Source organism: Ctenocephalides felis, unplaced genomic scaffold (genome assembly GCF_003426905.1).
Source record: "Ctenocephalides felis isolate EL2017-DRISC unplaced genomic scaffold, ASM342690v1 CF-g0.4_SCAFFOLD_00845, whole genome shotgun sequence".
Classification (NCBI taxonomy): domain Eukaryota; kingdom Metazoa; phylum Arthropoda; class Insecta; order Siphonaptera; family Pulicidae; genus Ctenocephalides; species Ctenocephalides felis.
This window is the reverse complement of record NW_020536999.1, coordinates 87,419,488-87,491,576: the sequence shown is the minus strand read 5'-3', so window position 1 is coordinate 87,491,576 and position 72,089 is coordinate 87,419,488. Positions and strand designations below refer to the sequence as shown.

Here is a 72,089-nt window from a genome sequence, read left to right as displayed (position 1 = left end):
TTATAGGCCTATGGGAAGTGTTTTGATTAGAAAATTATAGTGTTTTCAGTCGTTATGTATAACACATAACAAATGTGCTTACCCTGTTTTAGTATTTTCCGCACTCAATAGAGAGGTCTACTGTGCATAAAGAGTGGTGACTCTTTTTAAAGAACTGATTTTGTTACAATAATACAAATGCTTAAAAATGTATTGTATACGCGTATAACTTGTTTTCAAATTACTTAGGTTTATATTTTCTATATTATCTTATATATAAAATTCTTCTGTACTGGTGTATGATTTGATACTTCTCCTAAACGGTTATTCGGATTTTGATAATTCTTTTTTAGAGTTAGCCAAATAAATGGCAAAAATTACAAAAAACACTTATCATTGTTTGACATTGAAAACATTTGAACTGTAATCTGCTAGAAATATCAATTCTTTTGAAATTTGAATTTAACTGAAATTATGAGCCTAGATAATATTAGAGTATAATATACACGAAAAATGTAATGTCTACATTATTATTGCCGAAAAGCAGTTGAGATGTGCCAGAAATTAAAATAATGTATTTTGAGTCAACAGTAAATTTTTGAAAGATGAAATTATATAATTTAGTTTAAAAAATAACGTAATAAGTCCAAAATTGCATATATTAAAAAATTTGGAACTTTTGAATTGTAGACGTGGGTACAGGACAACGTCTGTCGGGTCATCTAGTATATTTACATAAATCTTATCTGGAATTAAACCTATGGGTAAATTTACGTGCTACAGTTAGTGGCGCCCCTATGGAGTGTGGAAACGATATAAAATTTGAGGTAATAAAAAAGCAGCGGTGTTTGTGATCTATTTATGCTTCTTTTATCTATGGTTGGGATGATCTAGTGGTTAGGGCGATGGGCTTCTAATTTTATTATATTTAAAAATTAATTATACCGAGTTTAAACACTGTTTTAACCAACTGTTTAAACACTAGCATGATTGTAAAAAACAATTACTAGCATAAAATATATTGAAATTAGGAGAGGAGACCGATCCATAGACCTTAAGGCCCGTTCACACAGCACTTGCTTTGTTTGGTGAGTAAGATGGCATGCTGGTTATCAAGTTGGCAAAATGACATCGTATCAATCTCCATTTGTTTCTAGCAAGCGAGATTTTGATATTAGAACTTGCGCTATTTTTGTGGATGGATTATAGACCTATGAATAAAACTCGAATCGCACGACATTTGTTTTCTGGGCTGGCTCACAGCATGCTTAATTTTTATGTGAGTTGTTTAGATTTTTGAGTAAGATTTATTTCAGCTTGCTAGTTTATTAAATATTATAAACTACATGACCAAATACTGCCTCCCTATTGGTTCAAACCAACAAATTCATCTTCAAAAATAGCGCACTTCTAACTTTTCCATAACCAGATTCTAACTCGCCAGCAGACCAAAAAATCAACGAAACAAGCTTCGTGTGATTTGGACTTTGAACGCTATTTTTGTGGATGAATTCGTTCGCTCGAACCAATAGAATAGCAGTATTTTGGCATGTGGTTCATCACATTTAAAAGTCTAGCAAGCTAATACAAATCTGGCTCAGAGCAAGCAAGTATGATTTGAACGGCTTGAAAAACTGTCATAAAATCTAACGCGATAAAATCTAGCATGCTATCCAGGCCAGAAAACTAAAATAGCCAAGCTTGTAAGCACATGCTTGTAACAGTTGAATGAGTCTTAACATAAATATATAACAATAACATGTCCTTTGAATATTGAAAAAAGAGTTCTTCACGTGTCCATTTATAATGTCAAAAGTCGATAAAGATTAAATTATTATATATATATATATATATATATATATATATATATATAATATATATAATAACGTAATCATTTCTTCATATCATATTATGTACTCTGAACACTTCCAAATACAAGCACCAACAATACTATCGCTGAGCGGCGGCGGCGCCATAATAAACATTATAATACATAATTATAATAAAATACTAAATTAAAAAAAAATACTGCAACAACAAATTAACACATTATAAAAAACTTATACTTCATGTATTATACTGTCTATGGACCGATCACTTAACCACTAGATCATTACAACACAATGACAGAAAACACTATAATTTTTATTATTAACTCTATCCCCATCACAGACGAGTAAATTCAAAGTTTTTCTTGTAAGATTAGTCCTCACCACTCGGCACTGATTCAAAAATAATTTACTAGGAACTCGGTGCCGCATTCTGACAAAAACGTGCCTTCTGTAAACTTGATATTATGGTGTATGTTAGGCAATTAGTTTTAAATGAATTTGTGGACTATGAAGAACATACATTTACAATAATATCTAAATTTATTTTCGGCAGAATGTTAAAGTTTATAGCAATTTTCATAAGGGTTGAAACCAATGTCGTTATAATTAATTAGCACAGTGACAGTTTTTTTAACATTTTACAGAAAGTTGTAACAGATCGTTTTTATGTATCTCTGTCATCGACCTTACACTACATGGACTGCTAGTCCCCATATGTTTTTCATTTTATAAGGTATCAATAGGTAGAAGGAGACTGTGTCGTCACTTAGTGAACGAGCGTTGCCGACAATCGTGGAACACTCCAGATTGATTAAATGTCATATGTCATGTGTTTTATTTTAATAATGTAATAATAATTGCGATTGTGTAAACTGATAATTTTATAAGAGATGATATAAATAATATATAATAATATTTTTCATAATAGTTAATTTGATTCAAATATTATTTGTGATAATATTGTTTCAATAATATATTGGGAATTGTGGACTGATAATTTTGTAAGAAAATATATTATTAATATTTCCTCTGTGAAATAAATGTACATAAAATCGAATTCACCTGTTAAAATCGGTTTATATATTATAAGTAGGCTTGCAATGAATAGTATATTCGGCAAAATGCCGAATATCGAATATTCGGCATGCTTCAGAAACCCAATACCGAATATTCGCCTAAACTCGTTCGTAAAGTAATTACTATTTGCAGTTGTTATATTACTAACGTACTACATGTATATTGAATTTTTATGCCCAGGCTTGCAACGACTAGTTACTCTTTCTTATTTGGAAAATAAGGACCAAAAATATTGTTCGCATGTTTTGCGATAAAAAGCTTATGATATCTCTTTATTTAGAAATGCTTAGATTGAATATAATGAATGACTTTATTGAATTTAGACATAACACGGGCTTGTAATCGTTGAATGATTTTTGACAAATAACATAAACATATAACAATAACGTGTCCTTTGAATATTGAAAAAAGAGTTCTTAACGTGTTTATTTATAATCACAATAGTCAATTATTAAATATACAAAATACAATAACGATTGTATTTCATTTCTTCATATCATATTATGTAAATTATAGACTTCCAAATATGCAGATCCATCGCAAACTCTTTATTATATATATATAAAATATGAAACACACACAATATTTTCGCTGGGCGGCGGCGGCGGTTTCTTTGATTTTAACTATTCGGTATTCGGCCGAATAGTCGGTTACTATTCGGCCGATATCAAAAAAGGTGCCGAATATGCCGAATACCGAATAGTAACCGAATATTCGGTGCAAGCCTAATTATAAGGCATTGATAAGAAAATGTTATAAGGTCTATGCATAGACGTTTAATTTTAGGTTAAGCACATGACATATAACATTTAATCAATCGGGAGTCTTCCACGATTGTCGGCAACGCCCGTTCATTCAGTGACGTCACAGTCCCCTTCAATCTTTTGACACTTATTTTGCGCTCGACTAGCAGTCCATGTAGTGTAAGGTCTATGGTCTCTGTCTTTTTTGATAAAAGTTTCATTTTAAGCTTGGTCATTTTACTGTAGAACAAAAGATTAATAATAAAAAGAGTAAAAAAAATACTATGAAAATAACTAATAACAAATTTTGTAAAGAGAATATTACTGTCTTATCACTGAATAAATTCTCTAAGAATGAGCAACCTTTATAACTCACGGGTCTTATTGAATTTTTTAAATTAAATAGCAGGCTGTACTTAATAATAATTTTTAACATAAACATATAACAATAATATGTCCTATGAATATTGAAAAAAGAGTTCCTCACGTGTCCATTTATAATGTCAAAAATCGATAAAGTTTAAATTATTATATATATGCAATAACAAAATCATTTCTTCATATCATATTATGTAAACTGAACAAAAATACAAACACTAACAATACTGTCGCTGAGCGGCGGCGGCGCCGTTGATATATACAAATAAACATTAAATATAAAAATACTAAATGAAAAAAAAAAATATTTCATAAATTACTGCAACAACAAATTAATACATTATAAAAAATTGATTGATGGATGAAAGTTGATGAAATAAATAAAATTCTACTTGGCTGGCCGCAGAAAGATATTCAAAATGCCTTAAAAAGCCCGCGAGCCGCGTGTTGCTCATCCCTGATCTAGTCAGTACAAACTAAGTCATTGTGTAAAAAAAACTTCCGAGTACCTCAGAAAAGGCACACAAACTCCCAGTTACGTAGTCCTCTCAGAGGGACAGCCGAGTGGTAGGAGTGAATTATATAATAATCTATCTAAATGCATAATTATTTTATAATTTAGCAAATTTCTCAAGTTTTTGGCCAATTTGCAAACAAATTGAGTTTTTTCTCAAAATGTTTGCATGTTTTATTATTTACAAGTGTTAATAGAGTTCAGTTCGCTATTTTTTCATGCTGACGAGAATGTCCACAAAAATTATATAGATAAACGAATTTATTAATAAATATAGGTTGCCGATTCAATTTATCATTATTATATATTTTATATTTCATAGACATTCTCGTTTTTGTTTTAGTAAAATCCTAAATACTCACAGACAATATGTTTAAATTTTCAAAAACTTGTTTTGGTAAAAAATATTACAGATCTGTACAAAAATTTCCTCTCAAACTGATTCAATCTTTGCTTGTTGTTTTGCAACAGGTTCTTTTCTTCTAAATGTAACATAAGTATATAAAAGACTCCCAAGAACACTCACATTGATTCCTAGAAAGTTCACAAACGAAAAAACATAGTCACCACCTATTATCATACCCAAATAAGTGACACAAATGTTTTTCAAACAGCCAATAATTGTCGTAGTCAACGCACTGTTGTAATGAGTACATAAAATAGTGCTGTAGGTTAAAACAAAACCCATAACGCAGGATAATAAAAATTGTACTAAGAAAAACATATCGTCCCAATGTTCATATTGCAAAGACTTATCGATATCTCCAGTGCAATATGCTAAGGCTACGGACGGTCCAAGCATGAATAAAGCATTATAAAACATTAAGCCATACTTTCCTAAGTCTTTAGCATCTAACTTCTTCTTCATATACACTCCATTGGCAGCAGTGAATATATTATTCAGCATAACGTACGAATAACCGATGTAGCTGAATGATAAGTCACTACTGGCTGCTAACAGGGCTCCGAAGACCATAGCATACACACTGATCTGCACACCTTTATTAGGATATATCTTCAAGATCTTAAGCTCCAAAATCATTGTGAAAAGTATTGAGAATCTTCTTAAAGCCGTAAACATGGGCAAGCTCAGAAACTGTGTGCCTCCAAGACCGAAGGCCATGTTACCTAGATAAATAAAAGGTAATGGGAAGATCTTCCTGAACGTGGACTTTTCAAAATCAGGGAACTTGACTATTGACAAATTCTTGGCGCAGAACAATAAAATAATCGTAGCCATCATCTGTCCTAGTCCTAAAACTTGGAACGATGGAAAATGATGAGAGGTTAGAATCGTTTTATTGACTACAGTGATCATAAAAGATGCAAAACCGTAAAATAGAGCACTTGCAACTTTTGAATACACTGTGTGGCCTTCGGTAACAGTCTCTCCTGGTGTAGTCCCCGTCATTTTAATAGAAATAATTTAATTTCAACAAATCCAATACACGAAACCAATCACACACTAGCCTTTGTTATATCTTTCTAATTTAATTATAATAACTACGTCACCATTGCTTGTTTTTTGTATTTTCTAATAATTAATTAATTTAGTTACATAAATATTATAAAGTTGATCGAAGTTTAATGCGTGGCATTGCTCAATTTTATTTTTACAAATAAATTTGACGCAATGTAAAATGTCACAACTGTCACGTTGACATATTCAAATGAGGGCGCAGAGAGACACAAACTTTATATAAAGATGATCACACACGAATTTTTTCAAAAAGTAATTTCAGTCCATAGACTCTACTTTTTACGATCCATAGATATACTATATATATATGTTTTTTTGTATAGCGAAGGAAATGCATTTATGCCAATGCATTCCAAACTGGTCTTTTGTCTGGGTATGTCGGACTCAATACCGCCTGGATAAAAGATAAACTAGTGGTGTAAGCTTATTTACCTATAGGTATATGTGGGTGTACGCTGTACGGCATCGTGCGTTTAGCAAATTACTGAAACTTCCCGTACCGTACTAAAATATATTTACAGAAAAGTAAATAAACAAAACTTAATCAATCAGATTTAAAATAAAGGACATTGTCGAATATTTGTAAGAATTATATAAACTGAGTTGCAAAGTTAAAATTATTCATTCAAAGTATATAAGAGAGCTTTAGACCTTTAGCTAGAATTCAAATTAAAATCCGAACTATTCGATATACAAAAACAAATTTTTTTGAAAAAAAAATTGATTTTGAAATATAGAAAAAAAAATCAAAACTAATTGTTTTGTTAACACAAGCAGAAACTTGTATGAATCATTCAAATTGGATGTTCAGTTATCTCAAAAACTGCATTTATTTGCACATTTAACTCGGTATCTCCAAAACGACTGGACTGCCTTTGCCAAAAACTAATCACCACTTCTACCCGTCATTACGAATTGAATGTTTTTTAGATCATTCAAATCGGATGCTCCGTTCTCCCAAAAACTCGATTTCTGCATTCTTTGTTTCGTATCAGCACATCTCCCTATTAATAGAAATCGAAAGCTTTTTTAATCATTCAAATCGGTTGATCCGTGCGTCCGAAAACGTGGACAAAAAATTGTCTCCACACATTAACACACACACGCGTCCATTTTTTCTGAGGTATGCCAAAATGTTCAGAAACCCTCAAAACGTGAAAAAATTCAAAAATTTTCAATTTCGATTTTTGGACGATTACAACAACTTACTCCACGCAAAGTTAATAAACAGAAACTTATCTCTTTTTTGCCACAAAATCCGATTTGATAATTTTATATTTTGTCGGCGTTTTGAGACCAAAATTAGGGACCCGTATGTCTGTGTTAAACAAAATTTAACATTCATGCGACGTTTTTTTTTTAAAATGGACACACCCGATCTCAAAAATTTAAAAAACATTCCATGAAACACGCGTTGGTTTAGTTAGTTAGCTTTAGTTGTAGAAAGAAATACAAGGATTCAGGAAAGTTGCTAACAAAAGCATTTTTAAAGTGTGCTTTTACACTTTAAAAAGTGTGCACTGCAATATATTTTTATGTTTTTCATTTTTTTATAATAAAAATATCATCCAGCAAACTGTAAGCCTTGAAGTTTTTATTTTATATTGTTTTATATTATTATTTATTTATGTTTACCTGATGGTTACCTTGTAAGACAAAATTTCTTTGAAAACGAAAAGAAACTAGTTGTAAATTGCATATTTCCTCAAGACAATATACAAAATCTTCCTGATACATGTAAATAATCATGTGTACCTTACCCACATAGAGAAACAAGTATAAACCTATAAGAACTGAGATTTACCCATACATAAACAAATGTAAATTTACCTATTTATTGCTCCGTATCTCTAAAACGGCTGGACCTGCCTTTGCAGAAAACTAATCGCGATCCCCTATCAATGAGAATTGAATGCTTTTTACAGTTCAGTAAGCCTCCAAAAAAATAGATGTTATTTTTCAAATTAATGAATTAATAACTCTATATTCAATATCCTGTGCCACTAGGCCAGATCCTCTTTTTATTAAAGACCTAGAAAATATAAAAATTGATGAAACAGTGAAAGTCGAAATGTTATATTACGTACTCAAAGAAAAGATGTACCTAAGGTGGCGTCCATTAATCACGTGATCGATTTTTTAAGGAATTTTGGACCACCCCCTTGGTGATACGAAGTGATATTCACCCCCACGTGATATTTCGTGATTTTTGTTAACCACCCCCTCCCCCTAAAAACATCACGTGATTAGTGGACGCCCCCTAAAGCTCTTAACATCTTTATGTTTATTTATTTATTTATTTATTTATTTATTCATAAGCAAGCCGTAATCAATAATAATAGATATTATTTCAGGCTCTTGTCAAGGTCTTTACCTATCTATAGCTCTTAACATTAACAGTACTAGTTTATAGTTTAATATAAAAATAATAAATAGATGTCTGCATGAAGATAAATATAATTTATAGAATTGTATACATAAAAAGTAACAATAATGAAATGTATGTTTATTGTTGAACAAACCCACAAACTAGTTGGTATTGGTATTTTGCCTTGAGGCAAGTTGCTTGAACTTCTCGATATGTGTAAATAATCGACTTAATCAATGAAGTATAAATTAATTTATGAGTGAATAAAAGTATTTCGAGTGGATTTATAACACATCATTGAAAATAAACGATCACTCTGTCGTTGTACCAAGCAAATAGTCTAATATCAATTTTAACAAACGTCCAAAAAACAACTCATTTATATCATGGTCTTATCAAAAAAAGTTCCATAAAAATCGGCTGAAATTTTTTTTCAACAGTTAATTACAAGAAAACCGCTCGGTAGATTTTCATCTAAAACTAATCAGTATCATTCCCAACTAATGTCTTCCGAACAGTTTCTCATTTTTCAGAATCGATTCGGTAGCATGAGCTTAAATATGGACGAAAAGTTTAAAACTTTTTTTTCAAATTACAAAGAAACGGCTTGGCAGATCATCGCACAAAACTGACACACAATGGCCTCATTAAGATACATCAAATGGCTTTTAAATTTCTGAAATCGGTTCAGGCGTTTTTGAACAAACTTTGATGAAAAGTCTAATTTTGACAAATGCCAAAAAACGATACTAATTTTTGCAAACTTTGAAGAATTTTTAAAATTAAACGACTTGTCGTAAGACCGTAATATTTTAGTATGATCAAGAAGACTATGATATCTATCAAAAAAAAATATTCATGAAAATCGTCGAAATTTTTTTTAACACTTTATTACAAGAAAACTGCCCGGCCGATCTTTACCAAAAACTAATCAGGTCGATTCCTAACCAATATTTTTCGAACGGTTTTTGAATTTTCAAAATCGATTCAGAATTGCGGGCTGAAACGTGGACGAAATTTTTTTCACAATTTTGCTATTTACAGAGAAACGGCTAGGCCGATCGTCGCGCAAAATTGATAAACGCTAGTCTTCATCGCGATACATCGAATGGCTTTTAAATTCTTGAATTCGGTCCGGTCGTTTTTGAGAAAACATCGATTTACGGCAAAATATCTGTTCACATACACGCACACACACGTACACACACATACTTTTTCCAATTTTGGTTTCATTTGATTCAGAATGGCTTGAACAGTCGAGAAAACATAAAATTAGCGAATCGGATTTTTTCTTCTCCTTCGGGAAGTTAATAATATAGTCTTTAACTTGTTATAACTATTAACGGACCGATTCTGCCACATAACAGAAAAATGTTATGACAAGACAATGTTACACTCCAACTTCCATACATTATGCTAACTGAATCATACAGAATACTGTCAAAATGTCATGCGTTTGCTGTGCATTCAGGCGCTTCACACATAAACTGCAATGCCACTCGTATGTTATGAAGCTGGGTCAGAAAGACGCTGTTGTTTAGGTTAGGTTTGCAACCTAATGGGCCGATTCAGCACCATATCAGAAAAATGTTATGGCAAGGTCATGTTACGCTCCAACTTGCTCACAATATGCCTGTAAATGATACTAAATACTGTCAAAATGTCATGTATTTGCTGTGCATTCAGGCGTTTTACACATAAACTGCAACGTTACTCGTATGTTATAAAGCTGGGCCAGAAAGATCCTATAGTCTAAGATCGTTTTTTCGATATTTGTGCGTTTTCTAGGTTAGGTATCTATCTAATGGACCGGATTTTGCAGCATAACAGACCGATGTTATGGTAAGGTCATGTTCATGTATTAGTATATTGTCTAGGGTCATGTTACGCTCCAACTTGCATACATTATCCTACAATAATCATACTGAATATTGTCAAAATGTCATGTATTTGCTGTGCATTAAGGCGTTTTACACATAAACTGCAACGTCACTCGTATGTTATGAAGCTGGGCCAGAAAGACCCTGTAGTCTAAGATCGTTATTTTGACATTTGTGCGTTTTCTAGGTTAGATTTCTATCTAATGGACCGATTTTGCAGCATAACAGACCAATGTTATGGAAGGCCATGTTACGCTCCCACTTGCATACATTTTGCTACAATAATCATACTGAATATTGTCAAAATGTCATGCATTTGCTGTGAATTCAGGCGTTTCGCACATAAACTGCAACGTCACTCGTATGTTATGAAGCTGAGTCAGAAAGACCCTGTTATCTAAGATCGTTTTTTTCACATTTGTACGGTTTCTAAATTATGTTTTCTACCTGACAACCTGAGAAATGCGCCTGACTGCACAGCTACCGCATACTTTTGTCAATATTTAGTATGGAAAGTTTTTGATAACATAGCCTTGCCATAACATTGGTCTGTTGTGCGGCCATAAATTTTATTACAAGCTTGTTTTTTTTCAATAAATAAACAATTATAAAGTCTTAACATATATACAGGGATATACTTTTATTAGATATGTTACAGCAAATTCACTCATATCTATTGCTATAGCATTGAAATATTTTAACACAAATATTTTATTACATAAAAGTTCAGAAGCATTTGAAAAACATTTGTATGCTATACTTACAATTAGGTAGTATACATAGGAAAAAACAACATTCAACCTCTTCTTGTATCTATTTATTCAATTTTTCCATGTTGAAGCAGAACCCAAATCCGACAGTCAATTGTTTCTGAATTTCTTCTTTAGGGACAATAAAAGGATTCGCATCACTTAACAATGACCTTGTTAACCCACAAACATAAGCACCTACACTCAAACCAATTATTTCAATTTCAATTTCACTACCACGATGCAAAAGAGGATTAACACTTGCACAAAAATCATATTCGATTGTCATTGTCAAAGCCTCTTCATAATTACGCCTTCCATGAAAGTGTGCTGTTGCAAATAACTGACGGTCCTTTAAATCTGGTGTTTTCTTGTAAAAATCAACATGTAAACAGTCATCATACTTATTTTTACTTGTGCTTGATCTTTCTTTCCCTTTTAGAAATATGGCCATTAGCATTATTGGTTGTTCAGATACAATACGAAATGTTTCTACCACTGGATATGGAAATGGCAATTGAGTTTCAAAGAATTTGTGGGTCGACACAAAATCGAACATAACAATTGCATGAACACAAAGTTTGGGATTATTATTTTGAGCTTGGCGAGGTGTTCTGTTATTGCTCAACCCTGATGAAAGTGGTTGTAGAGATGTTGAATTGTGATTCAAGAAAATATCTGAAAGCTAAAGAGAAATTATATTTGAAATATATAATTTATACTAGATGATCCAACAGACCCACATCTACAATTTTTTAATACCCTATACAAATATTTACCGGTTAACTAAAAATGATAATTATTGGTTTTTAAATTACTCTTCACACTAAAATGCATATACACCAATATAAGTGATGTTAAATGTAGAACTGCTTTAAATAAAAAGATGAGTCTCAATTCTCACACTATACTAGAAATTGAAGTCTTTTAAACGATATAATAAATTCAGAAAAAAATAATATATAGTATCCGCGGTGAAAGTACAATATTACTTGGATTTTTTCACTCAAAATAATTTCTCCAATGATGTTGCCAATACACACAAATTGTGTAATCTGGTACCATATTTTAACTGGTTTTTAGTAATTATATTATCTAATTTACATTTTTCTTAGTAATAATTTAATATATACTATTACTTAATTTCATATTTTCAGTGAATTAATTTGCCAAATCCCGTTCATATGTGCACTATTCAATCTACGATCAACTAACTTAATATTTCATATCCAATGCCAAGCAAAATAATTTTTGGCACAATAAAACTTCTAAATAATTTTTTGAATAAGTAAATTTATTTTTTATATTGTGGAATAATTTAGTAAAGTAAGGCAAAATACGACATGCATAAGTTTAAGAAATTGATATGTCTAACTGAATTATATAATTTCATCTGCCAACATTTACTGTATCTTATTAACTTCCTGTAGGGTAAGTTATAGTAATCGCAAAAAAATCAAAAATGATTTTTTGTATATATCCTTACGTTTTAGATGGTTCTGAACGTTTTCGCATGCCTTAGAAGAAATTGATGTGTGTATGTGTGCGAAAGTGAGTGTGCGGATACAAATTTTCGTCGACGATTTCGCGAACACGACTCAACCGATTTGGGTAATTAAGAAAACATTCGATTCTTACTGATAAGGAAACGTGCTGATTAGTTTTTGACAAAGGCAGGTCTAGCCGTTTCGGAGATACGAGGCAAGAAGTGACAAAAATGATACTTCAGTTTTTGAGATAACGAAGCGTCTGATTTAAATAATTTAGAAAACATTTTACTTGTATTGACAAGATGAACTGATTAAATTTTTGGAAAGGCAGGTCTAGCGGTTTCGGAGATTTAGTAAAAAAAATGCCATTTTGAGGTCAAAAATGATCATTGGACATATGCACATCAAATTATCAGATATTTTATGGGGATTTTGATAATGTGTATCAATTTTTTTTTACATTTCTATGGGTTTCGTAACATCGTTTGTACGTTAGACGCAAAGCAGTGCGATTGCTTTGAAAAAAAGTTCAAAATTTCCAAAATATTTCAAACTAAAAAAATTTTTTTTCCAAAAGTTTTTTTCCAAAAAAGTTTTTTTTTCAATATTTATAATTTCTCAAAAATCTAATTTTTTCAAAGTTTAGAACATATTTAATCTTTTTTTTTAAACTTAATTTTTGGTACTGAAAGTTCCAGCAATTTGCCTTAAAGCACGATGCCATACACCACTAGTATTTTAATTTCTAGCACATCTCAACTGCTTTTCAGCAATAATAATGTCATATATCATTTTTCTCATTCATAATTATGATTACATTCTAGGCTCATAAGTGAAATGAAATTTCTGATAGATGACATTTCTCGCTTATCAAACTATTTTCAATGACATGTCATTTTTTGCAGTTTTTTTTTTCATTTACTTCTATAATACTACTATATTTTTATAATCACATACATCCTAAAAACTTTTTTTAACAAACTTCAAAAAGATTTATCAAAATCCCAATAATCGTTTAGGAGTTCAGTGTAAGATTTCTCAAAAATCTAATTTCAATTTTCTTATGAGCCTAGACAATATTAGAATATAATGTAATCATGATGAGTGAGAAAAATGATACATAACAATATTATTGCCGAAAAATAGCTGAGATGTGCCAGGAATTAAAATAATATTAGTGGTACATGGCATCGTGCCTTAAAGCAAATTGCTGGAACTTCCTATACCAAAAACTATATCATTAATAAAAGCTTTTGATTTTTTACACTTACCTCATCAACAGTTAATATTTTGCTCTCTGCAAACATAAAAGCAAACTCAGTAGGATCAAAAGCCAAGAATCTAATATTTTTTATTACATCTGCTTCGTCCAAAATACTTCTAATCATTATCCAAAAGTCTTTAGGTTTATTTTCATTGTCAGCTTCAGTTTCTCTATTTAATTCAGATAGGGCTTTAAAATACATGTTTTCGGTTTCGTCTTCCAGCTGTAATGAATCTGAATGTTCAACTTTTAAAATATGAAATGTCTTATTTTCCATCATTTGCAAACTTAATGGTACGTCATGTTTTTTTGTGAGCACAGGCTTATCTTCATTATTATCTACGAAATACTTATGCTCTGCCCAACTCAGAACAGATAAATACAAATCAATTTCTGATATATTTAAATCATCTTGTTCCACAATAGTTTTCAGGGCTTCGGGACTTAATGACAAAAAGACATCATCTTTGCAAAAACTTGCTGTGTTTCGGGAAATCATCTGCAAAATTGTTTATTACAATAATAATAAAGCATAAGTTTTATTAATTTGTTATTATTATTTCCTCACCTCTAAGCATGGTTTTATCATAATTTCAATATTCTCTTTGAATGCAAAATTAAAATAATCAGCAAGACATTTCTTACAGCATAATTCAGTTAAATGTTTTTGTTTAAATACAGCTTCGACAGAATACTCAACCAACTCATGTACTTCGTATTTTATTGCGAGTTGTATGATGATGATGACGTCTTTTGATTTTAATTTAGAGAAGTCTACTTCATGGGTATAAATGAATCTGCAACAAATGATTAAAGACAGAAATGAAATGTGACCTGCAAACCATAATGTTACAAACCTACTTGATTAAAATTTGGAAGTTTTTGATGTCCGGCTCTTCTATTGTTAATTCTGAACCAGGATTAGTAATTAATAAATCTTGAAAGACCAATGACGACAAAGCTAGTAAAGCCTTGTGGCTTTTTATATGAGTTGTTTTATTCTGTAAATGATTGAAGCATTATTACATAAATTTATAAGTGATAGAATCATGGTGTAATACCTCTCCTTTGACATGTATTGTCACATCTGTATGTTTCTTGGATAAGAATAGATCCTTGAATCGGTTGAGGTCTGTTGCATCGGAATCAGACATAATTATAAAAGTAAATGAGCTTTTACTTAAAGTTTTTGTTCTCGTTCTTGATTCACCTAAAAACCAATTTTGATGTTGTAACATTATAATTGGCATTGTTTTGCTACAATTTGAATTTGCTAAGCATATTCAAATGCTCTGTCAAATAGAACAAGGTACAGGAAAGATGGTGTGGATTTATATAAGTATTGAAAACACAAATGCACTAAACACTATTCGCGATGGATTGACATTAGTAAATATAAAGGTAGAAATTGCTATTTACATCTCATTAATGCCGAAATTTTATTACCAGTAAGCGACTTAATTTGATTTTCGAAGTTACAAATGAGAGTGTGACATACAACTGCCAATTGCTGCGAACAAAGCAAAGTATGCAATTTTGATCATATTTAGATGACCAACTATGCAAACTGTCAACAAGCGACCAACTTCATTGTGCAACATTTATAACCATAGATAAAAAAAACGTAAGGTTCACACGCGATTGAAGTAAAACTTATTTGCTACTGTACAAAGCAAATAATAAACTAGTGGGGTGGGTGGCATCGTGCCTTAAGGCAAATTGCTGGAACTTCCCGTACCGTAACGAAATGTTCGAGGAATATTGAATGTTTTCAAATAGATTATTATAAATATTGTAACATTGTCTAATATTTATAAGAATTATATAAACTGCATTGCAGAGTTGAAATTTTTTGTTTAAAGTATATTAGAACTATAGTCAGAATTAAAAATAAAATCTGAATTATTTTCGATATACAAAAAATTAAAAAAAAAAAAAAAAAAAAAAAGGTACAAAATTTTTTTTTGCCAAAATCAATTATTTTGTTAAGACAAGCAGAAAGTTTTTTGAATCAATTGAATCGCACGCTTAGTTCTCTCAAAAACTGCCATTTTTTGTACATTTAGCTCTGTATCTCCGAAATGACTGGGCCTGCCTTTGCAAAAAACTAATAACCCCTTTTCCCAATCATTACTAATTGAATGTTTTTTAGATCATTCAAATCGGATGCTCCGTTCTCTCAAAAACTCGATTTCTATTTTCTGCACTCTTTGCTCCTTATCTCCGTAACTGCTGGACCTGCCTTTGCCAAAAACTAATCAGCTCTTCTCCTTATTAATAGGAATCGAATGTTTTTTAAACCATTCAAATCGGTTGATCCGTACGCCCGAAAACGTGGGCGAAAATTTGTATCCATACATGCATACACACACACACACACACACACATCCATTTTTTCTGAAGTATGCCAAAATGTTCAGAAACCTTCAAAACGTCGAGAAATGTAAAAATTTTCAATTCCGATTTTCGGCCCATTACAATAACTTACCCTACGGGAAGTTAATATAAATTATATATTTATAATAGCATTAAAATATGTATAATAATAAAAACAATAATGTAATTAAAGTCATACTTCTAATATGATGATCGGTTTGTCATTGTAATTACCATTTGGAAATGAACCTTCATTGGAGAAATGAAGTAATTGCTGATTAATAAATTCTATACTAATTAAATATTCGTTCACACAGTGAATTATGTTAAACAACGCCTAAACAAATATTGTTTTCGCAACTTCACTTATCATGTAATTGTATTTGAAGAACTTCATGTAATTAAAATTAACATACCTTCTTTGCCTACTTGTATTTTTTTTTTACTTTTTCGCTGGCTTGCCTAAAAAATATTTTCCATTTTAATAACTTCAAAGATTTATAGAAACTACGAATAATATAATATAATCTCATTCTTTGAATAGTTGTAATATATGTCTTGCCTAAAAAATATTTTCCATTTTAATAACTTCAAAGATTTATAGAAACTACGAATAATATAGAAATAATTTCTAATCAATAAACTTACTTTTAGTACACGGCACAAATGTTTAATTTGTTTTATTATTTTTAAGGAACAGTGTAAAATATTCTTTTAATTCAGGCATTTTTCATTAAATCAAGATTTGTACTACGATGTAACTTTAAAATGTTTATTTATCTATGCCGATTTCCTTTTTGATATCGGTACGCATACAACGTTGATGCCGGTACGCATACAACGGCAGATCTCTATTCACATACACGACGACTAATCACAATCGACCCGCATTGAAATGATTTCATCGAAAGCGAATGACGTACAGTTCTGGCGTAGCGTTAGTTCCGTTGCATTTATATGGATTTACGCCCTAGTCGCGCCTAAAAAAGTTTTACTTCAAAATAATAAACGAGTATGGAACGAGTGCTTACGTTATTTATCATTATTTTATCACAAGTTATTTATAATTATTTTATCAAGAGTTATTTAGCATTATTTTATCAGGAGTATGTATGCACTCGTTATTTATAATTTCGTTACTTATAAACATAGATAAACAATTAAATGTTAAATATAAACAATACAACACTCAGATTTCTAACACACACTTTATTTAAAAATTACAGACGTTTCGAGACTGTGGTATGCCTCATCTTCAGTGTAATTTGAAAACAGTTAGTAAAAAATATTATATTAACTAAAATTATATAAGAAATTATATACTAACACATTATTTAATATTATATTTTTTGAAAAACAAAAAACCCCAACTATCTCTTACAAAGCTTGACACAGTACTAGGGTTTGTCGGTTTTCAAAAACCGGTATTTTGACGAAAATTATGGAATTCGAAAACCGGTTTTTCAGTAGAAAAAGTCGGTTTTCACTATAATGACAAAAATAGACAAATGTAAAAGATAGATGCAAGTGTTTTAATTCTTAAAATCATCGGTTCGATAACATTTGGAATTATACAGTCTGCTATGGCTCCCAGAAAGGTTTTCTGTTATCTTTCATATAATGTATTATTATAGTATTTTTATAATAGTGTATATATTAATTTAAATCAGAGTGTCTTCTTCTTGAAGAAGTAAGTTCTTCTACTCAAACTTAAAAAAAGAGTTATTAGCCCCAGAAGCCACAAATAAAAGAACAAAAAACTAATCATATCAGGCTTTGAAAACAATTAAGCCTAGTTCAGTCGCAAGTAAGAGAGTATTTTCTTTTTTTCGGGAAATTTTGTGAGTAAACAAAGGACACGCCTAAGTAACAAATCGATAGACGTTCTCAGTTTTTTAAAATCATATTTTATTAAACAAAAAAATAATTAGAATTTTTAAAATTAATTAATTAAAATTGCTTGGAATAGAAAATACTCGGGGTTTAGCTGATTTGTTTTTAAAACTAAAATTGATATTAACAAGTATGTATCAACATGTATCTATTTTTTTTTAATTTTTTCTAATTTAATAAATGTTTTTTATTTAAATATGTATTATGTCTGGTCATTCACAAACTTTCCTTTCACTATCATAAAAATATTTTCATTCTTATATGTGAAAATGATGCCTGAATAACTATTAATTATTTTCAAAGTTATTTAATCCAGATGAACTATAATTTTTTGTTCTACTAATTAAAATTGAAATAATATCGTTTTTATCCATAAAATTTACCAATAAATAAATTTAGTCAAATACTGCATTAAATCGCACTAAATTTGCGGATAATATAAATATTTGTTATTACAGAATATTCGAGCAAAAATTTATTTTCTATATAAAATTCAAAAACCGGCTAAAACCCTACAGAGAACTAAACATGTTAATATATACAGAAATATTTGAAAACAAATCTCAAGTGTCGAAGATGAAGAGACAGGATGGATAATATTATAATGTTAACAAATGGAGTGCGCTGTTTTCACTGTGATAATTTTTCATTTTTATCTAGTACTATATTGATCATTACATTTTAATTATATTTTAATCACGGTTAATAAATATTAAGATTTTATTATTAGCAATTGTAACTACAATTAAATTAAAATTTAATTTATTAACTTAATAATATTTATTCCTAACTTCATATCTAATAATTAACCAAAGTTAAAAAAATATTAATCAAATAAATAAGATGTTCTATAAGAAGATTGATCATTATTTTTAATTGCATTTTAATCACGGTTAATGAATATTAAGATTTTATTATTATTATTAGCAATTCTAACTAAAATTAAATTAAAATTTAATTTAATAACTTAATAATATTTATTCCTAACTTCATATCTAATAATTAACCAAACTTAAATATTAATCGAATAAATAAGATGTTCTATAAGAAGATTGATCATTATATTTATTATATTTTAATCACGGTTAATGAATATTAAGATTTTATTATTATTATTAGCAATTGTAACTAAAATTAAATTAAAATTTAATTTAACAACTTAATGATATTTATTTCTAACTTCATATCTAATAATTAGCCAAAGTTAAAAAAATATTTATCGAATAAATAAGATGTTCTATAAAAAGATTGATCACTATTTTTTAATTGTATTTTAATCACGGTTAATAAATATTAAGATTTTATTATTAGCAATTGTAACTAAAATTAAATTAAAATTTAATTTAATAACTTAATAATATTTATTCCTAACTTCATATCTAATAATTAACCAAAGTTAAAAAAATATTAATAGAATAAATAATATGTTCTATAAGAAGATTGATCATTATTTTTAATTGTATTTTAATCACGGTTAATAAATATTAAGCTTGTATTATTAGCAATTGTAACTAAAATTAAATTAAAATTTAATTTAATAACTTAATAATATTTATTCCTAACTTCATATCTAATAATTAACCAAAGTTAAAAAAATGTTAATCGAATGATTAAGATATTCTATAAGATACAACTTAACAGTCATATTGAAAACGTTACTGCTTCAACATTTCCTTCCTTTGGATATGTTGGTTCTCAGCTTCAGTTTTGGAGCACCTCTATGTTCTCAGTGTATGGTTCGTTCGGTCTGCTTAAACTGTAATCACCTGCTGCTAGATGTAAAAGCTGCTAACTGTCACTATTCGGTATTTTGAAAGCCATGGTCTGCAGTGCTCTTGACTTGAGGCTCATCTGAGTGCTGTAAAATACCAATATATACTCTTATATATATACTATATATATAATATATAAAATACTAAATACTCATATATATGCATAATTCTTCTGTACAGGTGTATGATTTGATACCTAAACAGTTATTTGGATTTAGATAATTCTTTTTAGAGTTTGTCAAAGAAATTTTTTTAAATTTAATGAAGGATAAAACTATAGTAATATTGTAGAAATAAATGGCAAAAATTACAAAAAACCACTTATCATTGTTTGACATTGAAAACATTTGAACTGTCATCTGCTCGAAATGTTAGTTTACATGAAATTTGAATTTAGCTGAATTTATTAGCCTAGATAATATTAGAATATAATATACAAGAAAAATGTAATGTCTACATTATTATTGCCGTAAAGCAGCTGAGATGTGTCAAAAATTAAAATAATATAAGATATAGTCAATAGTATATATTTGGCAAATGAAATTATATAATTCAGTTTAATAAATGCATTTTGGCTTACTTTAAAAATTATTTAACAATACAAAAAAAATTATACTACTCATTAAAAGAAATGATTCATTTGTTTATCATTGGATGTGGAATATTTAGCACGTTGATCTAGATTGAATAGTGCCCATATGAACTATATTTTACAAATTAATTCACCTAAGATTTGAACATAAACAATAATGTTTATTAAATTATTAGTAAGAAAAATGTACTTTAGAAATTAAAATTGCTAAAAAACAACTAATATATCGTTCTGGATTATGAAAATTATAGACAAAATTATTAAAGCAATTATGTTGTGTGGTAAAATCAAGTGTGATTTTATTATTTTACAGCAGATACTAAATTATTATTTTCTGAACTTCTTATATTGCTTATGCTAAGACCATAAATGAATCACAAAGGCAGGACATCAAATAGGATATTAAAAAGTATAAAATAGGATATTAAAATGTTTTGAACTTTTGAATTGTAGACGTCTAGTATATATATATATATATATATATATATATATATATATAATAAAATTGTTTCTTGAGCATCCATCTAGTAATTAAAAAACAGTTTTAATGAAAAATTTTAATTTTTAATGAAAAACAGTTTTAATTACTGGATGGATGCCCAAGAAACAATTTTATTATATTATTTCACCATCTGAAGAAAAACTATATATATATATATATATATATATATATATATATATATATATATCGTTCCAAAATATTTTTTCATCAATTCTTTGTATTTACAGTGCCACTGAATATATACACTATTATATGTTTATATAATTATTTGTACATTATTTTAAAACTATATCTAAATTTAATTTTAATGCCATTAGATTAAATTGTTTATAGTGAATGTAATTTGTATCATTACATTTTTGTGTGTAAAAATTAATATATTTAACAATTTTAATTTTTAACTCTGTCTCACCTTTTTGCGTGAATTTCTGATTGCACCTTTCACATTTTTAGAACGAACTCTGTGCTGAGTACGCTTGTGTCCTTTCAGATTACCTGATTGTGTGAAAGCTTTATTACAGATATCGCACTTGTAAGGGCGTTCTCCTGTATGAATGAGCCTGTGCGATTGTAGAGTACCTAATTGTGTGAAAGCCTTATTGCATGTCTCACATTTATAGGGCTTTTCTCCTGTATGAGTTCGCATATGTACTCTTAAATTAGTTTCTGTACGGAATCCTGTGTTACATGTTTCACATTTGAAAGGCTGTTCGCCTGTATGAATAAACATATGCAGATTCAAATCATACTGTCGTAAAAATGTCTTATTGCATATTAAGCATTCGAAATTACGCTCTCCTGTATGAATCACCATGTGCTTCTTTAAATTATATGACGCGTGGAATGCTTTCTTACATATTTTACATTTATAAGGACGCACTCCAGAATGAATGAGCTTGTGCGTTTTTAGATTCCCGAATTGTGTGAATGCCTTACCGCATGTCTCACATTTGTAGGGCCGTTCTCCTGTATGAGTACGCATATGTATTCTTAAAATCCCTGAGGTACGGAATGCTGTGTTACATATTCCACATTTGTAAGGTTGTTCTCCTGTATGAATAAGCATATGCTCATTAAAATCATGCTGTCGTGCAATTGTCTTATTGCATATCAAGCATTTGTAATTACGCTCTGTTGTATGAGTTATCATATGCTGCCTCAATACACCGGGTACTTTGAATGCTTTGTTACATATTTCGCATTTGTAAGGACGTTCTTCAGAATGAATAAGCATGTGTAACCTCATATTAGACAATAGTGCAAATGCCTTATCACAAATTTTGCACTTATAAGGACGTTCTCCGGTGTGAACACGCATGTGGTTTGTCAAATCACCCACAGCAAGGAATGGCTTTTTGCAAATTTCACATATGTGACGATGCTCTTGAGTATGAATAACCATATGCCGCTTTAAACTACTGGATTGACTGTAGTTTTTGTTACATATTTTGCATTTGTAAGGTGGTTCTCCAGTATGAATAAGCATGTGTGACTTATAAGTGGTAATTTTTATAAATTTCTTATCGCATATTTCACATTTCAATGGATGTTCTCCTATATGAATACGCATATGCACTTTCAAAGTACTCGTTTTTGCAAATGTCATGTCACATATTGAGCATGTATGAAAACTATTTACAGTAAGAGTATTTTTATTTTTATTTACCTTATCAGATACATGTAAGCTTGAAGGTTGTTCCGTGATCTGTTCACAAACATGCTGATCTAATAGATGAAGTGTATCGAATACTTTATCACATATTGTACATAAAAAAGGTATTCCGTCGTCAAATTCATAAGCAGGTGTCTCAATTAACACCGTTTGGTCTTCTTCTTCTATAGTTACCTCAGTCTTCATGAATCTTTCGAGACACGTTTCTCCGTCCTCCGAAAACGACTCAGACTTAACAATATCTTCAACAGCATCAAATTCATCCTCAATTTCACATTTAACGGCTTCTATTGAAAATTCTATAGGTTCCAATTTAATTGCCTGATCTTCAATAGACCTGATTGTTTCTCCTGACATTTTAAATGTTTTTACTGTGTATATACAATAAGTATTTACAAAAACAGTCGTGCACTATTTAACAATCTATTTTTACAATAATTAATTTAACTATATTTACATTTATTGTTAAAAATGAAGAGGTTAGCTTGGCGCTTGGCCTGGCTTGGCAGCTTTTGATTAAGTTGGTAATTGAAGCATAGAGCATGTTTTCGAAAAGATCAGACATCGTTTTCAATTCACAACTATTCTCTATGTGCTAACTGTTGTAACACAAAACGATAAAATTTCAAATAAAAAAAAACAAATATTGTTATTATTTATTCTAGATTGATTATTAATTAAGGAATGATTGTTAGATATTATTCAAAACATATAGTCTAAATTATTAATTTGATGTTCTACATGAAGTGTAAATATATAAAATTTTCTTAAACAATCAATCTATTCAATTATCCTCAATATGACGATCGTAAGTAGTATATCAAATATAACTAGCTGTAAGTGGAATTCTGTCTTGAGGCAATTATGGCATCGTGCCTTAAGGCAAATTGCTGGAACTTCCCGTACCGTAACGAAATGTTCGTGGAATACTGAATGTTTTCAAATAGATTATTATAAATATTGTAACATTGTCTAATATTTATAAGAATTATATAAACTGAATTGCAGAGTTGAAATTATTTGCAAAGTATATTAGTACTATAGTCAGAATTAAAAATAAAATCTTAAATATTTTTGATATACAAAAAACTAAATAAATAAAAAAAAAAAAAATGGAACAAAATTTTTTTTCCAAAATCAATTATTTTGTTAAGACAAGCAGAAAGTTCTTTGAATCATTTAAATCGGACGCTTAGTTCTCTCAAAAATTGCCATTTTTTACATATTTAGCTCCGTATCTTCAAAATGGCTGAGCCTGCCTTTGCCAAAAACTAATAAACACTTCTCCCAATCATTACTAATTGAATGTTTTTTAGATCATTCAAATCGGATACTCCGTTCTCTCAAAAATTCGATTTCTATTTTCTGCACTCTTTGCTCCGTATCTCCGAAACGGCTGGACCTGCCTTTGCCAAAAACTAATCAGCTCTTTTCCCTACCAATAGGAATCGAATGTTTTTTGAACCATTCAAATCGGTTGATCCGTACGCCCGAAAACGTGGACGAAAATTTGTATCCATACATACATACACACTCACACACACACACACACACACACACACAAACATCCATTTTTTCTGAGGTATGCCAAAACGTTCAGAAACCTTCAAAACGTCGAGAAATGTAAAAATTTTCAATTCCTATTTTCGGCCCATTACAATAACTTACCCTACGGGAAGTTAAAAAAGAGTGCGCGTAACGTTCACACTGGATTGAAGTAAAACTTTTTTGGAGATGGCATTTAAGTTAAAAATAAATACGTGATATATCAATTTTGAATAATGTTTATTAGTAATATGGTAATACCCGCAATGCACATTTTTTTAATGTCAACCATCATACATACTTATATAGTAAAAATTATAAATGATATATTTATAATACCATTAAAAATATTTATAATGTTTGAAAATAATAACGTAATTAAAATCACACTTCAGCCATGTTTATTTAACTTTAAATAAATGTTTAACTTAAATCCTAATATTGGTACAATAAGTACAAGCTACCATCATCAATAATGAGTAATCAAGTATAAAATATGACAGAGATCAAATTACTCCTAAACTATTATTACAGCATATGTTATTAACTTCCCGTAGGGCAAGTTATAGTAATCGCAAAAAAATCGAAAATGAAAATTTTTATATATCTTTACGTTTCAAACGTTTCTGAACATTTTGGCATACCTTAGAATAAATGGATGTATATTATGTTATATATTATATTATATGTATATTATATAATTATACTTGTTTATCTATGGATGTATGTGTGTGTGTGCGGATACAAATTTTCGTCGACAATTTCGGGAACACAGATGAAGCGATTTGAATAATTCAAAAAACATTCAATTCGTCTTAATAAGAAGACGTGCTGATTAGTTTTTGGCGATGGCAGGTCTAGCCGTTTTGAAGATATGGGGCAAAAAGTGCTAAAACTGGTAACTCAGTTTTTAAGAGAACGGAGCGTCCGATTTGAATAATTCAAAAAACATTTTACTTGTATTAACAAAATGAATATCTGATGAAATTTTCATGAAGGCAGGTCTAGCGATTTCGGAGATCTTGTAAAAAAAGAAAAAAATAATGCCATTTGGCGGTCAAAAATGATCATTAGACATGTGCACATAAAATTTTCAGATATTTTATAGAGATTTTAACAAGAAGTATAATTTTTGTTTACATTCCTATGGGTTCCGTCCCAATGTTTATCAGTTAGACGGCGAGGCGACGCTTACGGGCTTGAAATTTCGTCCCTATGCAGTTAAAGCAGTACGATTGTTTTGAAAAAAAAGTTCAGAATTTCCAAAATATGTCAAAATAAAGAAAAGTAATTTTTTGTCAAATTTATAGTTTCTCAAAAATCTAATTTTTTCGAAGTAAAATTTTTTCAAAAATGTTAATTGTTTTTAAAAAATAATAATTTTTGGTACGGGAAGTTCCAGCAATTTGCCTTAAGGCACGATGCCATGCGCCCCACTAGTTAGTCTTTTGACTATTTTCCATTCATATAAGCAATATGTATTATTTTGTTATTATTATTGTAGATATGGTTTTTAGTGATTATTTTTTTCATGATTAGAAATTTATTTAGAAGTAAATTTACTTTTTTATTGGTTAGTATTAAATATAAGTTTATGTATTTATACGGATAGTTATGCATGATTATATATAAATTGTATAGAAATATGTATGTATAAACTAATATATAAATGAAATGAATAAATCTTTAAAAACTAAAAACAAAACTTCAGACATGATCGGTTTGTCATTGTAATTAGTATTTAGGACTTGAACCTTTATTAGAGAAATGAAGTAATTGCTGATTAATCAATTCTATAACATTTGTTCCAGTGAACTTATAACAAACTTGAGTTATTTCATTAACACTATCAATAAATAAACTGCATAGATGTCAATTATGGAGTATATCTGTATATAAATGATGCACATCTACACAAACTATTGTTGTGCTTGATTTCTTGTTTAGAGTAATAAATCTGACTATCAAATTATTCTTCATTATTTATAAAAATATGCAACTTTGTAATACTTGCCATCATGATCGAAAAACATGTAGACTTCCGCTGAACTTGCAAAAGTGTCTAAGATATAATTCTGAAAAAGATATTATCTATTTATTCTATCGGCATGACAGAATAAAGTTGTGTTGCTTTAATATTCTTTAATCTCTATAAAAATGCAGAGAATTATTATGTTAAACAACGCCTAAATAAACATTGTTTTCACAATTTCACCTATCATGTAATTGTTTTTAATAACTACAAAGATTTATAGAAACTACGAATAAAGAAATAATTTCTAATAAATAAACTTACGTTTAGTACACGGCACAAATGTTTAATTTTTTTGACAATGTGAAAATGTCTTATTGCAAATATTGCATTGATAGGGGCGCTCAACATTCTGAAGGAGCATGTGTCTTTGTAGATTAAATAATTGTGTAAATGTCTTTTGGCATATATTGCATTCATGAGAGCGTGAAAACGTGTATGGGATTTTGCTCTTTTAAATGATCTGGTTCTGCAAATGATCTATTGCACATGTCACAAGAAGTCAAACAAGAGTTAGTCGAGACATCAACATTTGAATGTGTAAGTTGATGTCTCGACTAACTCCTGTTTGCCTTCTTCTTCAATTGTAACTTTGGAATTCATATATCTTTCTAAACACGTATCATCATCTTCAGAACACGATTCAGATTTAACAATAACATCGGGATCATCAAAATCATCCTCCATTTTGAGTTTAAAGTCTTCTGGTGAATATTCTGGTAGTTCAATTTTAACTGCCTGATCATTCATAGACATAATTGTTTTCTTCGACATTTTTATATATTTTCACAAAAAATTAGAAAATAGATGAGTACTAAATAATAGTCTACTTTTGTCAATATTTTTTTTCAATGCGATAAATGGTTTCAACTAAATTTAGATTTATTAGTTGACATTTGAAGCATAGAGTTCATTTGTAGCAATAGAGAGAGTGGAGACATAGAGAACCACATGGCCGGTAATCTCCGAACATAGATAAATAAACATAAATGTTTCTTAAGCCGGCCACAGACGTAACTGTATACTTGCGCAACTGAATGAATGCGCAACCAGGCGTATTTTCACAGCGCCCACAGACGGTTCAAGTTTATGTTCAAGTACTTGCGCAAGCATATCACAAATGTCAAATAATAAATGTCAAAACATAACCTAAAAATATATCTTTTTGAAGTAAAACTTCTTTAGGCGCGATATGGGTGTAAAAATTTCTCTAGGCGCGACACGGGTGTAAATCCGTACAAATGCAACGAAAACGCCAACGTGAAGTTGAACACTACGACGCAGGTAGGCGCTGATGTCGCGAGTCGCGATCCACTCTCGTCATGTCATGCGTAAGTCGAACGCTAAACCCTATATGAACTTGCATTAATTGAATCACGTTTTTTTTACAAAAGAAGAGGTTACTGTATTATGTCCTCATGGAATAAGACTTTTCTTAGAGAATAAATGTGTCATGGAATATAATAAATTTATACTGAATCTCGTTGAAGACAAAATAATATTTACTGCCACGGATATTTATGTAGGTTGCCATGCGACAGATCAACAATCATACATTCGTCAGCAGTTTCACAAAAATCGGTTATTGATACCGGGGGTTTGCCGTATGAAATAATTTTAGTTCTGAATAAATTTTACATAATAACAACTAATATCGATGTGAGTGATGGCTTAGCTAATGGTTGTGTAGGAAAATTAGTGTACATAGAACGTGGCGATAATGATGAACTTCTACGTTTATGGTTTGAATTTCCTGGTAAGATAGGTAACAAAATTAGGAAGAAAGCTGCACATCATATTCAAACTCTTAATATCAGTAGGACAGCTGTGCCGATTCTCAGGAGATCTTATTATTATTGATGTTATGTGATTATTAATAGATGATTTTTAAAATTCAAATATGATGTTTTTTTATTTTTATCTTAATTGCCTACTCATACAATATTAAAAGTTTTACTTCAATCGCGTGTGATCCTTACGCGCACTCTTTTTTTATTAATTTATGTATTTACAGCATCAGAAGAGAATTCAAAGTGTTCAGAGGGCTAATTTAATAACTTTTAATTGTCGATAACTTCATAAACTTGTATTATGAATTCGCTACAAAGTAAAATAAAAACGGGACATGTGCACGGCCAACGAATGAACTTGCCGACTTGAATGGTTGCGCAATTAAAATAATGAAAAAGTGCTCATGCCTACTCGCTTGCACCAGTCTGTCAAGTTGCGCAAAAAACACGCCACAGACCATAGATAAACAAGTATAAATAGATAGCTATGTCGGGCGATTTGACGTTTCATCGATTGAAGTGCGGAGCTAAGATTATTGATGGCAGCACATGTTCATTTTGTAAATTAACCCCTGGTATTACTTCTACATTTGTACATATAATCATTACAGCCAAAAAATCTAAAAAAATTTTAATATTTGAAATAAGAACAAAACATACGAAATACAAAATATATTTTCAAATATATCACAGACATATTTTGGAAGAAATATAAACTAAACAGAAATAACTGACTACTATTAAAAGTATATTACAAACATATTTTTAAAGTACTACAAACTAAAGAAAAGTAACTTATTAATATTAATTAACGATATTAATATTAATTACTTAATGACTAATAATAATATATTAAAAACTTAAAAACTAGAAGTGAAAAGCGCAGGAGTATTGACGATGGAATTACAAATTTAGAAGGAATGGCAAGTAATGCAAAAATTTTAAAGAATAAAAAGAACAGCAAATTTCTAAAAAAGAACGAATACTTCCCAAACAAAATAAACCTCGAAACTAAATAGAGATAAAAACTAAATTCCTAGGATTAAAATTCATTTACGAGATGTTCTTCTTTATTATCTCTCCATTTAATAGTTACTTTGCTATCTAATCAATCATTAATAAAGTTACATTTGACGAAATCTTTAAATAGTTTCTGTGTATGAGTGATTTTTAAAAATCACATTTACTCATTTTATGATCATGATGAATCCATTAACATTAAAACTTCCATAAAAGATAAAAAAACTATAAAGCCAGGTGTTTTCAATAAACAGAATAAAAATGTATGCATTTGATACCTTTGCAGACTTTTTGTACAGTTTCAAAGCAAGAATTATGTCCTTACTTATTTTCTTTGCAAATGGTATTTAGAATTAAAATTACTTGGCCCTTTCTCTGGATTTGCACACTGTCGTGTTTTTTTATTAGATTGTTTTGTTTACCCTCTATCAGAATTATCGCCTGATTCTACATCAGAATGCTCTCCTAGTCGTGACTGTGTGAGAGGAAAACTCTTTCATGATTCCCGTAAAGGAGATTTGTCTAATCCACACACTTCAATACAGCTCAAAGAAGCCTAAACAAGAAGCATATTATTATATAAATTATTACAAGAAAGACAGATACTTGATTTAAAGATACAACTACATTATTCAAAATAAAATATATAAGCAACTTGTATTTAGTTACCTGAAGTAAGATTACTCTCCTTCGACAATCTGCCACTGCCTTTACATCATTTTTATGAATTGACATTGATATACCAAGTTCTAAAATAATTATTATTAAAATACATTCATATAGTACAAATCCGGCATATTTAGGCTCCGGAGAACATGAACTTTAGGATGCTTTCTTGAATTGATTGAAAAGTGTTTGACTTCTGACATTTTCATCGTGTATTATTATTATACATTTTCATTATATAAATAAATATAACTCATCATACATACCTGGCCATCACTTAAGACGTGCAATTCAATATTCGTTGAAACAACTTGGCACGTGACCATACTAAATTTATTTATTAAATATTCACTAGAACAGAAATATTTAGCAACAACATATAGGTTATTGGCACATTCATACGACGGCTGTCAAATGCGCGAACGAGCGTTGTTGTAATTGAGCGAATGTAAGCCATCTATAATCTAAGCTTGGCAATACCCAATGTCAAAACACGGTAAAGCGTATTTGTCAGAGATAACCCCCCATGCCACAGACGCTACAGAATACATGTGCAAGTCGCAGGTTGCGCAAGTTACGTCTGTGGCCGGCTTTACGATTAGAATAACGCCTTGGAAATATTACATTTTCAAACTGAATTGTGAATTTAAAATTCATATTTGAAGTATAAAACTTCATATATTTTTGAAAAATTTGATATTTTTTTTAGAAAATTTTGAAATATTCATGAACCGTATAAGTAAACTTTAAAAATTAACAAACTTGGTACAGAACCTAACAAAATTAGTACTCATTTTTCTAAATTTTTATCAAATATATGATAATTTGATGAGCATATAACTAATGATCATTTTTGATCACCTAATATCATTTTTTTTTTTTAATTTTTCTTCCGTATCTCCAAAACCGCTAGACCTGCCTCGCCAAAAATTTCATCAATTCTTCATTTCGTCAACAAAAGTAAAATATTTTTGGAATTGTTCAAATCGGACGCTCTGTTCTCTCAAAAACTGAATAACCATTTTTGGCACTTTTTGACCAATATCTCCGAAACAGCTAAACCGGCCTTCATCAAAAACTAATCAGCACGTCTTCATATCAATAGAAAACGAATGTTTTTTGAACCATTAAAATCGGTTAATTTGTTGCGCCCAAAATCGTGGACAAAAAATTGTATCCAACCAAACATACATACATACTACACACACACATACATCCATTTTTTCTGAGGTATGCCAAAGTGTTCAGAAACCTTTGAAACGATATGCAAACATTTTTATTTTCGATTTTTTTGCACGTTTTGGCATACCTCAGAAAAAATGAATGTGTTTGTGTGTGTGTGTGTGAGTGTTTTGTGTGTCCGCAATTTTTCGTCCACGTTTTCGGGCGCACGGATCAACCGATTTGAATGGTTCAAAACACATTCGATTCCTATTGATTGAGAGATGTGTTGATTAGTTTTTGGCAAAGGCAGGTCCAGCTGTTACGGAGATAAGGAGCAAAAAGTGCAGAAAATAGAAATCGTGATTCTTAAAGAACGGAGATCCCATTTGAATGATATAAAAGACATTCAATTTGTAATAATTGGTGATTAGTTTTTTACAAAGGCAGGTCCAGCCATTTCAGAGATACAGAGCCAAATGTACAGAAGATGGCAGTTTTTGAGAGAGCTAAGCTTACAATTTGAATGACTCAAAAAACTTTCTGCATATAATGACAAAGCAATTGCTTTTGGAAGAACAAAATATTTAAATTTTTTTTGTATATCAAAATCGTTCACCAACAATATTTGAAAGTAGAGGGAAAAAGCTGTATAACCAGCTATAACCTTGATTCGGAGATAAACGGTAATCTTTGAAAATCCAGAACAATTTTTTGTTGTTATGAGAATATGTTTGCATGAGTATAAGAGTTGTTACCTGTGTGCGTCCTTAAATGTACAGACAGGGCATTGGATTTCGTGAAGGTCTTATCACAATATTTACATTGGAATGATTTGCTCTCGGAATGCACAACAATATGTCGTTTAAAATATTTAAAATTAACAAAAACTTTATTACAAATATCACAGTTGTATGTTTTTTGTCGAGGACTTGCTTCAAGTGCCTCTTGTTTTATATCTTGGTTCATCGTCATGGACGTTTCGGAAAAACTCTCATTGTCTTCAGAAGATAATACTGACTAGAAATTTACAAAATTATGTATGCATTTGGAAATTAAAGAGTTTTATACAATTTTTATTACCTGATCGTTCAGGAAGGAGTTTGATTCTAGAGACATTTTCAATATCTGATGTAATTTTATCCAGAACCGCAAATTTTCACAAATATTATATAATAATTTGATTAATAAAATTATTTAAAAGAAAATAAAGTATCTAATATCTAAATATTGTTATTTTTTAATATTTTTTTCATAAAAATAAACATCTTATTAAAGTTTGACGTTTCTTCATGACTTGTCAAAATTTAAAACATGGCGCCAAGGTCGCCAACATTGACAATTATTTAAAACAAGGCTTCTTAAACTATGGGTCCTGACCACCTGACCACATTTGGTGTCGCAAAAAATATGGGGTCGCGAAAGATTTCAATGTCAAATATATATACGATTTTATAAAATCACTTCGTTTTACAACGAATCCTAAACCTATATATTGACATATCTTATATATAAAATACTTCTGTACGGGTGTATGATTTGATACTTCTCCTAAACGGTTAATCGTATTTTGATAATTCTTTTTAGAGTTTGTCAAAAGAAATTTCTAAGATTTAATAAACGATAAAACTATAGTAAAATTGTAGAAATAAATGGCAAATATTACACAAAAAAATCACTTATTATTGTTTGACATTGAAAACATTTGAACCCTCATCTGCTAGAAATGTCAATTTCTAGAATTTAGCTAAAATTATGAGCCTAGATAATATTCGAAATAATGGGTCTGTTCATAGATAAACAAGTAATTTTTAGTTTTTACAACCCACTCTCACTATTCATATAACAAGACAAAATCAACTGCAAATATTTGTGCATTTATTTATTGCATCGCTTGTAACTTCTAAACCATTCGATTGATATAAATGATGTCTTTACGAAATTTATTTAAAATTAAACAATCCAAAATATTGTCTAACATTATAAAACTCTATAACAACTCGGTGTACTCTAAAAACTCTTTTGAAAACTACCAACGAACTGATATGGTTAGAAACTTAAAATTGGGTCTGTTCGCAGTGAGCAGTTTGTGACAGTCCACAACTCTTCCAAACTCATTCTGATTTGTTACACTGCGCATGCGCCATCTCATGACAGTTTCCAACGGTTTGACAAGACGGTTTACATCGAACGCGACGAAACTGCCGAGAGTTCATTCGCATGTCTTCGGTATAGTTCGTTTCGTGTTTCTGTTTATTTGCTCAGTTTGAGTAAATGAAATGTTTAATGTGTTTTATGGAGAGAATTTAACATAATGAGTGACAACGAGTTTTTTTATGATTTTTTGCAGAACGATGAGGAGGAGTTAGATTTATTAGAGTTTGTTCAAGTTACAAAAAATGAAGAATATCTTGGTAAGTATCAGTTATATAATTAAAAGAGGTTAATATAATATAATATTCCATAAGTGCAATTTAATCATTTTAGTTTTTTTTGACAGAAAAAGTGATGCCATTGTTTGATGACATACAATTTCTCGAGCACTTCAGAATAAGCAAAACAACGTGTTCTAATATATCAGAAATATATGAAGATAGTAAATATTATAACAAAATAAATATGGACCATTCGGAAAAATCTGTGCATTTAATCAGGTAAAAAATGTACTATAATTGACAAACCAGTAAAATCATAATTAATTACATATTATTTTAGATACTAATATTTTTATGGTTTGCGGGACACCAAACACCAGCTACAGGGATGTCAGTGATCGTTTTAATATAACGTTAAGTACTTTACATGGAATAGTGCAAAGGGTTGCTTCTTTTTAAGCAATTTTATTAAATGGCCGAGTGATGAGGAAAAGTTTGTGATTGCCGCGCAGAATTTGCTAAAAATGATTTTCTAAATGTAATTGGTGCAATTGACGGTTGCCACATTCGAATAGATAAACCGATAGAGGATCCAAATTCATATATGAACCGAAAAGGATTTTATTCAATTCATGTACTGCTTTTCATCTACTTGCATCTATATGTGTTTCACAGTATTCCAGTTTACAATTATATGTATTTTACAGATTCGGGCAGTTTGTGATGACCAAAAGAAATTTATTTGAAACCGTCAGACACCAATACATAGACAATAATACCAATCCTAGACAATATTAGAATACCCCGTGTTCATATAGACGCTTCTCTCGCCCGATTTTTACGTTCAGAAGGAATACTTAAAGGGTCCTCCGCTCGACGTGATGGCGCTGCTTTTGGCATTCAAATTAATGGCGCAAAATTCGAAATGAAAATTAATGAATTTTAGTGCACGGATATTTGAAACTAAATTTTTTATTGCAATCCTATTATGTTTTGTAGCAATACAATAATAACAAAAATATACTAGATAATATTATATTATAATAAATATACAATCAAATCGAAATATAAATCAACAAATACACTGCAATACATACAATTATATATAATAGATATCACATCTAATCTACTGGAATAACTTCTACACTTTTTTCTACTTATTAATATAAATATTTATTGAAATTTAGTGAATAATGCATTATAGTGTTATTTCATTACATCGTCTGTCATTCTTAACTCTCATTAACTAATGATCATCCCGTGCAAAATTTGACATTCTTCAGCAATTCATTTTCTTGCAAGTATATTCAGATCCGTGTGAAGTGGTAATCCAATTTTAAACAGCAGGAACAGCTTTTTATTTGTGTATTATGTCTTTCTTATAGAAGCGCATACTTGATTTCTTACACAATTTCCTAGAACTGACCTCTTTCCTTAAAGTGTATTATGATCAGACCAATATGTCAATGCACTACGTAGTAATGTAGTAATTATGTCCTCCATATTTGTTTGAAGCTGTTCTGTTCATATTGTCAAAGGGCTATGCATTTGAGAGCAATTCCTGATGAAATCTTTATTAACAAATATACAAACACGAACGAACAAGAATCGCCATTTTGTAAACTTAAACAAAAGTAACACTGACGTTTCTTAGTAACCGACCTAAAATATTTGAAAATACTTTTTCATCGGCTCACTAGCGCCAAATCTGCGACTACAAATGGACCCCTAAGTATTCCTTCTGAACGAGGATTTTGTTCTAAGTGAAAAGGCCCTGATACCAATTCTCGCAGTCACGAATCGACAGTCACAAACTGGTACAAACGCATCAAACCGAGCTGACCGAACGCGTAGATAAAAATCCACGACAGTTTGGGATTCAGTTTGGACACATCGAACGGTCAAAACGATCTGCGCATGCGTCTGACGGTTGTGTACTGTCGGCGACTGCACATCGAACAAACCCAATATACAAGAAAAATGTAAGGTCTACATTATTATTGCCGAAAAGCAGCTGAGATGTTCCAGAAATTAAAATAATATAAGATACAGTATGGCAATTGGCAAATGATATTATATAATTCAGTTTAATAAATAACGCAATAAGTTCAAAATTGTTTAAGTTTGATACTAAACGCTCTGTGTCTACTATGTTTATGTATATATGTTTCTCTTTTGTTTTTATGTAAAACAAGTGATTGTTAATAATATTTGTAATGCATGTGACTAGTTAAAGAATATATAATAAGTCTGTCTGTTTTTATCCTTTTGCATAAACTGTTGTATTATTCACATAAACTTTTAACATAAATTCTACAAACATTGCATAAACATTATTTTTTAAACTTATGCATGTCGCATTTTGGTTTACTTCACTAAATTATTAACAATACAAAAATAATTTCTACCTATTAAAAATGATTTAGAATTTTGTTCCATGTGTCAAAAATTCATTTGTTTGGCATTGGATATGGAATATTTAGCAAGTTGATCTTAGATTAAACATTAGATTGGAGAGTGCACATATGAACTAGATTTGACAAATTAATTCACCTAAGGTTTGAACATAAACAATAAAGTATTTTGTTAAATTATTAGTAAGAAAAATGTAATTAACTTGCCTAAACAATATTTAGAATATAAGTAAACATTATATGATTTTATATTTTAAAGAAAACTATTAAAAATTTAAAACATAAAAATCAATTTAAAAAAAAAACATAACATTTTAAGCACAGTCTAAAAAAACTTTGCCTAATATCTAACAATAATTTCTTAACTAATAATCATTCTATACGCATATACTTTTTCTAAATTTGTTTATATTTATAATAATACTCACACACACATACTTTTTACAAATTTGGTTTCCTTGGATTCAGTATCACATGTGACTTGAAATATCGAGAAAACAAATCGGAATTTTTCGCGAAAACAAACTTCTTCTTTGGGGAGTTAATATTCATTCCAGTATTGTTAAAAACATTTACTCTTTAAATTCGCTAAATTCTTATTTATCTATTTATCTATGCGCTAAAGTTTGTCGTGTAGTGTTGGCAGACGAAGGCCTAAGCATAGAGAATTATTATGAATTTGAAAACAAGATAAGTGTCTCGTCTTCATAATAATATGCTCTATGCTTGAAATGTCAAACAACTGTATACGACTTCTTAGATTTCCCGCAATAAATATAAATATAGTTAAATTATCCTATTTAATGATTAAAATATTATATATTTATTATTAAATCACGATTAAATAGTACGCAATCGTTTTCGTGAAGACTTACTAAATAAAAGCAGTGAAAATATTAAAAAATGAATGAAGAAACTATGATGTACATGGAGGATGATCAGGAAATAAAAATGGAACCGCCGGAATATTTAGAAGAAGACATTAAATATGAAATTGAGGATGAATTCGATAATGTTGATGATATTGTTAAGTCTGAAACGTGTACTGAGGATGATGAAACGTGTTTAGGAAGATTTATGAATTCTGAAGTATCAATTGAGGAAGAAGTCAAACAGGAGGTAATCGAGACACAATCTTCTGAATCGTTGGAAAGATTCACGAATTCCGAAGTGACAATAGCAGATGGAAGGGAACAAGATGTTGAGTCTCTTTTAGTTCAGTACTTCATAATTCCTGCTACTGTAGTACAACCTAGTATTGAATTGATTAATCTAAAACAAAATGGAAAGCGTCTTCATCAATGCGGAACATGCAAGATGGTTTTCACATCATCAAGTATTCTGAAAAAGCATATGCATATTCATACTGGAGGAAGACCTTACAAATGTAAAGATTGTAACAAAGACTTCATTCACATATCTGTTTTAAAGAGACATATGCTTACTCATTCTAGAAAAAAGCTTAAGCCTGTTCCTAACTGTGGAGCTTGCAATAAGTCTTTTACCACATTGGGTGCTTTGAAAATCCATATGAATACAGAGGAACGACCTTACCAATGCGGAGTATGTAATAAAGCATTCCAAAAACCAACTAAATTAAGGCTTCATATGCTCACTCATCCTGGGGAGGATTCTCATAAATGTGGAGTATGCAATGAGACATTTGCACAACTGAGTGATATAAAAACCCACATGCGTATTCATACAGGAGAACCTATTTACAAATGCATAATCTGCAATAAGACATTTGGATATTTGTATAATATGAAGGTGCACATGCACATTCATACTGGAGAACGCCCTTACAAATGTGAAATGTGTAACCAAGACTTTCGTCAATCAAACGAATTAAAGCGGCATGAAATGACCCATACTGGAAACGGTTTTCATGAGTGTATAATTTGCAATAGGAAATTCCACCGACCGAGTGGTTTGAGCAAGCATATGCTTATTCATACAGGAGAACGCCCTTTCAAATGTGATGTTTGTGAGAGAGACTTCAGTCAATTGTATAATTTAAGAGATCATATGCGAATTCATTCTGGAGTTCGCCCCTATAAATGCCAATTCTGTCATAAGATATTTGCATGGTTGTCTAATATGAAAAAGCATATGCGTATTCATACAGGAGAGTGTCCTTACAAATGCGAAATATGTAACAAAGACTTCAGATATTTGTATCATTTAAAACAACATATATGTAATAATACTTGAAAAAACTAGGATTACATGTTTGTATTATATTATTTTTTGTTTGTTTGTATTGTATTATATTATGTATATTAGATTACGTGTTTGTAATATAAATGGAGATATAAAACTAACACAATAATGTAATTGTTTTCGTTCAATAGGATTACATCGCATATATTGTAATTAATTATTTGCTATGGTATTAATGTATCTGATAATATGATGTAGATACTTATTTTGATATTGATATTTATTAACTTTCCGTAGAGTAGTTATAGTAATGGGCCGAAAATCGAAAATGAAAATTTTTGTATTTCTCGACGTTTTGAAGGTTTCTGAACATTTTGGCATACCTCAGAATGGATGTGTGCGTGTCCACATTTTTTAACTTCCCCGTAGGGTAAGTTATAGTAATCGCAAAAAAAATCGAAAATGAAAATTTTTATATATCTTTACGTTTCAAAACCTTCTGAACATTTTGGCATACCTTAGAAAAAATTGATGTATGTGTGTGTGTGCGTGATGTGTGTGGGATACAAATTTTCGTCAACAATTTCGGGAACACGGATGAAGCGATTTGAATAATTCAAAAAACATTCGATTCGTATTGATAAGAAGACGTGCTGATTAGTTTTTTGACAAAGGCAGGTCTAGCCGTTCCGGAAATATGGGGCAAAAAGTGCCAAAAACGGTAACTCAGTTTTTAAGAGAACGGAGCGTCTGATTTGAATAATTCAAAAAACATTTTATTTGTATTGACTAAATGAAAAACTGTTTAAATTTTTGAAAAGGAAGGCGCAATGACTTCGGAGATACAGAGGAAAAAGTAAAAAAATGAGCCATTTGGTGGTCAAAAGTGAACATTAGACATATGCACATCAAATTATCAGATATTTGATAAAGATTTTGACAATAAGTATAAATTTTGTTTACATTCCTATGGGTTTCGTACCAATGTTTATCCGTTAGACACCGACGCGGCGCTTACGCGCTTCGATATTTCGTCTCTATGCAGTTAAAGCAGTACGATTGCTTTAAAAAAAAGTTCAGAATTTCCAAAATATTTAAAAATAAATTTTTCTTCAAATAAAAGTAAATTTTTGTCAAAAATTTACAGTTTCTCAAAAATCTAATTTTTTCAGAGTATTTTTTTTTCAAAAATGTTAATCTTTGTAAAATAAAATAATTTTTGGTACGAGAAGTTCCAGCAATTTGCCTTACGGCACGATGCCATGCGCCCCACTAGTTCGTCCAAGTTTTCGGATGCACGGATCAACCGATTTAAATGATTCAGAAAACATTCGATTCCTATTGATAGGGAGATGTGCTGATTAGTTTTTGGCAAAGGCAGATCTAGCCGATACAGAGATACGAGTGCAGAAAGTACAAATCGAGTGTTTGAGAGAACTGAGTATCCGATTTGAATGATCTAAAAAACATTCAATTTGTAATGATTGGGAGAAGAGGTGATTAGTTTTTTGGCAAAGGCAGGTCCAGGCATTTCGAAGATACAGAGCTAAATGTGCAAAAAATTGCAGTTTTTGAGAGAACTAAGCGTCTGATTTGAATGATTCAAAGAACTGCTTGTGCTGACGAAACGATTGCTTTTGAGGAAAGCAATTCATTCTCAAATTTTTTTTGTAATCTTGTTTTTAAAAATCAAAAAATAATTCGGATTTTAATTGTAATTCTGGCTTGTTCTAAAGCTCACTTTTAGTTCAGTTTATATAACTCTTATAAATTTAGGACAATGTCCTTCATTTTAAATTTAATTGTTTAGTTTTATTTATTTACTTTTTATAAAACGAAAATAATGAAAGTTACATTTATAATAATCTATTTAAAAACATTTTCTATTCCTCATATATTTCAATATGGTACGGAAAGTACTAGCAATTTGCCCTAAGGTACGATGCCATGATGCCATACACCACTATAGTTTTTTTTAATCCGCAAAATTTTTTTTTTTAATATCGAAAATAATTCTAATTTTGGCTGAAGTTCTAAAGCTCACTTTGATAGTTTAAAAAAGTAATTTTAATTTTGCATTTCAGTTTATGTGATTCTTATAAATATTGAACAATGCCCTTTATTTTAAATCTGATTTATTTAGTTTTGTTCATATACTTTTCATAGAAACTTATATAAACGTCGTTGTCCAATTCATAAGCTCTTATATTGTGTCTATAAAATACAAATAATGAATAAAGTTACAGTACTTATAATAATCTATTTGAAAATGTTATTTCTCGAACATTTCGTTACCGTACGGGAAGTTCCAGCATTTTGCCTTAAGGCAACTAGTTTAATGATTTAAAATGATGGTAAAATTTTTTACTCAACTAAAGAAGTTTTGTAGACTGCTCACGTACTTTTTCGCTAATTCCAAAGCCATTTCAAATTTCTAATGGCTTGGCCGATTTTCTCGCAAATCTAGTCGCGGCTCTTTCTTTACAAATTTATTAAAACGGCTTTTGAATTTCTGTAATTCAAATTATTCATTCAAAGACTTATCACATCACAGAAGCGACTTTTGCCACAAATCTGAACTATTATATTTTTTCAAATATTGATAAATTTTTAAAATTGAACGACGATGTACTATAGGGCCTATCATGGTATGGTATCTATCAACATAAAAAGGTTCATCAGAAGACAGAACAAAAGTTTTTCAACAGAAGAAACGGATCGGCCCAAATAATATCTTTCAAAATATTTGAATTTACAAAATCGATTCCGATTTGCGGGCTAAAACGTGGACGAAAAAAATCTCACTTTTCTGCTACTTCGAGGTACATTGAATGGATTTTAAATTTTTAACTTCCCGAAGGAGAAGTTTATGTTTTCTCGACGTTCCAAGCCATTCTGAATCGAATCAGACCAAATTTGGAAAAAGTATGTGTATGTGTGTGTGTGTGTGTGAACAGATTTTTTGCCGTAAATCGACGTTTTCTCAAAAACGGCTGGATCGATTTCAAAAATTTAAAAGCCATTCGATGTATCTCGATGAGGACTAGCGTTCCTCAGTCTTGTGCGACGATCAGCCGGGCCGCTTCTTTGTAAATCGCAGAAAAGTGAAAAAATTTTCGTGCATGTTTCAGCCCGCAATTCTCAATTGATTTTGAAAATTCAAAAATTGTTCGAAAGATATTGGTTGGGAATCGTGCTGATTAGTTTTTGGTAAAGATCGGCCGGGCCGTTTTCTTGTAATAAAGTGTTAAAAAAAATTTTTCAGCGATTTTTATGATTTTTTTTTGACGGTAGATACCATAGAATTATAGTCCAAATATTACGGCCCTACGGCAAGTCGTTTAATTTTTAAAATTCTTCAAAGTTTGCAAAAATTAATATCGTTTTTCTGGCATTTGTCAAAATTAGACCTTTTATCGACGTTTTCTCAAAAACGCCTGAACCGATTTCAAAAATTTAAAAGCCATTTGATGTATCTCAATGAGGACCATCGTTTGTCAGTTTTGTGCGGTGATCTGCCAAGCCATTTCTTTGTAATTTCGAAAGAAGTGTTAAACTTTTCGTCCACATTTAAGCTTATACTACCGAACCGATTTTAAAAAATCGAAAACTGTTCGAAAGATATTAGTTCGGGATGGTACTGATTAGTTTTAGGTGAAAATCTACCGAGCCGTTTTCTTGTAATTAACTGTTGAAAAAAAATTAAGCCGATTTTCATGGAGTTTTTTTTTTTTATATATATATCATGATCTTATAGAACTTGCTGAAACATTACGGTCTTACGACAAGTAATTTAAATTTAAAAATTCATCAAAGTTTGAGAAAATGAGTATACTATAGTTATATAGTAGTATAGTATATATAGTTTTTTTGACGTTTGTTAAAATATAAATTAGACGATTTACTTGGTATAACGGTAGAGTACTTGATCTTAATGAACATTCTAAACCATTAAAGTCCTACGGAAACTGGTTCAATTACAAAAATTGTTGATTTTTGAAAATTTGCTTTTAGAAAATACTCCACTTAGAATACTTTTAGAAAATACTCTACTTAGTGTTCGTTCGTTTTCAAATATGTGTAATAAATCCACTCGGAATACTTTTAATCACTCATAAATTAATTTATTTTTTATTGATTGAGTCGATTATTTACACATATCGGGATGTTCATGTAACTTGCCTCAAGGCAAAATACCAATACCAACTAGTTAAATTTAAATTAGCTCGCGTGCACACACACTTTTTACTTTACTACTTTTTCGAAATGTGGTCCCATTCGACTCAGAACGACTTGTAACGCCAAGAAAACAAAATTAGCAAACCGGAAGTTTTCACGAAAACTTAATATTTATTCCAGAATTGATAATAAAAACATTTGTTCTTTAAATTTGCAAAAGTCGGTTTGTCGTTTGGTGGTTCATGTTGCCAGACGAAGGTTGAAGCATAGAGAATTGTTCTGAATTTGGAAACTAGGTAAGTGTCTCATCTTCATAATAACATACTCTATGCTTGAAATGTCAAAAAACTAAATACTTTCAATTAGATTTCCAACAATAAATATAAATATAAATAAGTTTAATATCATATTTATGAAGGACGTTAATTAAAATACATTATTAAATAGCACGTAACCATTTTGGCCAGTACTTATTGAATATCCATGGTGCAATTATCTAAAAATGTCTGAAGAAACAATTATGTCTATGAATGTTCAGGAAATTAAAATTGAACCACTAGAATATACAATAGAAGAGATTAAGGATGAATTTGATAATGCTGATGATTTTGTTAAGCCTGAATCATGTTCTGAAGACGACAAAACGAGTTTAGAAAGATTCATGAAGTCCGAAGAAGTAACGATAGAGAAAGAAGTCCAACAGAAGTTAATTCAGACACCCTCTTATGAATGTGACATATGTAATAGATCATTTTCAGAATCGTATTATTTAAAAGAGCATATGGTCGAACATATGAGTAGTCATAGCAACAAAAACCCCCACAAATGCGATATATGCTTTAAAACATTCAGACAACCGACAATTTTAGCAAAACACATGATTCTTCATACCGGAAAAAGCCCTCACACATGTGGAATATGCAATAAAGCTTTCACTCAGACGAGCAGTCTGAAACAGCACATGCTCATTCACACTAAAGAGCGTCCTTTTGAATGTGAAATATGCAATAAAACATTTAACCAAAAATACCATTTAAGTACACACATGCTTATCCACACAGGAGAACGCCGACACAAATGCGAAATATGCAATCAGGCATTCACACAGGCAAGCAGTCTGAAAAGGCACATGGTCACTCATTCGGGAGAGAGCCCTTTTAAATGTGAAATATGTAATCGGACATTCAGCCAAGCATCTACTTTAAGACGCCACGTATGTATCTATACAGCTGAGCACCGTTTTAAATGTGAAATATGCAGTAAAAGATTCAAGAGATCAAATGCTTTGAAAACGCACATGCTCATTCACAGTGGAGTACGTCCCTATGAATGCAAAATATGTAATAAAGCATTCACACTATTACGCCATCTGAAAAACACATTCGTATTCATTGATGTATGTGCACTAATGTGGAAAATGAAACTAGTGGGGTGTATGGCATCGTGCCTTAAGGCAAATTGCTGGAACTTCCCGTACCGTAATGAAATGTTCGAGGAATGCTGAATGTTTTCAAACAGATTATTATAAATATTGTAACATTGTGTAATATTTATAAGAATTATATAAACTGAATTGCAAAGTTAAAATTATTTGTTTAAAGTATATTAGAACTTTAGTCAGAATTAAAAATAAAATCTGAATTATCTTCGATATACAAAAAAAACTAAAAAAAAAAAAAATATAAAAAGAATGATACAATTTTTTTTTCCCCAAAATCAATTACTTTGTTAAAACAAGCTGAAAGTTCTTTGAATCATTTAAATTGGTCGCTTAGTTCTCTCAAAAACTGCCAATTTTTGCACATTTAGCTCTGTATCTTCGAAATGGCTGGGCCTGCCATTGCCAAAAACTAACAATCACTTCTCCCAATCATTACTAATTGAATGTTTTTTAGATCATTATTTTCGATATACAAAAAAAAAAAAATTATAAAAAGAATGATATAATTTTTTTTTCCAAAATCAATTACTTTGTTAAAACAAGTTGAAAGTTCTTTGAATCATTGAAATTGGACACTCAGTTCTCTCAAAAACTGCCATTTTTTGCACATTTAGCTCTGTATCTTCGAAATGGCTGGACCTGTCATTGCCAAAACCTGATAATCACTTCTCCCAATCATTACTAAATGAATGTTTTTTTAGATCATTCAAATCGGATGTTCCGTTCACTGAAAAACTCGATTTGCATTTTCTGCACTCTTTGCTCCGTATCTCCGTAATGGCTGGACCTGCCTTTTCCAAAAACTAATCAGCACATCTCCCTATCAATAGGAATCGAATGTTTTTTGAACCATTCAAATCGGTTGATCCGTGCGCCCGAAAATGTGACTGGAAATTTGTATCCATACATACATACACACACACACATCCATTTTTTCTGAGAACGTCGAGAAATGTAAAAATTTTCGATTACAATAACTTACCCTACGGGAAGTTAAAAAATATAAAAAGAATGATACAATTTTTTTTTTCCAAAATCAATTACTTTGTTAAAACAAGCTGAAAGTTCTTTGAATTATTTAAATTGGACGCTTAGTTCTCTCAAAAACTGCCATTTTTTGCACATTTAGCTCTGTATCTTCGAAATGGCTGGGCCTGCCATTGCCAAAAACTAATAATCACTTCTCCCAATCATTACTAATTGAATGTTTTTTAGATCATTCAAATCGGATGCTCCGCTCACTGAAAAACTCGATTTGTATTTTCTGCACTCTTTGCTCCGTATCTCCGTAACGGCTGGACCTGCCTTTGCCAAAAACTAATCAGCACATCTCCCTATCAATAGGAATCGAATGTTTTTTGAACCATTCAAATCGGTTGATCCGTACGCCCGGAAACGTGGACGAAAAATTGTATCCATACATACATACACACACACGAACATATCCATTTTTTCTTAGGTATGCCAAAATGTTCAGAAACCTTCAAAACGTCAAGAAATGTTAATAAGTAGGCTTGCACTGAATATTTGGTTACCATTCGGTATTCGGCCGAATATGCTGAATAGTAACTTAATATTCGGGCAAAAATAAAAAATTCGGAGAAAATATTGTGTGTGTGTTTTATCTTTTACGCAATAAAGAGCTTGCGATGGATCTGTATATTTTGAAGGCTTTAGATTTACATAATATGATATGAAGAATTATGTAATAAATTCACTATTGTACTTTGAATATATAATAGTTTAAAGTTTATCGCTTTTTGAGATTATAAACGAATACGTGAAGAACACTTTACTCAATATTCAAAGGACACGTTTTTGTTATAAATTTATGTTATTTGTAAGGAATCATTCAATGATTACATGCATGTGTTGTATTTATATTCAATAAAGTCATTCATTATATTCAATCTAAGCATGTTTAAATAAAGAGATATCATAGGCTCTTCATTGCAAAAAATACAAATAATATTTTTGGTCAGTTATAACATATAAGAAATAATATTCTGTTTTAAAAAGAAAACAATAAATGTTTATGAAAGAAATAATTAGAAATACATTTATATATATGTAAAGAATCGCTTTTTGATTTTTCCCCCTAGCACATATGTTATTTAAGTATTCGGTATTCGGCCGAATAGTATAAATGATATCAAATTTTCCAAATAAGAAAGAGTGACCGAATAGTAATTGCAAACCTAGACATAAAAATTGAATATACATGTAGTACGTTAGTAATATAACTACTGCAAATAGTAATTACTTTAATACTAGTCCAATCATTTAAGCTAAAATTAAATAAGAATCTCGGAATTCGAGATATTCAGCTGTAATGCTGTAAATACTGTATATTGACACTCTAAAAGTTGTCTCAAAAGCTACATATGGTACGTACACCCCATACACCCTACCATATGTAGGTTTTGAGACAACTTTTAAGGTGTCAATATACAGTATTTACAGACTTACAGCTAGGTATCTTGAATTCTGAGGTGAACTTACTATAATGACTGGACTATACGAACGAATTTAGCAGTTAAAAACCTGCCAAATATTCGGTATTTTAACGAAATAATTTTTATTTAGTGTGTAATTAAAATTAAAATCCGAGTTATTTTCAATACACAATTTTTTTTTTTAATATTTTTTTTCCAAAGGAAATTGATTGCAAAAAGTTTTTGAATCATTTAAATCGAATGCTTAGTTCTCTCAAAAACTGCAATTGTTTGCATATTTAGCTCGGTATCTCCAAAATGGTTGGGCCTGCCTTTGCCAAAAATTAAACACCACTTCTCCTGTACAGAGCTATGCTCCAGGCATAGCACTCTAGCATTTAGCATTTCCAATTCAAATTTGTCCTCAAGATCAATAATATTTCATTTACAAGTATCGAGAAATTCACAATTCAGGATTCTTATAAAACATTGATATTAAGTTTTTTGAAGTGAAGCATCTTTAGACTCGCTTACTACAAATCCATAAAAAATGCAATGCAAGTGTATAATTTTAACAAATTCTATTTTAATTTTGGTATTTTATACAAAACTACTTAAACTCGAAACATTTTAATATTCCTAAAATATAGTAATAATTATCATAACATTTATTTATAATTTTATATATACAATCATATTCTACTTAAAAAGAGCTTTTAATCGACACCCTACACGCCATAAAACACTCATGAAATATTTTGAAGTAAAACTTCTTTAGACTCGCTTACTACAAGTCCATGAAAAAATGCAATACAATCAGCCTTTTTTTAGTAAGTTATAGTAATGAGCCGAAAATCGAAAATGAAAGTTTTTGCTTATCTTCACGTTTCAGAGGTTTCTGAACATTTTGGCGTACCTAAAAAAATGAATTTCTGTGTTTGTGTGTGAGTGTTTTGTATGTTCGCATTTTTCCGTCCACGTTTTCGAGCGCACGGATCAACCGATTTGAATGGTTCAAAAAACATTCGATTTCTATTGATAGGAAGATGTACTGATTAGATAGTTTGGCAAAGGCAAGTCCATCCGTTACGGAGATACGGAGCAAAGAGTGCAGAAAATAGAAATCGGGTTTTTGAGAATACGGAGTATCCGATTCGAACGATCCAAAAAACATTCAATTCGTAATGTTGGGGAGAAGAGGGGCCGTTCAAGTATTACGTAAGCACTATAGGGGGGCGGGGGGGTTATTGATTTGCTTATTTTGGGTGACATGGGGGGCAGGGGAGTCTAAATGATGATTACGTCATAGGTAGTATTTTAAATATATAGGTGGGGGATAAGAGCTTTGCTTATTTTTGCTAACAAGGGGGATTGGGGGGGTAAATAATTGTAATAAATCTGCTTACGTAATACTTGAACGACCCCAGAGGTGATCAGTTTTTTTTTTTGCAAAGGCAGGTCTAACCAGCTACCAGCTAAAGAGATACCAAGCTAAATGTGCAACAAATGGTAGTTTTTGAGAGAATAAGCATCCGATTTGAATGATTCAAAAAGCTTTCTGCTTTTGTTGAAACAATTGTTTTTGGAAAGAAAAAAATTTTTTGAGTGTCGAAAATAAGTTGGATCTTAATTCTAATTCTCACTAAAGTTCTAAAGCTTACTTATATACTTCAAATAAGTAACTTCAACTTTGCAACTCAGTTTATAATTCTTATAAATATTAGACAATGTCCTTCAGTTAAAATTTGATTGATTAAGTTTTGTTTATTCACTTTTCTGTGAACATATAGAAGTTACAGTATTTATAATAATCTATTTGAAAGCATTTAATAATCCTCGAATATTTCATTACGGTACAGAAAGTTTCAGCAATTTAACGTAAGGCACAATGCCATAAACCACTAGTTTACAATAGTTTTATGGTCTAAGGTTTTGCAATGATCATTCATCCTATAAACAATCTTTAAATGCAGATATGTACATTTATTATCATAAATAACAATAAGTTGTTTTAAAAAGCACAATTGAAAGTAAAAATGATTTATTACACATTTTACATCCATAAAATATTACCTTAATTGTTTTTTTCAAAATTATTTAGAATTAATTCCTACTCACTAATATTTCAATGATTTTCATTCTGCTTCCGACTGTGAATTTTCATGTGCTTCCCCAATTTATCAGATCGATTAAATCTCTTATTGCATACATCACATTTATAAGGGCGATCTCCCGAATGAATCAGCATGTGCCTTTGCAGATGTTGTAATTGTGTGAATGTCTTATTGCATATTTTGCATTCATGGGGGCGTTCTCCACTGTGTATACGCATATGATTTTTCAAAACCATCAATTTCGCAAATGTTTTACTACATATTTCACATTTAAAAGGGCGTTCACCTGTATGGATATGCATGTGTTGTTTCAAAGTATATGATAGGTTGAATGTCTGATTGCATATTTCACATTTAAAAGGGCGCTCTTCGGAATGAGTGACCATATGCCTTTTCATGCTGCTTTGCTGGGTAAATGTCCGATTGCATAATTTGCATTCAAAGGGGCGTAATCCAGTATGAATTATCATATGCTTTTTTAAAGTACCCAGTTGTCTGAAGTCTCTATCACATCTATCACATTTGAAAGGGCGTTCCCCTGTGTGGATGCTCATATGTCTTTTTAAGGCACCTGAACCTTTGAAGGTTTTACTACATACTTGACATGTATAACGATGATGCTCTCTTGCATGGGTAAGCATGTGTTTTGATAAAATTGACGAGTGTTCAAATGTTTCAGAACATAGATCGCATTTATGGGAGTCTTTTTTGATGTGACTACTCATGTGTTCGACCATGTGCTCTTTTAAATAATGCGATTCTGAAAATGATCTATTACATATGTCACATTCATAAAAGGGCGTTTCAATTACCTCCTGTTTGATTTCTTCTTCAATTATTATCTCGGTTTTCAGGACTGTTTCTAAACACGTTTCATCACCCTCAGTACACGATTCAGACTTAACAATATCATCACCATTATCAAATTCAACCTCAATTTCACATTTAATGTCTTCTTCTAAATATTCTAGTGGTTCCATTTTAATTGTCATGGATTTTTCTTCTGACATTTTTAGAAATTTTCACTTCGCGTATTCAATAATAGCAGCGTACAATTTAGTAATCTATGAATAAAATAGATAGACTCAATAATCTTCTAAAATATGATAATTAATTCAATTATATCTACATTTGTTACTGAAAATGAAAACTTGAGTAAATTGACAATCGACAGCATAGAGAGACGACATGAAACTCGTGCAATATTATTTTCCATAAACGAATCATAGTTAAAAGAAGAGATAGATTGGATACTCTTCTTTCGTCTGTGAATGGATAAAAGTTTTCACTGTTTTCACTTTAAATTTAAATTCATAAAAAGATAAACTATTGATGCATGGCATCATGCCTTCAAGCAAATTGCTGGAACTTTCCGTACCACAATTAAATTTTCGAGAAAAAAAACAGTAATCAATAAATAATGATTAATAATTTACAATTGTTTTAAACATTTTCAAATAGATCATTATAATCACTATATATTTTATCGTTCATAAAATATCCAGTGACAATCTTATCGCTCAAAGCACTTGAGAATGTTTACATTGGCAAGAGGTGTCGAATAAATCCATCTGAGGTTATATTTCTTACTATTTGAATAAGGCATTCGAAATATATACATTTTCGAAATAAGTATAAATAAGAATAAGTATAAAACTTTGTATATTTTTGAAAATCTTGTTAAAATTTGTTTTCTGAAAATTTTTAAATTTGCTTGAACCGTATAAGTAAACTTCAAAAATTAACAATCTTGGTACGGAACCCAACAAAATTGTAACAAAATTAGTACTCATATTTAAACATTTTATGAGCATATATCTAATGATCTCCAATTTTTCATTTTGTCGATACAAGTAAAATGTTTTTTGAATCATTCAAATCGGGTACTCCGTTCTCTCAAAAACTGAATTACAGTTTTTGGCACTTTTTTCCCTGTATCTTCGAAACGGCTGACCCTATCTCTACCAAAAACTAATCAGCACGCCTTCTCATCAATAGGAATCGAATGTTTTTTCAATCATTCAAGTCGGTTGATTTGAATCCGAAATCGTGGACAAAAATATTGTATCCAAACATACATAGACACACACACAAACATCCATTTTACTAAGGTGTGCCAAAACCTCAGAAAAAATGGATGTGTGTATGTCTTTTGTGTCTCCACAATTTTTCATCCACGTTTTCGGGTGCGCGGATCAACCGATTTGTTATATAATTTGCTGATTAGTTTTTGGCAAAGGCAGGACTAGCCGTTTCAGAGATACATGCGGAGTAAAGAGTGCAGAGAATAAAAATTAAATTTTTGAGAGAACAGGGCATCCGATTTGAATGATCCAAGAAACATTTAATTCGTAATGATGGAGAGAAGTGGTGATTAGTTTTTGACAAAAACAGGTCCATTCGATTCAGAGATAATGAGCTATAAGTGTGAAAAATGGCAGTTTCAGCCAGCCATTTCGAAGATACGGAGCTAAATGTGCAAAAAATGGCAGTTTTTGAGAGAACTAAGCATCCATAACTAAGCTTGTGCTGACGAAACAATTGCTTTGGGACTTTTAAATTAAAAATCGTCGACACAAGCGGTAAGCTTTTCGAATCATTCAAATCGGACGCTTAGTTCTCACAAAAACAGCCATTTTTTGTACACGTTGCTCCGTATCTCCGGAACGATTGGACCTGCCTTTGCCAAAAACCAATCACCAATTCCCCACATCATTACGAATTGAATGTATCGGATGTTCCGTTCTCTCAAAAACTCGATTTCTATTTTTTGCATTTTTTGCTGCGTATCTCCGAAACGGCTAGTCCTGCCTTCTCCAAAAACTAATCAGCAAACCTTCCTACCGGTTGATCCGTGCGTCCGAAAATTTGGACAAAAAAATTGTATTCATACATGCACACACACATTCATTTTTTCTGGGGTATGCCAAAATGTTCAGAAACCTTCAAAACGTGAAGTAATGCAAAAATTTTCAATTTCGATTTTTGGACGATTACAATAACTTAGAAGTTAATTAGCAAATCGCATTTTCTTGCGAAAACAAACTTCTCCTTCTGAAAGTTAAAAAATAGAACATTTAGCAACTTATGGGGCAATTCTGCCGTAACAGAGCTCATTACATACCATGGCGATAAAAATTGTGAAGCAGTCTAGTTGCTGTGCGATCAGGCGTCTTTTATATATTAACAAGCAAAGAATAATCTTATGATAACTGCATCGTCGCAAATTCTGTTATCATAACAATCTTCCTTGCTTGTTTATATGTAAAATACACCTGATCGCACGGCAAATTGTTAGACATTTTATAATGTTTAATACCAAGAACAAACATAAGAGAGTGTTGCCATGACCACGCTATTTTATGAGCTCTGTAATGGCAGAATTCCCCCATTAATTTAGATGTCATAATCCTTCCCAAAAAAGATGCACATATGAAAAAATATAATAATGAAATAAGTAAATTGATCTGTTGTAGTTTTATATTATTCTTTATAATACATATATGCTTATATAGATAATATATATTCGGAGTTGCTGTTTCATCACATGTGTCTATGATCTGGAGTGGAAACGTAAATGCAATAATTTAAGGGATAAATTGCAACGAAGCATAAAATGCTCCGGAAACATTAAATGTAAGTGCAAGAAGTTTTTTATTGTTTCAATTAAGAAAGTATACAAACAAGAACCATTGCATTGTTCTATTGACACAATCAAATCATAAGATATTCAAAGATTTTGTAGAATGCAACTTTGTTAATGATTGATTAGAAAACAAAAGATCTGCAGTGTAAAGGTTTAATATTTGATTGATTTTCATCACATTCATTGATTTGTCCCCTCAAAGTGCTCTCGTAGATCCTGTAACTTTTCATAGACCACCAATCATGCATATTTCACATTAACAAGCACCTTCTCAACCATGAGTACGCATATGCCGCTTTAGATTATTCGAATCACTAAAGCCTTTCTTACATATTTCACATTTGTAAGGGCGTTCTCCAGTATGAGTACGCACATGCGATTTCATAATTTTCAAATGTGCAAATGTCTTAGAACATATCTGGCATTTATAGGGGCGTTCTCCAGTATGAGTTCGCATGTGTCCTTTTAAATTACATGATTGACTGAAGGCTTTGTCACATTTATCACATTTGTAAGGACATTCTCCGGAATGAATACGCAGGTGATTTTTCATATCACCCCGTCGTGCAAATGCTTTGTCACATATTTCACATTTATAAGGGCGCTCTCCTGTATGAACAATTATGTGTTTTTTCAGAACACTCAGTTGTGCAAATGTCTTATCGCACATTCCACATTTATAAAGACTTTTTTCAGAATGTGTAGGCTTATTTTGTTTTCGATCATCGGATGCATTCAAATTTAAAGGTTCCTGTTTTTCAATATCAACATCCTGATATAATAGATATCCTGTATTGAATTCTTTATCGCCTACAGAAGGCTTTTCACCATCACATTCATAAGTGGGTGCCTCAATTAATTCCTGTTTGACTTCTTCTTCAATCTTTACTTCAGAATTCATAAACCCTTTCAAACACATTCCTTCATTATCTGAATATGGTTCCAACTTAATGATATCACCAGGAACATCAATATCATCCCCATTATCAACTTCGATCTCTTCTATTGAATATTCTGATGTCTCTGTTTTAATTGCCTGATCATTCAGAGACATAATTGTTTTTTCTGACATTTTACGAAAGTTTCACAGCGTATTTTCAATAAATAATTCTGAGAATGGCGAGACCTATTTAATATTGTATTTTAAACAATTTTCTTCTTAAATATGATTATGATTTTTAATAAATTGACATTAATTATTGATTTATTGGTTACTATCAAAACACATTAGTAGTTTGACATTTGAAGCATAGATCAAGTTTTAGAGATGCGACACCATGCGAAGTGGGAAGTTATCTCCGAACAAATTACACTCATAGATAAACAATTATAAATAGATGGCAAACACACTTTGACATTACATCAATTGTAATTCTTTCAGCATATCATACATGTCGCCACTAACCGTAGCACGTAAATTTACCATTAAGTTTAATTCTAGATAAAATTTATTTGAATATATAATACAAAAAAATAAACCTGGTTAATTAAATTAAACGAGAACAAAATATACGCGTATAAAGTTTATTTAAATATGTTGTAAAAAACATATAATGAGAAAAAATTAAACATTTTTTTCATTCAAAAAAAGATATACTTCAACATACAAAATTGGTACTTGAACGTTTAAAGTACATTTTCTATAAAGTATATGTATTTGAAGCACACTAGCACCATCTATGATATGCGTGACAGAGTGACGCGTATTTGTTGAATGTTTATCCCACATGATTACAGTAGGCCCTCGCTTTACACGGCACTCTGGGTACACGGTTCCCATACTACACGGAGCTAAAAATCCGACATCCCTCCGACTACACGGACTTCTTATTACACGGTATTTAGTAAACAGCCCATAAGTTCGTTGTGCAAACGGGTATTGATGTAAATTTTGTTATCGACTGTTATCTTTTAGACATGCTTGATTATATAATAGCTGCCTAAGAACACGTTTGAGCTGACTGCTGTGTCGCGCCAATTTTTGAATAAGGTATCAATGTCCTACATGTCATTTCGTCCGTATTACTCCTACTTCAAGTTGTATTCCTTGGTCTCCATACAGCGCGATAAAAATGGTACGATTTGTACCAACTCTGAGTCTTTCATAGCACGGATCCCATACTGCACTATGTAAGGTTCCATAGAACGCACTACGAATTAGCCTGAATTGTATGTTAAATACGAGTTTCTTATAGCACGGTTCCCATACTGCACGGTATGCACTTGCCGCGTAAAGCGAGGGTTTACTGTACATTGTTTTGGAAAGGATTACTATATGCAGCGATCAAAAGATGTCGCTACTACTTTCAAAATGTGGAAAACGCCACAATTACAAGGATTTGCTCGCCATTTTTAGCAGAGTTTGTGATTCGCGAATTGTTGCTGTAATTAATTGTATTCAAGTGAGCATTGTAATGGAATTTATTATGGCAAAGTGTGACGCACCAAATTGTGGTAATTTCAGAAATAATATATAAACGCAAGTCTTTCCGGTTATATAGAAGTGACCAAATTAGAAATGTCCAAGTATACTTTACAGAATAGTTTTCAAGTCAAGTTCTCAGCGATAGAAGATGATAAGGACAATCTGATATATGACCAGGAGAACACTCTGCAACTCCAGTGAAAAGGGTAATAATAATTTTGAATATTTTAATACAATTTGCTATTACGTCTTGATATTATATTACAACATGTTATGTTTATTAGATGTTCTTGGGAATACAAATTGCAGCAGAATATAGTGACTAAGGATAGGAGTGTCTTGACACCGAGGGCATGTAAAATGTATCACGCATCCATTATATGTTGAGGGAGTTAAGAAGGATAGACAAACAACGCAATAATTTAAGGTATAAATTACAACAGAGTGTAAAATGCTCAGAAATATTCTAAACATTCCGGAAACAATAAATATAAGGACAAGAAATTCTATATTGTTTCAATTAAGAGAGCATACAAGTAAGACAAATGGACCACTGCACTGTTCTATAGACACAATCGAATCATAAGAAATTCAATGATTTTGTAGAATCAACTTAATTTGATTGATTAGAAAGCAAAATAACTATCAAATGCAAAGTTAATGTTAAAGAAGGATGTCTCATAAATAAATTTTAATTCTTGGAATTTAGTTTTTTCTCAATTTTGATATCAATATATTTTATGTCTGTGGTATTTAGCTCTTTTTAAATCTGTGTCATTTATTCTAATTATACTATTCCCTTATCTATAGTATGTATGCATATTCTACATATAGAGTATACTCTATATACTACATACTTATACTCTATATTTTCTAAATTTTTAACTTTTTAATATATTATTATTAGACATTAAGAAATTTATATTACTCAGTCCGTGTAAATTTATTATACTTTTGTGAAAGCTCTTACATTATTTCTGTACAGTTTTTATATACTATTAGTCATTAAGCAATTAATATTAACCATTCCTTATAAATTTCTAATTCCATTGTAAACACTTGGTGCTTTTGGTTACTTTATAATTGACTATAATAATTATTAATTGATAAACATTTCATTACTAATTTCAAATGTTTTGTAAAAATATATCTTTGTGATATTTTTTTTTAACTCTGTTTTATTTAGCAATCAAAAATACATAAAGATTCCTATGAGCTAAAATGACAATATTTAAGAGCGATGCCTAAGAAGAACTCCAATGAGAACTTCTCAGTTTTACAATTAATATGATATTATAGTAGACCTAATCTAAGACTAAGTCTAAAGACCATTGTCGTTTCAATTTCCTTATGCCAAAAGGTTGAGTAATGTCAACTATAGATATATTGTGATATATTTGAAAATATATTTTGTACTTCTTTTTCTCATTTCCAATATAAGAAATTATTAGTAGATAAGGATAAGTGCTGCCACGTGCTGCCTTCTTAGATCTGAAATAGGTATGCCTATGGCCTAGGCCAGTCTCTTTATAAAAAATGCTCTATGCTTCATTCAATAATCAACAAATGCTAAACGAATAACCTCTTAATTAACGATCTAAATTTTGTTAAATTCATTATCACATTTAAAAAGTGACAAATTATTATTATTGATTAAAATTGTCTATCAAATAGTGAGCATACATTTTCATCAATATTTATTAAATATTCGCAGCGAGCATATATAAAAATGTCAGAAGGCACAATTATATCTATGAATGATCAGAAAATTAAAACAGAACCACCAGAATATTCAGAAGGCATTAAATGTGAAATTGAAGATGAATTTGATGGCTTCGATGGTAGTGTTAAGTCTGAATTATGTTCACAGGATGATGAAACATGCCTGGAAAGATTCATGAATTCTGAGGTTACAATAGAGGAAGGGGTGAAACAGGAGTTAATTGAGGCACCCTCTTATATATGTCACATTTGTAATATATCATTTGCACAATCAGCATATTTAAAAAATCATATTCTTAGTCATAGCAAAGAAAAATGCAATGTTTGCCATAAGACATTTAAAAAGGCGTCAACTTTGAAAAGACACATGGTTATTCATAGTACAGAACGCCCTTTTAAATGCGAAATCTGTTACAAGACTTACAAACGATCGGACAAGTTGAAGTCACACAAGATTACCCATTTTGAAGAACGTCCATTTAAATGTCAAATATGCTATAAAACATTCACCCAAAAAACCTATTTGAAACTACACATGCCTATGCATACAGGGGAACGCCCTTACGCATGTGAAATATGCAATAAAACATTTCCACATTCAGGTACTTTGACGAGTCACAGACTTATTCATAGTGACAAACGAGCCTATGAATGCAAACTATGCAATAAGACATTCAAACATTTAGGTAGTCTGAAAGTTCACAAAGTCCATCATTACAAAGAGCGTCTTTTCAAATGTGATAAATGCAATATGTCATTCAAGCTAAAAAGCAATTTGTTATCACACAAGCTCATTCATACAAGTAAACGCCCCTTTAAATGTGAAACATGTGACAAAAGCTTCACTCGATCAACTCATTTAAAGCGACACATGCATATCCATACAGGAGTCGGCTATCCTACATGTGAAATATGCGGTAGAACATATCCAGAATTCACTTGTTTGAAGAGACACATGCTTATTCATAGTGGGGAACGCCCCCATGAATGCAATATATGCAAAAAAACTTTCACACTAGCAAATGGTCTAAAAATGCACTTGCTCATTCATTCAGAAAGTCGTCATAAATGTGAAACATGCAACAAGACATTTATACAAGCGTGCAATTTGACGAAACACATGCTTCTTCATTCTGAAGAGCGGCCTTATAAATGTGAAATTTGCAATAATAGATTTAATCGGAATAGCCATTTGAAAAGTCACATGGCTGTTCATAGTGAGAGACGTGACAAAAACCAATGAAATATTAATAAGTAAAAATTAACTCCATCTGTAAATAACAATAAATCATTTTCACCTTCAATTGTGTTACTGCTGTTTTACTGCATATTGCTCTAGATAAGAATAATATATATATATATATATATATATATATATATATATATATATATATATATATGCATAAATTTATGTTGAAATTTACAGTAAAGCTGATTTTGTACAATAATAAAATATTTTTTATATAAATCATTTTCTTTTATTAACTTCTCATATGGTAAGTTATTGAAATCGTCCAAAAATCGAAAATGAAAATTTTTGCAAATCTTCACGTTTCAGGGTTTCTGAACATTTTGGAATACCTTAGAAAAAATTAGGTAAAACTAATTAGGTAACTTAGAAAAAATGTATGTGTGTATGTATGTATGTATGAATACAATTTTGCGTCCACGTTTTATGCACCGATTTGAATGGTTCAAAAAATATTCGATTCCTATTGATAAAGAGATGTGCTGATTAGTTTTTGGCAAATGTAGGTCCAGGTGTTTCGGAGATACGAAGCAAACAGAACATACGATTTGAATTATTCAAAAAAACATTCAATTCGCAATGATGGGCACAAGTGGTGATTAGTTTCACGCAAAGGCAGGTTCAGCCGTTTCGAAGATACGGAGCTAAATTTACAAAAAAAATGCAGTTTTTGGGAGAGCTAAGCATCCGATTTAAATGATTCAAAAAACTTTCCGCTTGTTTTGATAAAGTAATTGCTTTTGGAAAAAAAAAATTTCAATTAACTTTCCGTAGGATAAGTTATAGTAATGGGCCAAAAATAAAAAATGAAAATTTCTGGAGATCTTCACGTTTCAGGCTTTTTGAACATTTTGGCATACCTCAGAGAAAATGAATGTATGTGTGGAGACAATTTTTCATCGACGATTTCGGGGGTATGGATGAACCGATTTGGAACATTCAAGAAGTAGTCGATTCCTATTGATAGGGAAATATGCTGATTAGTTTTTGGCAGAGACAGGTCCAGGTTTTTCGGAGATACAAAGCAAGGAGAGCAGAAAATAGAAATTGAGTTTTTGAGGAAACGGAGAATCTAATTTGAATAATCCAAAAAACATTCAATTCGTAATGATGGGTAGAGTCGTGGATAGATTTTGGAAAAACCAGGTCTAGTCATTTTGGAGATACGAGACTAAATATACAAAAAATGACAGTTTTTGAGAGGACTAAGCATCCGATTTGAATAATTCAAATAACTTGCTGCTTGTGTGGACAAAAAATTGCTTTTGAAGAAAAAAAAATATCATCATGGTACGCCATACACTAGTTATCATTCATTATTTGTCTTATTAATTTCCCGTAGGGTAAGTTATTGTAATGAGCCGAAAATCGAAATTGAATTTTTTTTCATTTCTCGACGTTTTGCAGGTTTCTCAACATTTTGGCACACCTCAGAAAAAATGGATGTGTGTGTGTATGTGTGTATGGATACAAATTTCCAGTGACGTTTTCGGGCGCACGGATCAACCGATTTGAATGGTTCAAAAACATTCGATTCCTATTGATAGGGAGAAGAGCTGATTAGTTTTTGGTAAAGGCAGGTCCAGCCGTTTCATAGATACGGAGCAAAGAGTGCAGAAAATAAAAAACGAGTTTTTGAGAGAACGGAGCATCCGATTTGAATGATCTAAAAAACATTCAATTAGTAATGATTGGGAGAAGTGGTTATTAGTTTTTGGCAAAGGCAGGCCTAACCATTTCGGATATACAGAGCTAAATTTGCAAAAAATAGCAGTTTTTGAGAGATTTAAGCGTCCGATTTGAATGATTCAAAAAACTTTCTGCTTGTTTTAACAAAATAATTGATTTAGGAAAAAAAATTTTTGTTTAAAATTTTTTTTTTTCAATTTTTTTTTGTATATCGAAAATGATTCAGATTTTAATCGTAAATATGACTAAAGTTCTAGTGTACTTTAAACAAATATGTTTAACTTTGCAATTCAGTTTATATAATTCTTATAAATATTAAACAATGTTACAATATTTATAATAATCTATTTGAAAACATTCAATATTTCTCGAACATTTCGTTACGGTACGGGAAGTTCCAGCAATTTGCCTTAAGGCACGATGCCATACACCCCACTAGTTTTAATATTAAACATTTATCAAAAAATTAAAGAATTCTTTTCTCTCTTCTCTTTTTTTATCTATGAATATAAATTTGCACTAGTTTACGCATAGATAAAAGAAGAGTATATAGATCGCTCTCTCGGGCCATATTTCGTTGCCACATTCCTGTGTTAGTTGAAGCCCCCCGCTACAGATGGCACTAGTCGCCTGAACGGGTGCGTATAAAAAATACTATAGAAATGAACCAAAATTATATGGACCGTTTTAATTCAAAATTTAAAAAAAGAAAAATTGAAAAAAAAAAAAAATTTTAAAAGCATTTATTTTTCACAAAAACATTCTACATTATATCTACATAGTTCTCTTTATAAACAATGCACACATAGCATAGAAATGTACATAAATATACACATTATCCACAATGTGTATATATATATATATATATATATATATATAACATTATATATGATTATAATAGATGGTAGTAAGCTGTATAAACTATGTGCGAAAAGCATAAAAATGTACATAAATGTACACGCTATCCACAATGTATATATATATATATATATATATATATATATATATATATATGAGTAAGTTCTTCAAGGGCATACATCAAATAAAAGGCAAAGATTTAGAAGTTAATCTTTAATTTTTCCAAACGTTTCGACATAGTATTTTATGTCATCATCAGTGGATCTACAGAATGAATATTGAAAAATTAATATAAACTAGGAAAAAATGACAGAAATTGGAAAAAGAACTATAGATATAAGTAATATAATTATAACAATAACAATTATACTTAACAGATAGATAAACAAGAGAAATGAAAAGTAAAAAGAAATATATACAAACATACAAAAGCGTAATATATATACATAAATATACACACAAACAAACGTGTATATATGATATACATGTAAAAACACGTACACATATGCATATATACATACGAACAATACGTATATATAAACATATACATACAGACATGTACATATGTATATATACACATATATACATACATACACATACACGTATACACATATACATACATACATATATATACACATATATATATATATATATATATATATATATATATATATACATATATATATATACATACATATGCAATACATACATATTGCATATGTATGTATATATATATATATATATATGTATATATATATATATATGTGTATATATATGTATGTATGTATATGTGTATACGTGTATGTGTATGTATGTATATATGTGTATATATACATATGTACATGTCCGTATGTATATGTTTATATATACGTATTGTTCGTATGTATATATGCATATGTGTACGTGTTTTTACATGTATATCATATATACACGTTTGTTTGTGTGTATATTTATGTATATATATATTACGCTTTTGTATGTTTGTATATATTTCTTTTTACTTTTCATTTCTCTTGTTTATCTATCTGTTAAGTATAATTGTTATTGTTATAATTATATTACTTATATCTATAGTTCTTTTTCCAATTTCTGTCATTTTTTCCTAGTTTATATTAATTTTTCAATATTCATTCTGTAGATCCACTGATGATGACATAAAATACTATGTCGAAACATTTGGAAAAATTAAAGATTAACTTCTAAATCTTTGCCTTTTATTTGATGTATGCCCTTGAAGAACTTACTCATATTTCTCAACATCAAAATTAACTACTTTAACATATATATATATATATACATATATATATGTGTGTGTAATATCATTTTAGCATATCAGCCTTTCAAGCTGAGCACAAAAAGAATAGAAATGTACATGAAAGTAGATATTATTTATATATATACATATACATATATAACCACAATTCATACCTGCATGCATAGATAAGGCCTGCATGTGTATATATATATATATATATATATATATATATATATATATATATTTACATATATATTTATTTTGATTTACATTAAGTTACATAATATCTATGATGTACAGTCTCTATTTGGGAATCTTTTCTGCGCTATTGTTAATGTGCATTCAAATGTTTGTTCAAAATGTCATTATTATCATTGTCTTAAAGAAAAACAACAATCATTGATATTATCATAACAGTACTTAATAGTTTTCTTATAGCATCTACAATAAGACATTTTAGAGTAAAGCTATTGACAACTCTTTCAGAATAGTCAAATGCAATAAGCAGTGCACATTAAGGGTGTTTTATCCCTTTGCACTAGGTAGAATTTTATCATTAATCATGATTATACTTTGCCTGTCATTTGACAGTTCCTGAAAATCTATACAATGTGATTCCCTTTATCATCATTAAACAACACAGATAATAATATTTCTTGTAATATCAATGAATCAATAAAATTATTAATACTTAAAAACTTTTCCTGTGACATAGCCAAACCTAAATTAACCTTTGCACTAGCTAGAATTTCACCATTAATTGAGAATTTCCTTCCACTTACGATTATATCATTAGTGTTTTTAGTATGTTCTCCAAACTGACTTAATATATAATTACGAGTCCTACTGTTCAATATTAGTGGGAGATCAGCAAAGATTTCAGCACATTTCAGACTTCATTCTTATTGTTTTTTCCTGTGTATTCATTCATCTCGTATCAATACTTGTATACTTGTGAATGTGTTTAGTAAACCGTCTAAACATTTTACATTTAAACGTATTTTCCTTTTATACTGCTGAAAAAATTGATGTAGAATTATTAGTTATGATCCTACATTATTAGAACAAGAATAATTTATATTTAGTTATTTAATAACATACCTTTCAGAAAGCTGACAGGAATTCTCTCTATCTATTTATAACCTTAAAATTTCTAGTATTGATATAGTTAAATGTCTCAATTATTTCTGAATTATTAAACTGTAATGAAAAATCATATCAGAATAGTACAATCAAATGAAAGTAATTCGAAGTATGCATATTAATAAAAGTACTCACTTAGATTGAAAGCCGGCAAATATTATTAACTATTTTACTTTTACTTCGTCGTTTCTCGCTGGAACTACATAATACATGCATTTTTCTTGGTATTTCTTCATCGTTAAACAATGCACTTCGACAGCTTATTTGTTTTTTACTTTAACAAGCATTTATTATATTGTCTAGGTTATCTCTTCATGAAAAATTTATTACAATGGACGCCATGTTTGATTTACGTATCTGTCATATGTCAAATTCGATTTCAAAGTGAAAAAAAAAAAAAAAAAAAAAAAGACAAGCGCGACCGGCGGCAGGGGCTCTAACTAAACTCGGGTTACAGACGTTTGTTCCGAGATTACCGGCCATGAGTTTACGTCTCTCACTAAAAACTCTTTGCTTCTGTTACTCTCTTATCTATACATGCTCTTTGCCATGTCTATGCTTTCAGTTGTGAAGCCAAATGTCAAACAATTAATGTTATCATTTTCAATACAATTGCTAATTTAGTTGAATTCACTATAATATTTATGAAGTTAATTAATTAAAACAAATAATTAAAATAGTAAGGAACCATTTCTGTCAATACTTATTGAATATACGTCGTGCAGTATTTAAAAATGTCAGAAGAAGCTACTGTGTCCATGAATGATCAGACAATTAAAATTGAACCACTAGAATATTTAGTAGAAGAGATTGATGATGAAATAAAGGATGAGTTGGACGATATTGTTAAGTCTGAATCCTCTTCTGAGGATAATGAAACGTCTTTGGAAAATTTCATGAATTCTGAAGTGACGATAGAGGAAGAAGTCAAACAGGAGTCAACTCAGACTCAGTCTTATGAATGTGGCATTTGTAATAGATCATTTGCAGAAATGCATTATTTAACAGAGCATATGGTTGATCACATGTCTAGTCATAGCAAAGAAGGCTCCTATAAATGTAATGTATGCTTTAAGTCATTTAACCACCCTACAAATCTGGCAAAACACATTCTTGTTCATACAGGAAAACGACCTTTCAAATGTGAAATATGCAATAAAACATTCACACAATCAAGTAATCTGAGTCGGCACAAGCTCACTCATACCAAAGAGTGTCCTTTTGAATGTGAAATATGCCATAGGACCTTCAATCAAAAAAGCACCCTGAAAAGCCACAAGCTCATCCATGCAGGAGAACGCTCTTTTGAATGTGAAATATGCAATAATAGATTCACACATTTAATTGTTTTGAAGAAACACATGCTCATTCATAGTGGAGTGCGACCCCATACATGTCAAATATGCAATAATACATTCACACGATCAGATAATCTGAAAACACACATGCTCATTCACAGTGGGGTACGTCTCCATGAATGCCATATATGCAATCAAACATTCACACGATCAGACCATCTGAAAAAACACATGCCGATTCACAGCGGTGAACGCCCTTATGAATGCAAAAAATGCAATAAGACATTCAAACGATCTGATCATCTGAAAAAACACCTGCAGACTCATTCTGCAGAAAACCCTTAGAAACAAAAAGGAAACTTGATTGGACCCATTCTGCTAAAAGAGTGCCTCCTACACGAGGTCGTTGAAGGCAAAATAGAAGGACTGAAAGGATTGAGAGGAAGAAGAATGCAGATGGTTGATGACTTACGCGAGAAGACGAAATACAGGGAACTGAAAGCTGAAGCACAGGACTAGAAAGGGGAAGAAAATCATTGATTTTGCGATGCTCTCATACCATGGACCTGCCTTCGAACAGACTACTATCTATTATTATTATAATATTAATAAGCAGATACTAATACTGCATTGCATTAGTAAATTTCATTACTATTATACAAAAATTAGTACTATAAATATATGGTATATGTTAGATAACCCAACAGACGTTGTACTGTACCCACATCTACAATTCAAAAATTCTAATTTTTTTATTATCCTATCCTATACTTTTTAATATCCTATTTGATGTCCTGCTTTTGTGTTTCATTTATGGTCTTAGCATAAGCAGTATAAGAAACTCTGAAAAAAATAATATATCTATAGTATCTGCAGTAAAAGAACAATGTCACACTTGATTTTACCACATAACATAATTGCTTCAATAATTTAGTCTATAATATTCATAATCTCGTACGATGTATTAGTTGCTTTTTGGCAATTATAATTTCTTAAGCACATTTTTCTTACTAATAATTTAATAAACATTATTGTTTATGTTCAAATCTTAGGTGAATTAATTTGTAAAATCTAGTTCATATGTGCACTATTCAATCTAAGATCATCTCGCTAAATATTCCATATCTAATGCCAAACAAATGAATTTTTGATACATGAAAGAAAATTCTAGATCATTTTTTTAATATGTAGAAATATTTTTTGTTTTGCATTGTTAAATAATGTAGTAAAGTAAACCAAAATGCGACATGCATAAGTTTAAAAAAAATAATGTATATGCAATTTTGGACTTACTGCTTTATTTATTAAACTGCATTATATAATTTCATCTGCCAATCATATACTGTTGACTGTATCTTATATCATTTTAATTTCTAGCACATATCAGCTGCTTTTCGGCAATAATAATGCAGACATTATATTTTTCTTCTACATTATTATATTCTAATTTTATCTATGCTCATAATGTCACCTAAATTTAAATTTCAAGTGAATTCACATTTCTAGCGGATGAAGTTCAAATGTTTTCAATGTCAAACAATAAGTGTTTTTTTTTTGTAATTTTTGCCATTATTTCTACAATATTACTATAGTTTTATTGTTCATTAAATCTTATAAAAATTCCTTTGACAAACTCTAAAAAGAATTATCAAAATCCGAATAACCGTTTAGGAGAAATATCAAATTATATAATGGTACAGAAGAATTTTATATATAAGATATAATTATTTTCTGTGTTTTTATATATAAGATATAATTATTTCCCGTAGGGTAACTTATAGTAATTGCAAAAAAATCAAAAATGAAAATTTTTATATATCTTTACGTTTCAAAGGTTTTCGAACATTTTAGCTTACTTGTTTATCTATGATTTTAGCATAGCTTAAGAAACATGGATATATTTGTGTGTGTGCGTGTGTGCGGATACAAGTTTTCGTCGACGATTTCGCGACCACGAATTAACCGATTTGAATAATTCTGAAGGCATTCGATTCCTACTGATAAGGAGACGTGCTGATTATCTTTTGGCAAAAATGGTATTTCAGTTTATAAGATGACCACGCGACTATATATCGACTTCAAATCAGCTATGCAGTGCGATTGCTTGAAAAACATGTTCAAAATTTTCAAAATAAATTGAAACACAAAAAAAATCAAGATATATAAAAAAACAATTTTTTTCAAAATTTCTCTAAAATCTAGTTTTTTCCAAGTTTTGTAAAGTTTTTTTTAGTATTTTAGTTTTCGGTACGGGAAGTTCCAGCAATTTGCCAAGGCACGATGCCATGCACCACTAGTTTTTTCATTCTTTAAACGTAAAACTTATAAACCTTCTTTATTGTTACAAATTGTATTTCACAGATTGTACTATTACAGTTTCCTTAAACAGGGTCAAAAAATATGTCAGCACTTGAATTATATGCATTTTGCTTATAAAACAAGATTCAGGAACCCATTCTGCCGCACAACAGACCAATGTTATGGCGAGGCCATGTTACACTCTAGCTTCCATATATTATGCAAATGAATCATACTGAATACTGTCAAAATGTTATGTATTTGCTGCGCATTTACGCCTTTTACACATTTATTGCAACGTCACGCGTATGTTATGAAGTTGGGTCAGAAAGATCCTGTTATCTAAAAAATCGTTTTTTTGACATTTGTACGTTTTCTATATAACAGACTAAGAAAACGCCCGATGCACAGCAAGGTTTTTGTCAATATTTTGTATGAAAAGTTCTTTATAACATAGCCTTGCCATAACATTGGTCTATTATGCGGCAGAATCAGTCCCTCAATATGATGAGTTAATATTTAATTAAATTAACTATTATGGTAAAATAAATATTATTAATATAATTTCTTACAAAATCTTCACTCATCGCAATTGCCATTATATTATTAAAACTAGTGGGGTGTAGGGCATCGTGCCTTAAGGCAAATTGCTGGAACTTCCCGTACCGTAACGAAATGTTCGAGGAATACTGAATGTTTTCAAAGAGATTATTATAAATATTGTAACATTGTCTAATATTTATAAGAATTATATAAACTGAATTGCAAAGTTGAAACTATTTGTTTAAAGTATATTAGAACTATAGTCAGAATTAAAAATAAAATCTGAATTATTTTCGATATACAAAAAAATTTTGTTTGGAAAAAAAAAATTGAAACAACATTTTTTTTTCCAAAATCAATTATTTTGTTAAGACAAGCAGAAAGTTCTTTAAATCATTTAAATCGGACGCTTAGTTCTCTCAAAAACTGCCATTTTTTACACATTTAGCTCCGTATCTTCGAAATGGCTGGGCCTGCCTTTGCCAAAAACTGATAAACATTTCTCCCAATCATTACTAATTGAATGTTTTTTAGATCATTCAAATCAGATGCTCCGTTCTCTCAAAAACTCGATTTCTATTTTCTGCACTCTTTGCTTTTTATCTTCGTAACTGCTGGACCTGTCTTTGCCAAAAACTAATCAGCTCATCTCCCTATCAATAGGAATCGAATATTTTTTGAACCATTCAAATCGGTTGATCCGTACGCCCAAAAACGTGCACGAAAAATTGTATCCATACATACATACACACACACACACACATCCATTTTTTCTGAAGTACGCCAAAATGTTCAGAAACCTTCAAAACATCGAGAAATGTAAAAATTTTCAATTTCGATTTTCGGCCCATTACAATAACTTACCCTACGGGAAGTTAATAAAACATGACAAATGACATTTGATGAATCGGGAGAGTCCGCGACTGTCGTCGGCAATGTTCGCTCAGACATGTGACGTCACATACCCTTCTATGTTTGAGCACTATACTATACAACGAAAAACATATGAGGACTCATTAAACGATATGTATATTTAAATAACACAATTAAAGGTGAAAATGATATATTACAAACTTTACACTCACAAAATATTGTCTGATTTGATTCATAATATAAGTTATTTAGAGTAAGTTCCTACTCACTATTATTATTAATTAACTTTCCTTCTGCAGTCTGTTTAAGTATATTCCTCATTGCATATTTCACCTTTTTAAGCATCTTTTGCTTCATGGGTAATCACGTGTTTCGCCAACCTGCTTTTATGAACAAATGCCAAACCGCATATTTCACATTTATTCTTACCAAAAGGTTCACGTTTATGGATCAGCATATGTTTTTTCAAATTATATGATTGGAATGTCAGATTACATATTCCACATTCAAAAAGGGGCTCTCCAGAATGAGTGTCCATATGGCTTTTCAGACTGCTTGACTGTGTGAATATTCGATTGCATATTTTGCATTCATGGGGACTCTTACCACTGTGTTCGCGCATGTGATATTTTAAAGTAGTCGATCTTGAGAATGACTTATTGCATGTTTTGCATACATGGGTACGTTCACCATTGTGAATGGATTCGTGATTTCTCAAAGAAGTTAATTGTTTAAATGCCTTATTGCATATTTCACATTTAAAACGGCGTTCTTCTGAATGGATAAGCATGTGTGATGTTAAATTGCATTTTTGATTGAATGCCTTATTGCATATTTCACATTTAAAACGGCGTTCGTCTGTATGAATATGCATGTGTGTTGTTAAATTTTTTTTGCGATGGAATACCTTATTGCATATTTCACATTTAAAACGGCGTTCGTCTGTATGAATATGCATGTGTGTTGTTAAATTTTTTTTGCGATGGAATACCTTATTGCATATTTCGCATTTAAAAGAGCGCCCCTTGCTGTTGTGTTCTTCTAAATTATGTGATTCTGTAAATGATATATTACCAATGTCACATTCATAAGCAGGTGTTTCGGTTATCTCTTGTTTAACTTCTTCCTCGATAATGACCTCGGACTTCGTGAATCTTTCTAAACAAGTTTCATCATACTCAGAAGACGATTCAAACTTAAAACCATCAGAACTCTCAAATTCATCTTCAAGTTCAATTTTAACGTTCTCTACTGATGAGTGCTCTAGAGGCTTAATTTTAATTGACTGTTCTTTCACAGAAAAAGTTGTTTCGCCTGACATTCTTAATTATTTGCACTGCGTATTTTCAATAAATATTTGATTATCTATTTTAATTAATGATATTTTTAAACGCGATAATGAAATTAATTATAACTATATTTATTATTGGACTTAGACGTTACTTGTTTGACATTAGGGTTGACAGCAGAAAGCATAGAGTATATTTTTAAAGAGACCAGACATTTAAAATGTTATCTTCATTGGGAGCATATACTCTTATTTTATCTATGACTGGGAGTTATCTCCGAACAAATGCGCTTTACCGTGTTTTGACCATTTTGACATTGAGTATTGCCAAGCTTTGATTATAGATGGCTCATATGTGTTCAATTTCAACTACGCTCGTTCGTACATTTCATCGCCGTACGCATGCCGTACAAATGTGCGAATAACTTAAGTTTGTACACGCGTGTTGTTGCTAAATAGTTACGTTTTAGTGAATCTTTAATAAATAAGTTTAGTATGGTCACGTGCCAAGTTGTTTCAACTAATTTATATTAAATTGTACGTCTTTCTTGCAAGTGATGGCCAGGTATGTATGATGATGTATTATATATATATTTATATAATAAAAATGTATAATAATACTACGATGAAAATTTTCAGGTTTGACCTATATGAATTTATTTTAATAATAATTATTTTAGAACTTGGTGTATCAATGGCAATTCGTAAAAATGATGTAGAAGCAATGACAGATTGTCGAATGAGAGTAATCTTACCTCGAGCAATTAAATACAAGTTGCTTGGATGTTTATTTTGAATAATGTAGTTGTATCTTTAAATCAAGTATCTGACTTTCTTGTAATAATTTGTATAATAATATGCTTCTTGTTTAGGTTTCTTCGAGCTTTATAGAAGTGGGTGGATTAGACAAATATCCTTTACGGGAATCATGAAAGAGTTTTCCTCTCACACAGTCACGACTAGGAGAACATCCTGATGTAGGATCAGACGATAATTCTGATGGTAAACAAAACAATCTAATACAAAACCACAACAGTGTGCAAATCCAGTGAAAAGGCTAAGTAATTTCAATTTTAAATACCATTTGCAAAGAAAAGAAGAAAGTTCACAGCGAAGGATTTGCTGTTCTTTTTATCCTTATAAATTTTTGCATTACTTGTCATTCTTTCTAAATTTGTCATTCCATCGTCAATACTCTTGCGCTTTTCACTTCTTAGTTTTTAGGTTTTAATATATTATTATTAGTCGTTAAGTAATTAATAATATTAAGTTATTTCTCTTTAATGTGTAGTACTTTAAAATATGTCTGTAATATACTTTAATTAATAGTAGTCAGTTATTTCTGTTTAGTTTATAATTCTTCAAAAATATGTCTGTGATATATTTGAAAATATATCTTGTATTTCGTATGTTTTGTTCTTATTTCAAATATTAAAAAAATTTCAGATTTTTTGGCTGCATTGATTATATGTACAAATTTATTTATGTATTAGAAGTAATACCAGGAGTTAATTTACAAGATGTACATGTGCTGCCATCTATAATCAAAGTTCCGCATTTCAATCGATGAAACGTCAAATCGCCAGCCATGGCGTATTTATACTCGTTTATCTATGGCGACATTATTTATGTTCATACATATTGCATAGAGACACAGATCATAGATACACTATTGTGAAAATAACATGTTAAATGTCTGGTCTCTCTAAAAATATACTCTATGCTTTCTTCTGTCAACCCAATGTCAAACAAGTAACGTCCAAGTCCAATAATAAATATAATTATAATTAATTTCATTATCACGTTTAAAAATATCATTAATTAGAATAGATAATCGAATACTTATTGAAAATACGCAGAGCAAATAATTAAAAATGTCAGACGAAACAACTTTCTCTGTGAAGGAGCAGTCAATTAAAATTGAGCCTCTAGAGTACTCAGTAGGGAATGTTAAAATTGAAGTTGAAAATGAATTTGAGAGTCCTGATGATTTTAAGTCTGAATCGTGTCCTGAGGATGATGAAATTTGTTTAGAAAGATTCATGAAGTCCGAGGTCACTATCGAGGAAGAAGTTAAACAGGAGATAATCGAGACACCTGCTTATGAATGTGACATTGGTAATAGATCATTTACAGAATCAGATAACTTAGAAGAGCACATGTTTGATCATATGCCTAGTCACAGCAAAGAACGCTCTTTTAAATGCAAAATATGCAATAAGGTATTCCATCGCAAAAAAAATTTAACAATACATACGCTTATTCATACACAAGAACGCCGTTTTAAATGTGAAATATGCAATAAGGCATTCAAACGAAACAGCGATTTAAAAAAACACATGCTTATCCATGCAGAAGAACGCTCTTTTAAATGTGAAATATGCTATAAAACATTCAATCAAAAAAGCAATTTAACATCACACATGCTTATCCATTCAGAAGAACGCCGTTTTAAATGTGAAATATGCAATCAGGCATTTAAACAAATGAATTCTTTGAAAAATCACAAATCCATTCACAATGGTGAACCCACCCATGTATGCAAAATATACAATAAGCCATTATCACGATCGACTACTTTGAAATATCACATGCTCATTCACAGTGGTAAGCGTCCTCATGAATGCAAAATATGCAATCGGACATTTGCACAGTCGATCCATTTGAAAACGCATATGGTAATTCATTCTGGAGAGCGCCCTTTCAAATGTGAAGTATGTAATCAGGCATTTGTACAGTCAAGCGGTCTGAAAAGGCACATGCGTACTCATTCCGGAGAATAAAGGATGTCAAATATGCAGTGTTAAGGGAATTAAATCAGACACTATTTTATGAATGTAAAATTTGTAATAAATCTTTTTTACCTTCAATTGTGTTATTTAAAACAAAAAACAGTGCGCGTAAGGTTCACATGCGATTGATTGAAATAAATACATCTATAACAATTTTGAATAATGTTTATTAGTAATATGGTAACACTCATGATGCACACATTTTTTAATGTCAACCATTATATATATTTATATAATAATAAATTATAAGTTATATATTTATAATACCATTAAAAATGTTTATAATGTTTGAAAATAATAATGTAATTAAAGTCACACTTCAGACATGATCGGTTTGTCGCTGTAATTAGCATTTAGGACTTCAACCTTCATTAGAGAAATGAAGTATATATTCATTCACACAGCAGACAGCTGTAATATAATAATCTCCTGATGTTTTAAAAGCTTTTAAAGCGATTTACGACAATCTCAGCAATGATAATTTACTTTTAAGATGTGTAGTTCATGATTGAATCCATAATCAGAAAAAATTAAAAGCTTCAACCAACTAGTGTAAAAAATATGCTTAAAAACCGTGAATACTAGTTCTACTATCGTACAAATTGCTGAATACATATACATAATCATTATTATTGATTATGGACCTATCTAGGACCTAATTGTGGGTATAATTCCCATTGGTATGTTGAAAAATTGGATGCTGCACGTGTTAAAGTGGCAGATCAGCGCGCCAACAAGAACACTCAGGAGGCCAGAATGCTTCGTAGGATTGTAGGCAACAGCAAATGGAAATTTTGGAAACTTGCACAATGACTGATGAACTATTATATGGCCCAGAAATAGATGACTCGGTTTAAGTAATCTAATAATTCGAATTTCTGTACGTAAATCCAATGTGAAACTTTAATCGCGTTTTTCTCAGAACTATGTTTTTTGAACCGGTGACCACTGTAACTCAAAAACCGCTTAGTAAATTTTAATGAAATTTATACAGCTTTTAGAAAACATAATAGAATAAACTCGGGCCTGATCGAAGGATTTTTATTTTTTAAGACTAATTAACTGTTGATTTTTTACCCAAAAATCTAGAATTTTTTTTCTGATGCTGCCATTT

The 72,089-nt window shown here is 30.6% G+C and overlaps 8 protein-coding genes and 1 long non-coding RNA gene across 12 annotated transcripts; 3 read left to right on the top strand and 6 right to left on the bottom strand.

The window, feature by feature from the left end:
• Positions 1–3,487: 3,487 nt before the first annotated feature.
• On the bottom strand, positions 3,488–6,104 carry LOC113363231 (UDP-sugar transporter UST74c-like). The gene has a single exon (XM_026605718.1). It carries the CDS (start codon positions 5,932–5,934, stop codon positions 4,957–4,959), a length of 978 nt encoding a protein of 325 aa, XP_026461503.1. The 5' UTR covers positions 5,935–6,104; the 3' UTR covers positions 3,488–4,956.
• A 1,745-nt stretch (positions 6,105–7,849) lies between these two features.
• LOC113363452 lies at positions 7,850–15,240 on the bottom strand. Of its 3 annotated transcripts, XM_026605954.1 has the most exons (7): positions 15,174–15,240; positions 14,816–14,964; positions 14,616–14,755; positions 14,323–14,551; positions 13,762–14,253; positions 11,016–11,685; positions 7,850–8,035 (listed from the first exon to the last, which is right to left on the bottom strand). In XM_026605954.1, the coding sequence occupies exons 1-6, from the start codon at positions 15,178–15,180 to the stop codon at positions 11,065–11,067; spliced, it is 1,638 nt and encodes a 545-aa protein (XP_026461739.1). In that variant the 5' UTR covers positions 15,181–15,240; the 3' UTR covers positions 7,850–8,035; positions 11,016–11,064. The 3 variants fall into 3 exon arrangements, with proteins under 3 accessions (XP_026461739.1, XP_026461737.1, XP_026461738.1); XM_026605952.1 differs by having other exon boundaries at positions 14,816–15,210; XM_026605953.1 differs by lacking the exon at positions 7,850–8,035 and having other exon boundaries at positions 10,979–11,685; positions 14,816–15,210.
• A 4,525-nt stretch (positions 15,241–19,765) lies between these two features.
• Positions 19,766–22,918, bottom strand: LOC113391327 (zinc finger protein OZF-like). Its single transcript, XM_026627271.1, has 2 exons — positions 21,302–22,918; positions 19,766–19,881 (listed from the first exon to the last, which is right to left on the bottom strand). The coding sequence occupies exons 1-2, from the start codon at positions 22,916–22,918 to the stop codon at positions 19,822–19,824; spliced, it is 1,677 nt and encodes a 558-aa protein (XP_026483056.1). The 3' UTR covers positions 19,766–19,821.
• A 6,268-nt stretch (positions 22,919–29,186) lies between these two features.
• Positions 29,187–30,015, bottom strand: LOC113373236. 2 transcript variants are annotated; one of them, XR_003366901.1, is made up of 3 exons: positions 29,881–30,015; positions 29,618–29,810; positions 29,187–29,504 (listed from the first exon to the last, which is right to left on the bottom strand). It is a non-coding gene; the product is annotated as an uncharacterized LOC113373236 (long non-coding RNA). The 2 variants fall into 2 exon arrangements; XR_003366902.1 differs by having other exon boundaries at positions 29,618–29,697; positions 29,881–30,004.
• Positions 30,016–36,384: 6,369 nt separating this feature from the next.
• On the top strand, positions 36,385–37,778 carry LOC113391326 (zinc finger protein 664-like). The gene has a single exon (XM_026627270.1). It carries the CDS (start codon positions 36,468–36,470, stop codon positions 37,776–37,778), a length of 1,311 nt encoding a protein of 436 aa, XP_026483055.1. The 5' UTR covers positions 36,385–36,467.
• A 4,630-nt stretch (positions 37,779–42,408) lies between these two features.
• Positions 42,409–43,027, top strand: LOC113391325 (zinc finger protein 79-like). Its single transcript, XM_026627269.1, has 2 exons — positions 42,409–42,901; positions 42,945–43,027. The coding sequence occupies exons 1-2, from the start codon at positions 42,409–42,411 to the stop codon at positions 43,025–43,027; spliced, it is 576 nt and encodes a 191-aa protein (XP_026483054.1).
• Positions 43,028–47,907: 4,880 nt separating this feature from the next.
• LOC113391323 (zinc finger protein 708-like) lies at positions 47,908–52,662 on the bottom strand. The gene is made up of 2 exons (XM_026627268.1): positions 51,819–52,662; positions 47,908–48,899 (listed from the first exon to the last, which is right to left on the bottom strand). Exons 1-2 carry the CDS (start codon positions 52,612–52,614, stop codon positions 47,908–47,910), a joined length of 1,788 nt encoding a protein of 595 aa, XP_026483053.1. The 5' UTR covers positions 52,615–52,662.
• Positions 52,663–55,653: 2,991 nt separating this feature from the next.
• Positions 55,654–63,702, top strand: LOC113391322 (zinc finger protein 729-like). Its single transcript, XM_026627267.1, has 3 exons — positions 55,654–56,915; positions 61,456–61,544; positions 62,609–63,702. The coding sequence occupies exons 1-3, from the start codon at positions 55,697–55,699 to the stop codon at positions 63,524–63,526; spliced, it is 2,226 nt and encodes a 741-aa protein (XP_026483052.1). The 5' UTR covers positions 55,654–55,696; the 3' UTR covers positions 63,527–63,702.
• A 3,530-nt stretch (positions 63,703–67,232) lies between these two features.
• LOC113391321 (zinc finger protein 239-like) lies at positions 67,233–68,216 on the bottom strand. Its single transcript, XM_026627266.1, has one exon. The coding sequence runs from the start codon at positions 68,214–68,216 to the stop codon at positions 67,233–67,235; it is 984 nt and encodes a 327-aa protein (XP_026483051.1).
• Positions 68,217–72,089: the final 3,873 nt, after the last annotated feature.

Coding starts and splice junctions, on each gene's coding strand:
- LOC113363231 (XM_026605718.1), bottom strand. CDS start 5,934: ATGACGGGGACTACACCAGGAGAGACTGTTACCGAAGGCCACACAGTG.
- LOC113363452 (XM_026605952.1), bottom strand. CDS start 15,004: ATGCCAATTATAATGTTACAACATCAAAATTGGTTTTTAGGTGAATCA. Junction 14,552..14,615: donor AACTTCCAAATTTTAATCAA/GTAGGTTTGTAA, acceptor CATTTGTTGCAG/ATTCATTTATACCCATGAAG. Junction 14,254..14,322: donor TGATAAAACCATGCTTAGAG/GTGAGGAAATAA, acceptor ACAATTTTGCAG/ATGATTTCCCGAAACACAGC.
- LOC113391327 (XM_026627271.1), bottom strand. CDS start 22,918: ATGTCAGGAGAAACAATCAGGTCTATTGAAGATCAGGCAATTAAATTG. Junction 19,882..21,301: donor TCAGAAATTCACGCAAAAAG/GTGAGACAGAGT, acceptor GGTATTTTACAG/CACTCAGATGAGCCTCAAGT.
- LOC113391326 (XM_026627270.1), top strand. CDS start 36,468: ATGAATGAAGAAACTATGATGTACATGGAGGATGATCAGGAAATAAAA.
- LOC113391325 (XM_026627269.1), top strand. CDS start 42,409: ATGTCTGAAGAAACAATTATGTCTATGAATGTTCAGGAAATTAAAATT. Junction 42,902..42,944: donor TAAAGAGCGTCCTTTTGAAT/GTGAAATATGCA, acceptor ATACCATTTAAG/TACACACATGCTTATCCACA.
- LOC113391323 (XM_026627268.1), bottom strand. CDS start 52,614: ATGTCAGAAAAAACAATTATGTCTCTGAATGATCAGGCAATTAAAACA. Junction 48,900..51,818: donor GCGGCATATGCGTACTCATG/GTTGAGAAGGTG, acceptor TAAAAATGTCAG/AAGAAAAATCCATGACAATT.
- LOC113391322 (XM_026627267.1), top strand. CDS start 55,697: ATGTCAGAAGGCACAATTATATCTATGAATGATCAGAAAATTAAAACA. Junction 56,916..61,455: donor GGCTGTTCATAGTGAGAGAC/GTGACAAAAACC, acceptor CCTGTGACATAG/CCAAACCTAAATTAACCTTT. Junction 61,545..62,608: donor TTATATCATTAGTGTTTTTA/GTATGTTCTCCA, acceptor TACGTCGTGCAG/TATTTAAAAATGTCAGAAGA.
- LOC113391321 (XM_026627266.1), bottom strand. CDS start 68,216: ATGTCAGGCGAAACAACTTTTTCTGTGAAAGAACAGTCAATTAAAATT.